At 45.4% G+C, this 72,089-nt stretch overlaps 3 protein-coding genes across 4 annotated transcripts; 1 reads left to right on the plus strand and 2 right to left on the minus strand.

Moving 5' to 3' along the window:
• Positions 1–38,179: 38,179 nt before the first annotated feature.
• Positions 38,180–40,513, plus strand: LOC100294699 (chalcone synthase-like protein). The gene is made up of 2 exons (XM_044593340.1): positions 38,180–38,493; positions 39,296–40,513. The coding sequence occupies exons 1-2, from the start codon at positions 38,295–38,297 to the stop codon at positions 40,267–40,269; spliced, it is 1,173 nt and encodes a 390-aa protein (XP_044449275.1). The 5' UTR covers positions 38,180–38,294; the 3' UTR covers positions 40,270–40,513.
• Positions 40,514–40,657: 144 nt separating this feature from the next.
• LOC123181117 (pentatricopeptide repeat-containing protein At3g22470, mitochondrial) lies at positions 40,658–42,282 on the minus strand (the record flags this gene model as incomplete). The annotated part of the gene is made up of 1 exon (XM_044593341.1): positions 40,658–42,282. A coding segment is annotated over one exon (1,278 nt), but the record flags the coding sequence as incomplete, so codon positions are not given.
• An 819-nt stretch (positions 42,283–43,101) lies between these two features.
• On the minus strand, positions 43,102–53,753 carry LOC123181118 (pre-mRNA-processing protein 40C). Of its 2 annotated transcripts, none has more exons than XM_044593343.1 (16): positions 53,254–53,753; positions 52,228–52,374; positions 51,919–52,113; positions 51,268–51,799; positions 51,039–51,178; positions 50,892–50,929; positions 49,813–49,891; positions 49,226–49,693; positions 48,841–48,924; positions 47,047–47,187; positions 46,815–46,921; positions 46,594–46,705; positions 44,739–44,882; positions 44,511–44,657; positions 44,088–44,210; positions 43,102–43,653 (listed from the first exon to the last, which is right to left on the minus strand). In XM_044593343.1, exons 1-16 carry the CDS (start codon positions 53,659–53,661, stop codon positions 43,360–43,362), a joined length of 3,159 nt encoding a protein of 1,052 aa, XP_044449278.1. In that variant the 5' UTR covers positions 53,662–53,753; the 3' UTR covers positions 43,102–43,359. The 2 variants fall into 2 exon arrangements, with proteins under 2 accessions (XP_044449278.1, XP_044449279.1); XM_044593344.1 differs by having other exon boundaries at positions 52,251–52,374; positions 53,254–53,540.
• Between the last annotated feature and the right edge of the window lie 18,336 nt (positions 53,754–72,089).

A 72,089-nucleotide genomic window follows, 5' to 3' on the forward strand; every position in this document is an offset into this window, starting at 1 on the left:
CAAAGCGCGCTCAGGGAACTTATGCTATATTACTGACAAAGTGTAAGAAGCATCTTTGAAGAAAATAGTACCTCCACCGATACCTTTCTTCGATTGCTCATTGTTACTGTGAGACTTGTGCAATAGATTTTTTGTATTCATGAGTTCCGTTGTGTGCCGACCATGATTGAAAACAATAAGAGCGCTAGCTTTCGGCTTCACCCAGTCTGAGGTCCGAGCTCGGATGACCCAATCGTGACAATCGCAGAGGTGCTCCCTTTACTCCCTAGCCGAACAATCGGGAACGTAGGGGTAAACACAGGAGCAAGGCAACCCAGCTTGCGAAACTCTTAAGTCAACATGGTGCATATTGTGGCGTAATACACGAACAAGGAACGAAGCCATACAAGTATAATCATATGCAAGAGGAAAGGCTTCATAAAGGAAGCCCCCAAGTAAACGGGGTATTTGAATTTGTGTGTCACAAACAAGGTTTTGACAAACAAAGTTTTCCGCAAACGACTTTTTGTCAAAAAGGTATAACACTTGGTCAAACCAAACAAAAATTAATCATTAAAACAAATTAAGCATGAAAGCGACTTAGCTGGTTAGTGTGCTCGGTGTTAATAATGAGGTCCGGAATTATGGCGGGACGAAAACATAGTCCTCGGCCTGGCCGAAGTTCCAGCCCCCAAGCCAGTCCCGAGGTGATGGAGCGAAGAGCTCGGCACTCCGAAGTGACGACATAGCATGGCAAATGTGGCAATGCAAATCCCCCAGTCCAGTCGAGCTGACGAAGCTGGTCGGCTAGGTGATGGCACATCTTGGCCGATGGAGGGCGAGGCGACAGCATCGGCTCACCGAGGTGGTGCATACGAAGTGGATTTCCTGCTCACATATAAATAGTGCAAACAGAAATAATAATGATAATGAATATAAAGATGTCTGCATAATCAATTTATGCAAAGTAAATTATAAAAGAAATATGGTCTGTGTGCCGAGGTTGGATCATCGACATGAGTCAAAACTTGCGATGTGGGGCGGCATAGTCCAAACCACAAGACTATGTGGACAAAGTTTGATCATCAACGTGCATGAAGATGGTCAAGCCGCACTCGAAGCACCTGGAAGATAAAAAAAGGTAGCTAATGTGGTGCCTCCACATGAATTAGTATAGCTCGTCCATGATGCACTGCAAGAAACGTGCTTAACATGGAGTAACAATATTAGCACAGGAAAGGAATCAAACTAGAAGTACAACTCTGTCATGTTCCCTTTGAAAAGAAAACATAGCTGATTAGGCCTCTTCGTTTGAATAGACATGGCTTCATGACGCCTTTAGGCGATCGAGGAAAGACTTCATGGGCGCCTTTCCGGTGGATTCGCGTGCCACTTGGCAACCCTAGGCTTTGGGACGCGAGCGTACTACCTCGGATCTGAGTGGTGACACAGCGCGGTTGACATCAGTACGATGGAGTGAAACGGCGACAACGCTTATGCTGGTCTGAACCCACAGGACGCCCGCTCAGGGCGCGTGAAGCTCAGGTGATGACGAAATTAGATCGTCAGAGGCGGGACGACTACGTCGGCATGCCGAGGTGACTGTGTGATGCAGTCAAGGTCAAATACCTGCGTACGTTAAATAGTGCAAGCCAATAATAATATATTTTAAAAAGAAATCGCTTCTACTTAATTAATTTAAGTAAAGTAAATAATTAAAAAAAATGTGGCCTGAGCGCCGAGGTCAGCTCGATGGAGTGATCGCGCGGAGACGTCTATGCAGGTCGGTTGGCCGAGGTGATGACACAGCCACAATCGATTTTAGATGTGTGCCAGGCTTATGAAAAAGCAATTGCCCAATCGAGACATAGGTCAGACTGACGTGGACGGAAATCGCCATGTACAAATGCCGATAGAATATTTCTGTAAAAATAAGGCATTAGAAAGCAACAGAAAAATGCTCTGTGCGTAATAATAATTTTACGTGCTAAAGGGAATAGACAGGAGAAATTAAACATGTTTGATGATGCTGTCCCTAGCCGATCAAAGCAAATAAATAGCAGTCTATACAAATCTATAGTCCTGTGTGCTGTGTGTGCTTAAGGTCCTTGCCTCCACTATGTAGCAATCCGAGGAGAAAGATTTGTTGCTTCCATTACGTGGGCACGGGCAGCCCCAGTAATAGTATTAGTACTTACACGTGGGAAGTGCACAAAGACAGATGATTAGTCAAAAGCATAGGCTGCTTTAGTAATAATTAAATAATAAATAAAAGAGGAAAAGGATTAGGTCTCCCTGTTGTGCGGCCAGCAACATGAATTATGGTTGGCCCCTGCGCACCGCTTCACGTATTTTTCTTTCGCTGTGTGCCTGATTCTTCAACAGCTCCATGACGCGCAGAAGTTAAAGCAGAGCTCGGACCCGACGGACCGCCAGTCGCCGGACTCTGATCGTCTTATTGGTTCGTGCCGATCTATGGGGCGATGATTTAGACTCAATTATCCGAACTCTCAGCTGGCCGAGATAACAACGTAGTTCGGTTGGCTCTTTATTTGTCTCAGGCTTCCATCTTGCCCGTGTGCTGATCTAAGTCCGGGTGCAGACCGATCTCGTTTGCGCCTTGTACATCAGTGTATGGCACGACAGATTCGCGTCCGCTGCTTCGCCTGAAATAGAAGTAGCTCTGCGGTTTCCTCGACTCGAACGCCACCGATCAGTTCTTTGACTTGACCTACACCGTGATCCAGCTTGCTGCTACATGCGTGTCCTCGGCTCAGATCCGATGTAAGATCAGGCAGCACACACGGCCGCCGCCGCCGAAATTTTATGGATCCCGATCTGTGTGCAGAAAAAATAGCACAACACAACAACAATAATTCTCGCAAAAGACATAAAACAGATCTTACTGAAAAAGTAACACCTGATCACCCCATCGATCCGTGACGATCGCCCAGCAGGCTCTCAATGAAAGCACCAATGTCGGTGTCAAAACCGACGGATCTCGTAGTAGGGGTCCTAAGCTAGGCGTCTTGAAGCGATGGTAACATGGACACAGGGTTTTACCCAGCTTCGGGCTCTCTCGAAGAGATAATACCCTACATACTGCTTTGTATTGTATTCATATGGGTGTAATACAGGGTACATGTATCTACCACGAGATTGTAGTAATGAATATGAGATCCCCTATTGACTAGCCTGGCCTCGGTTTATATATGCACCGGAGGCCTAGGGTTTTGGAGAGTCCTAGGCTTGGGCGCCAAATCTTGTGGAAACCTCCTTGTATGCGGCATGGGCTGTCCGAAGTGGCCCATGAGTGAACCGCCGTGGGGGTCCTCGGCCCGATCCAGCTGGTCGGGAGACGACGTGGTGAGTACCCCCTAGTCCAGGACACCGTCAACCACGCTACCTTTTGTATTAAGCAAAGACAACAGGTCCCCCGAGGCGCACTCGAGGGCTACCTTTTTATCTATATGATAAGCTTCGCCTATGAATGTGTTATTTCATTCCTTTGCCCTGCCCGGGTCCGGTCAGCCGGCCCGGGGGCTTGCCGCATTGACCTAAGTTGGCACCACCCGAAGTCGGCTGAGTAGTGCCGACGCCTAAGCCCTCTCTTCGCCTCAACCACAACTCACAGCGCGACTGTCCGGATGGCAAGAGCTAAAGGCCGAAAACACTGTCCACACGAAAAACAACTAAGGAAGAACGCCAGTATAGGCCAAGTCGGCCCCTCGCCTTGCCCGGCCAGCTGCCCAGTGATATCGCTTGAAGCTACGTCGGTATTTCCCCAAAGAGGAAGGGATGATGCAGTACAACGGCCCTTAGATGTGAAACCAAGGTTATCGAACCAGTAGGAGAACCAAGCAACACAACGTAAACAGCACCTGCACACAAATAACAACTTCTCGCAACCCGATGTGTAAAAGGGGTTGTCAATCCCTTTCGGGTACGGCGCCTCAAGATAGGCAAACGGGCGTGAGGTAAATTTGTAGTAAATTGATAGATCAAACGCCAAATAAAATAAATAAGAAATAATTGCAGAAAGGTATTTTTGTATTTTTAGATTAATAGATCTGAAAATAAATGCAAAGGAAAAGTAGATCGCGAAGGCAAATAATATGAGAAACAAGACCCGGGGCCGTAGGTTTCACTAGTGGCTTCTCTCGAGAAAAATAGCAAACGGTCGGTGAACAAATTACTATTGGGCAATTGATAGAACTTCAAATACTCATGATGATATCTAGGCAATGATCATTATATAGGCATCACGTCCAAGATTAGTAGACCGACTCCTGCCTGCATCTACTACTATTACTCCACACATTGACCGCTATCCAGCATGCATCTAGTGTATTAAGTTCATGGAGAAACGGAGTAATGCAATAAGAACAATGACATGATGTAGAAAAGATCTATCTATGTAGAGATAGACCCCATTGTTTTATCCTTAGTAGCAACGATACATACGTGTCGGTTCCCTTTCTGTCACTGGGATCAAGCACCGTAAGATCGAACCCACTACAAAGCACCTCTTCACATTGCAAGATAAATAGATCAAGTTGGCCAAACAAAACCCAAATATCGGAGAAGAAAAACGAGGCTATAAGTAATCATGCATACAAGAGATCAAAGAAACTCAAATACTTTCATGGATATAAATAGATCTGATCATAAACTCAAAGTTCATCGACCCCAACAAACACACCGCAAAACGAGTTACATCATATGGATCTCCAAGAGAACATTGTATTGAGAAACCAGCGCACGCGAGAGAGAGGAAGCCATCTAGCTACTAACTACGGACCAGAAGGTCTACAAAGAACTACTCACGCATCATCGGAGAGGCATCAATGGAGGTGGTGAACCCCATCCGAGATGGTGTCTAGATTGGATCTGGTGGTTTTGGACTCTGCGGCCGCTGGATGGATATTTCGTCGACTCTCCTAGGGTTTTGGGAATATTGGGGTATTTATAGAGCAAAGAGGCGGTCTGGGGGGCACCCGAGGTGGGCACAACCCACCAGGGCGCGCCTGGGTCTCCTGGAGCGCCCTGGTGGGTTGTGCTCTCCTCGGAGCACCCCCAGGCGCAGCCAGGGCCCATTACGTTCCTTCTGGTCCAAAAAAATCTCCATAAAGTTTCATTGCGTTTGGACTCCGTTTGATATTGATTTCCTGCGATGTAAAAACATGCAGAAAACAGCAACTGGCACTTGGCACTATGTCAATAGGTTAGTACCAAAAAATGATATAAAATGACAATAAAATGATTATAAAACATCCAAGATTGATAATATAACAGCATGGAACAATCAAAAATTATAGATACGTTGGAGACATATCAACATCCCCAAGCTTAACTCCTAATCATCCTCGAGTAGGTAAGTGATAAAAACAGAATTTTTGATGTGGAATGTTGCCTATCATGTCATATCATATTTCTTTTCTTTATAGCATGAACATTTGGACTTTTATATTGTTCAAAGCGATAGTCTAGTTTTGACATGATAATTTAAATACTCAAGCATATCAACAAGCAACCATGTCTTTCAAAATATCAACGCTAAAATAAGTTATCCCTAGCCCGTCATGCTCAATCATTGATCCATTCATGTAACATACTCGCATATTAGCTACACCCAATACTCAAGTACGATCATATTGCCTCCTAGTTGGTGCTTTTTATAAGAGAAGATGGAGACTCAAATTCAAAAAAATAAATTGCATGAAGTAAAAGAAAGGCGCTTCGCAGAGGGAAGTAGGGATTTGTAGAGGTGCCAGAGCTCAAAGCGAAAAACTTAGAGATAAAAATTTTTGGGAGGTGTATCCTTCCCACCAACGAAAACGACTTAGAGTTCCCAACACTTTCCATGCTAGATATATCATAGGCGGTTCCCAAACAGAAAATAAAGTTTATTCCTTTTTCCACCAAACTTTCACTTTCCATGGCTAGCCGAATTCATGGTTGCCTTCTGCTACCTCTTGAGCACTGCGTTGGTTTTCCCTTGAAGAGGAAAGGGTGATGCAGTAAAGCAGCATAAGTATTTCCCTCAGTTTTTTAGAACCAAGGTATCAATCCAGTAGGAGGCCACGCACGAGTCCCTCGCACCTGCACAAACAAATAAATCCTCGCAACCAACGCAATAAAGGGGTTGTCAATCCCTTCACGGTCACTATAGAGTCAGAGTAAATAAAATTGCTAATTCTGATTAGAAAAAAAGAATACGAGAGTGAGATCTGATTGATATGATAAGATAATATTTTAGGTATTTTTATAATAAAGATGCAAAGTAAAATAAAAGGCAATGAAAATATCTAAGTGTTGGAAGATTAATATGATGGAAAATAGACCCGGGGCTATAGGTTTCACTAGTGGCTTCTCTCGGGAGCATAAGTATTATGGTGGGTGAACAAATTACTGTTGAGCAATTGATAGAGTTGAGCATAGTTATGAGAATATCTAGGTATGATCATGTATATAGGCATCACGTCCGCGACAAGTAGACCGACTCCTGCCTGCATCTACTACTATTACTCCACACATCAACCGCTATCCAGCATGCATCTAGAGTATTAAGTTCAAAAGAACAGAGTAACACTTTAAGTAAGATGACATGATGTAGAGGGATAAACTCATGCAATATGATATGAACCCCATCTTGTTATCCTCGATGGCAACAATACAATACGTGCCTTGCTGCCCCTACTGTCACTGGGAAAGGACACCGCAAGATTGAACCCAAAGCTAAGCACTTCTCCCATTGCAAGAAAGATCAATCTAGTAGGCCAAACCAAACTGATAATTTGAAGAGACTTGCAAAGATAACCAATCATACATAAAAGAATTCAGAGAAGATTCAAATACTGTTCATAGATAAACTTGATCATAAACCCACAATTCATCGGTCTCAACAAACACACCGCAAAAGAAGATTACATCGAATAGATCTCCACAAGAGAGGGGGAGAACATTGTATTGAGATCCAAAAAGAGAGAAGAAGCCATCTAGCTAATAACTATGGACCCGAAGGTCTGAGGTAAACTACTCACACATCATCGGAGAGGCTATGGTGTTGATGTAGAAGCCCTCCGTGATCGATGCCCCCTCCGACGAAGCTCCGGAAAAGGCCCCAAGATGGGATCTCACGGGTACAGAAGGTTGCGGCGGTGGAATTAGGTTTTTGGCTCCGTATCTGGTAGTTTGGGGGTACGTAGGTATATATAGGAGGAAGAAGTACGTCGGTGGAGCAACATGGGCCCCACGAGGGTGGAGGGCGCGCCCCCCTACCTCGTGCCTTCCTGGTTGATGTCTTGACGTAGGGTCCAAGTCCTTTGGATCACGTTCGTTCCAAAAATCACGTTCCCGAAGGTTTCATTCCGTTTGGACTCCGTTTGATATTCTTTTTCTGCGAAACTCTGAAATAGGCAAAAAACAGCAATTCTGGGCTGGGCTTTCGGTTAATAGGTTAGTCCCAAAAATAATATAAAAGTGTATAATAAAGCCCAATAATGTCCAAAACAAAATATGATATAGCATGGAACAATCAAAAATTATAGATACGTTGGGGACGTATCACCTTCCATACCAACACTTTCCAAGGAATTTATTATTTGACAACATAAAGTAAATTCACTTTTCATTTCGGGACTGGGTATCCCTAATACCTTTGCCTTACTCTCGTGCAATGACAAGTGAATAAACACTCATCTTGAGAATAACACATCTAGCATGGAAAATATTAGCCACCCTTCACCGCTTCGCGAGCGAAATGAACACACAAAAGAGAAGTTTACTTTGAAAATTAGAGATGGCACATACAAATTTGCTTAGAACGGCAAAAGAATACCGCATATAGGTAGGTATGGTGGAGTCATGTGGCAAAACTGGTTTAAAGGTTTTTGGATGCACAAGTAGAGATCATACTTAGTTCAAAATGAAGGCTAGCAAAAGATTGGGAAGCAACCAACCAAGAAACGAATAATCTCATAAGAAAGCATTAAGCATAATTAACACCGAATAATGCACCACAAGTATGATATAATTTCACTGCACAACTATTGACTTTCGTGCTTGCATAGGGAATCACAAACCTTAACACCAATATTCTTACTAAAGCATAATTACTCATCAACACAACTCACATATCATATCATCATATCTCAACTTTATTTTGTCCAATGATCTTCATGAAAGTTTTTATTATATCCTTCTTGGATATCTATCACTTTGGGACTAATTTTCATGTGTTGCTTTTGATAAGCTCAAACAAATATAAGTGAAGATCATGAGCATAATTTTTCTTTCTTTCTCTCAAATTAATTTAAGTGAAGCAAGAGAGAATTTCTTCAAAAATACTAAAGCACACCGTGCTAATAAAGATATAAGTGAAGCACTAGAGCAAGTCCATAGCTCATAAAAATTTAAGTGAAGCATAGAGAGCAAGTCTAACAAGTCATGACATAATTTTGGCTCTCTCAAATAGGTGTGTCCAGCAAGGAATCAAGACTTAAAACACAAAATAAAACAAGCAAAGAGTCATATCATACAAGACGCTCCAAGCAAAACACATAGTATGTGACGAATAAAAATATAGCTTCGAGTAAAATACCGATGGTTGTTAGAAGTAAGAGGGGATGCCACTCGGGGGCATCCCCAAGCTTAGTTGGTTGCTCATTCTTGGATAATAGCTTGGGATGCCGGGGCATCCCCAAGCTTAGGCTCTTCTACTCCTTATTCCTTCATCCATCGTAAGATAACCCAAAACTTGAAAACTTGAATCACACAAAACTCAACAAAACCTTCGTGAGATCCGTTAGTAAAAGAAAGCAAATCACTACTATAAGTACTGTACCAAACCAATTCATATTTTGTTTTTGCATTATATCTACTGCATTACAACTTTTCTATGTCAAAAACTCATCAAAGAAAATCATAGAGCCATCAAAATAAGCACACAACGCAAAGAAAATAGAATCTGTCAAAACAGAACAGTCTGTAGCAATCTGACTATTTCGAAAACTTCTGGAACTCCAAAAATTCTGAAAAATTAGGATGACCTGAGAAATTTGTATATCAATCTACTGCAAAAAGAATTGGCATTAAATCACGCTCCGATAAAAAATGATAATTGTTTTCGTGAGCGCAAAAATTTCTTTTTTTCAGCAAAATCAAACAACTATCACCCAAGAAGATCCTAAAGGCTTTACTTGGCACAAACACTAATTAAAACATAAAAACACAATCATAATAGTAGCATAATTGTGCAAACACTCAAGAACATAAAGCAAAAAGCGAAAATAAATTTTATTCATTGGGTTGCCTCCCAACAAGCGCTATAGTTTTACGCCCTTAGCTAGTCATAAAGCAAGGATCTAAGTTTTGTCATCTTTGTTCCTAATTTTCTTAGAGGTGTTTTCATCATGGGGTTTTGTAAACAAAACATAAAACATATTATCCATAGCAACCTTAGCATTTCTAAGTTGGTTTTCATCATAACCCCTTTGATTTCCCGCAACAATCCACGAGTGATGTTGATTAACATTATTGAAAACTTGTTAGATTATATCTAAAACGGGGACTTCCTTTTTAAGATTCTCATCAAAGATTTTATTATCCCCAAGCAAATGCCTTAATGCATAATCACTATTGTAAAGAATTTCACCTATCATAGGTTTTTCATGATTCATACCATAAAAATCAAATATTTCCCTAGCTTCCCGTATTATGTAGTCAAACAAATCCATAAGAACGAGAGTGGCCAACTTTTTAGCCTTAGGATTCTTTATAACGGGGAGCTCAAAAAACAATCTTTGCAAAGTAGGATGAGTACAAATAAATTTACTTTCAAGTTTCAGAACTAGTGCTGAAATAGCATCCGCATAAGATCTAGTAGTCTTAAGTATAGGAGCATCATCAAGACTTAAATTTCCAACACAATTGAAAAATTCTTGGACACGTTCTTTTCCCATAACGTTCCCTTGTCCCAAGATAAAAGTTTTAGCATCCAGATTGTCTATATGTCCAATTTTAGGAGTAAGGCCATCATCTGTTGGTGCCATACCGAAATCACTCATGATTGCAAGGAAAGGATAGATCTGACGAGAAATCGGCGAACGAAAAAGAGGGGCAAATAAAACGGCAAATGTTTGTGAAGTGGGGGAGAGGAAAATGAGAGGCAAATGGCAAATAATGTAAATTGCGAGGAGATGAGATTTTTGATTAGGAACCTGCTATATGTTGAAGATCCTCCCCGGCAACGGCGCCAAAAATTCATTTTGATGTCGCTTGAAGCTACGTTGGTATTTCCCCAAAGAGGAAAGTATGATGCAGCACAGCGGCGGTAGGTATTTCCCTCAGATATGAAACCAAGGTTATCGAACAAGTAGGAGAACCAAGCAACACAACGTAAACAGCACCTGCACACAAATAACAACTTCCCGCAACCCGACGTGTAAAAGGGGTTGTCAATCCCTTTCGGGTACGGCGCCTCGAGATAGGCAAACGGACATGAGGTAAATTTGTAGTAAATTGATAGATCGAACGCCAAATAAAATAAATAAGAAATAATTGCAGGAAGGTATTTTTTATTTTTAGATTAATAGATCTGAAAATAAATGCAAAGGAAAAGTAGATCACGAAGGCAAATAATATGAGAAAGAAGACCCGGGGGCCGTAGGTTTCACTACTGGCTTCTCTTGAGAATAATAGCAAACGGTGGGCGAACAAATTACTGTTGGGAAATTGATAGAACTTCAAATACTCATGACGATATCTAGGCAATGATCATTACATAGGCATCACGTCCAAGATTAGTAGACCGACTCCTGCCTGCATCTACTACTATTACTCGACACATCGACAGCTATCCAGCATGCATCTAGTGTATTAAGTTCATGGAGAAACGGAGTAATGCAATAAGAACGATGACATGATGTAGACAAGATCAATCTATGTAGAGATAGACCCCATCGTTTTATCCTTAGTAGCAACGATACATACATGTCGGTTCCCTTTCTGTCAATGGGATCAAGCACCGTAAGATCGGACCCACTACAAAGCACCTCTTCCCATTGCAAGATAAATAGATCAAGTTGGCCAAACAAAACCCAAATATCGGAGAAGAAATACGAGGCTATAAGTAATCATGCATACAAGAGATCAAAGAAACTCAAATACTTTCATGGATATAAAAAGATAGATCTGATCATAAACTCAAAGTTCATCGATTCCAACAAACACACCGCAAAAGAATTACATCATATGGATCTCCAAGAGACCATTGTATTGAGAAACCAGCAAGAGAGAGAGGAAGCCATCTAGCTACTAACTACGGACCCTAAGGTCTACAAAGAACTACTCACGCATCATCGGAGAGGCACCAATGGAGGTGGTGAACCCCATCCGAGATGGTGTCTAGATTGGATCTGGTGGTTCTGGACTCTGCGGCGGCTGGATGAATATTTCATCGACTCTCCTAGGGTTTTGGGAATATTGGGGTATTTATAGAGCAAAGAGGCGGTCCGGGGGGCACCCGAGGTGGGCACAACCCATCAGGGCGCACCTGGGTGTAAGTGCATCTAGTGCCCCTTAGTGATTTTGGTGTATTGAAGACTTATAGGTTAAGGGACTAATGTGTTTATGAGTGTACACAGGTCTATAAGTCTATGAGGAGTTTGATATTTACAGATAAAGTCGACCCCTAAAAATGAAGTTCTTCAATTGAAGACTTTGGATTTCTGAAGACTTTGAAAGTGAAGAAATTGGTGTGACCTTGAAGACTATGTATCCATTCGAGGAACATGAAGCATGAAGACTTTTGTTTATGTAGTTTCATTTTCTCTTTCTTGAGTCATAGGAAACACCGTACTGTTAAAGGGGGTCGAGGAAATACTAAGGAAAAATTTCCATGTGATGCTCAACTCAAAATCCTACACCTACCAATCTCTTCGAGTGAAGCCATTGGAAATCTCATCCAGTGCAGTCATATTCTTCAGTGACAGAGACGAAGTTCTTCTGGTCTCTGAGGAATTTGTTCTGACTGAGGAGTTGGGAATTCGCCAGTGTGGATTGCCTACACAGTGAGGAACATGATAGCCCTGAGGAATTTGAGCCTCAAATATCCGACCGTTGCTGTGCTACGTGCCAGCTGTCCCAAAATATCTACCCACCTAACGGTCATATCATTGAAGGGCATTTATGTCTTATCATGTCGGGCTGCTCCCTAGGCTATAAATAGCCGCTCCCTACAACCACTAGCTGGTTGGCTGCTCCGAGAGAAACTGACACTTGTCATTTGAGAGCATCCCATCATCCGAGGACTTTGAGCGAAAATCATCAAGTGAGGAAACCCAAACCCAAAACACCTACAAACCCAAAGTGATTGAGCATCACTAAAGAGATTGATCCTACGTGGATCTTTGACGCTTGTTACCTTTGAAGACTGTGCTTCTTCCAAACGGTTAGGCGTCATGGTATAGAGCATGCAGGAGGAAATTGTGGATCGCCGAGTGACCGAGTTTGGGAAGGTTTGGAAGTCACCTGAAGACTTACCACGAGTGATTGGGCGATGTCTGTGTGACCTTAGCTCAAGGAGAATACGGTGAGGACTGTGTGTCCGGGATTGTGTGTCCTCAGGTTTAAATACCTAGCCGCTCCAACCAGACGTACAACTGAGACAGCAGTTGGAACTGGTCTACCAAATCATTATCTTCACCAAGCTTACTGGTTCTATTTCCTCAACTCTTTCATTTCCTCATTACAGTTGTTGTGTGCTTGTTCATATCTGTTTGAAGACTTTGACTGAAAACTTTCTCAATTTCCTCAGTTCAATTTCTTCAGTCTGTTTGTCTTCATCCTGTGTCATCCTGTGTTTACGCTTTCTGTACTCTGTGCTTGTCGTCATTTCATCATGATGACCATGCTTGTGTTCGGTTATGTTTATTTTTGAGTACTTATTCCGCTGCAAGTAGTTCTTTGCTAAGGAATTTCCTCACCTGCAAATTCCTCAGTGAAGAATTCATAAAAATCGCCTATTTAACCCCCTCTAGTCGATATAACGCACTTTCAATTGGTATCAGAGCAAGGTACTCCCTTGTTTTGTGTGATTTTGGTTTAACCACCTGGAGTTTTAGTTATGTCGACCACATAAATGAAGACCGTGTCATGCCCCATCTTTGACGGTCACAAGTATCCCAAGTGGAAGGCCATGATGAAGAAGCATCTCATGGCGATGAAAAGTGAGTTGTGGACCGTCACTGAGATTGGTCTTACCGATCTGTGCAAGATGGCAGAAGCTGATGACATTCGCAAGTTCACCCTTCTCAACCTCACGGCGAAGGACGTCATCTGCTCCTGTCTGTCTCAAAATCAGTTTAGGAACATCATGCATCTCGATCATGCGAAGCTTATCTGGGACCGTCTCTCTGAGGTCTATGAAGGTCATCGAACCCGTCATGACCTTGGTTTGAGGACTTCAAGGAATCTCTCAAAGCGATGACATTCGAACAAGAATCATCATCCTCTACACCATGCCTTATGGCAAAAGATGCAAAGGTAACTGAATGCTATCTATCTGAATCCAGTGATGATGAATCTGGTGATGAATTTGGACCCAGCTATGTCAAACTTGCTTCCCTTGCCACTAAACAACAAAGAGCTTTGGAAAAAGTTCAATACATGCTAAATAAGAGCGATGATATGTTGGGTGAAGAAATGGATCAGTCGAAAGCTTTGGCTGAGAGTCTTCAGAGACTTCAGTCTAGGTTTGACAACCTTCAAGGTCATCATAACACTCTCTTATCTGATCATGAGAAGCTTTCTTATGAATTTTCTTCAGAGAAAGCAAGATCTTGAAAAGCTAAGAGTGAGTTATGAAGATCTTCAGAAGGAGCGCGATTCATTACTTGCTCAACAAATCAGCGCTGCTCAGGAAGAATTTGTTCCTCCATGTTTGAAGTGCATTGAACGTGAATCTACTAATTCTTCACTTGTCTCTGCTATCACTAATTCCTCATCTGAGGACATTGCTAGTATCATTGATGATGCAGGGCTGAAGGAATTGTACATGACAGGCATGTACAAAAGCCTCAAAGGGCATCAGACTCTTTGTGATGTGCTTAAAAAGCAGATCCTCAGCACGAACCCTAGGAAAGAGGGCATTGCCTTTGAGAGGAAACTCAATGCTGATGGTACATATTGGAAGCCTAAGCAGTACCCCAAAACCTCATGGGTTGCTTCAAAGGGACCTCCAGTTGATCCATCCAATTTATCTGGCTTTACATGTGAATCTCCTCATTCTTCTGATGAGTCATTTGACTCCAACTATAAACTGTTCAAAATCAGAATGGTGAAGTATTTGCTAGATATGTTGGCACTGACTGCAGGAACGGTTCCCCTATAAAGAAAATCTGGGTTCCCAAGAGGTGCCTTGAAAATCTTCAGGTGAATGTCATCATGACACCACCAGTGAAGAATAGGAACCCCAGATCAAATTCTTCATACGGACCAAATTCTTCATATGGATCCAAGTCCTCATATGGACCAAATTCCTCACGTGGATCAAATTGCTCAAAAGGATCAAAGTCCTCATATGATCATCATCGTGCTAACACCTCTGTTTCGCAGGGAAGAGCTAAGGTTTATGAATATGAGCATTACTCTTCTAACCATTATGTTTATAAGTCCTCGAAGAATTTCTCTGCTTATTCATATGCTTACCCTAACTCCTCTTATGTGAAACGAAATGGATTGGCTTCTATGCCACCTTTCTCGCATGGAGCTCGCAGAGTGATGAACTCTTTGCCACCCCTTCAGATGTGGGTGGTGAAGAAAAAGAACTAATCTCTTATGTAGGGTCAGGTCTCCAGACGTGCTAAAACGTCTGAAGAATTTGCTGGAGACCTGAAATTGCCTGAAAGGACGCAAGCTAATCATGAAGAAATGAATTTTCATTTCTCACGTCCTCATACTGCTTTATCTGTTCTATTGCTTGATGAAATTGATCTGATGAATTGATGTCATATTCTTCAACGATGAAGCATATGAGTTCGTAAGCTGCACTAATTCATCTGCAGGATGATCAACCCAAAGCCAATGAGTGGGTTCTCGATAGTGGATGTACAAATCACATGGCTGGTGACAAGAATCTATTGATGGATGCTCCCTTATCTCCATCGCATCTAAAGCATATCATCTTTGCTGACAAAGCCAGAAGTCGGGTATTGGGTCTAATCTCGAAGGATTGGCACATGGACAAAGTCATGCTTGTCGAGTCCTTAGGATACAACCTCATGTCTGTCTCAATGCTTTGTGATCTTGATATGGTTGTTGTCTTTGGCAAGTATCATTGCGTTGTGATCATGGAAGCTGACCATTCCAAAGTCTTCGAAGGTTTTAGGAGAGGAGATATGTATATTGTTGATTTCTCTACAGGATCACAACCAGTCGTATGCCTACTTGCAAAAGCTTCAGAAGGCTGGCTATGGCATCGATGACTTGGTCATGCAGGCATGAGGAATTTGCACATGCTTGCGAAGAAGAAGCATGTCATTGGCATTGAGAATGTCAAATTCCTCAAGGATCATTTATGCGGAGCCTGTGAAGCTGGAAAGATGACCAAGGCCAAACATCCAGCGAAGACTATCATGACTACTACTCGACCATTTGAATTGCTTCATATGGATGTCTTTGGTCCTAACCATTATTCTGCAGTTACAAATGATGCATCTCTATATGGCTTTGTTATTGTTGATGATTACTCTCGTTACACATGGGTGCATATTGTTACTTACAAACATGAAGTGCAGGAAGTCTTCAAACGATTTTCCTCGAGGGCTTCAACCAACTTTGGTGTGAAGATCAAGCACATCAGAAGTGACAATGGAAGTGAGTTCAAGAACTCTGGTCTTGATGACTATCTTGATGAACTTGGTATTATTCATGAGTTATCTGCTCCTTATATTCCTCAGCAGAATGGCGTCGTGGAGCGCAAGAACAGGACTCTTGTTGAGATGGCTCGCACTATGCTTGATGAGTACAAGACGCCTCGTCACTTCTGGATTGAGGCAATTTATACTGCGTGTCACATCATCAACAGAGTATATCTTCACAAATTCTTCAAGAAGACTGCCTATGAACTCCTCACTGACAAGAAACCCAATGTGAGTTATTTCAAAGTCTTCGATGCTAAATGTTGGATTAGAGATCCTCATCACAACTCTAAATTTGCACCGAAAGCACATGAAGGTTTTATGCTTGGTTACGGAAAGGACTCGCACACCTGCAGAGTCTTCAACAACGTGCACCACAAAGTCGTTGAAACTGTAGATGTGCGGTTCGATGAAACTAATGGCTCGCAAAGAGAGCACCTACCTTCTGTGATAGATGAACCAGCACCTGAAGTTCAAGGCTACTAAGGATGTCATTCCTACCGAAGAATCTGCTGAAGAATTCATTCCAGAACATGAAGAACGTCGAGCTGATGCACCTGAAGAAAATGGTGCTGAAGAAAATGGTGCTTAAGAAAATGCTGATCAAATTCCTCGACGACAACCCGCTCATCCTCGCGTTGCAAACGAAGTGCAAATTGAGAGAATCATTGATGACATTGAAGCACCAGGTCCTCTCACACGCTCAAAAGCTTCACATTTATCTAACTTTTGTGGGCACTTTGCTTTTGTCTCCATCATAGAGCCCACTAAGGTAGGTGAAGCATTTCTGGAGCCTGAGTGGACTCAAGCTATGCAAGAAGAATTACATCAGTTCGAGCTCAACAACGTCTGGGAACTGGTCAAACGTCCAGATCCTCGCAAGCACAATATCATTGGCACAAAGTGGATCTACCGCAACAAGCAAGATGAAAATGGCCTTGTAGTGAGGAATAAGGCATGGCTTGTAGCTCAAGGCTACACACAGGTTGAAGGAATTGATTTCGATGAAACTTTTGCACCTGTTGCTAGACTTGAGGCTATTCGCATATTACTTGCTTATGCTAACCATCATGATATCACTTTATATCAAATGGATGTGAAAAGTGCATTCCTCAATGGTAAGCTTGAGGAAGAAGTATACGTAGCTCAACCCCCAGGTTTTGAAGACCCAAAGCATCCTGACAAAGTCTTCAGACTCAATAAGGCCCTCTATGGCCTCAAGCAGGCCCCTCGGGCGTGGTATGATACTTTGAAGGAATTCCTCATGAAGAAAGGCTTCAAAACCGGTTCACTCGACCCTACTCTTTTCACTAAATCTTATGATGGTGAATTTTTTGTGTGCCAAATTTGTGTTGATGATATTATCTTTGGCTGTACTGACCAACGTTACAGTGATGAATTTGCCTATATGATGAGTGAATAATATCAAATGTCTATGATGGGAGAATTAAAATTCTTCTTAGGTCTTCAAATTCGTCAACAGCGCAATGGCATATTCATATCTCTGGAGAAATATCTCAAGGATGTACTGAGGAAATTCGGCATGCACGATTGCAAAGGGGTCAAAATTCCAATGCCCACAAATGGCCATCTATGCACTGATGAAAATGGTATTAACTTCGATCAAAAGGTATACCGCTCCATGATTGGTTCTTTATTGTACTTATGTGCATCTAGGCCAGATATTATGCTTAGTGTTTGCATGTGTGCCCGATTTCAAGCTACACCGAAGGAATCACACCATAAGGTTGTGAAGCATATTCTTCGATATCTAGCTCACACACCAACACTTGGATTATGGTACCCCAAGGGCTCGGCTTTTGATCTCATTGGATATTCAGACTCTGACTATGCTGGTGATTGTGTGGACCGCAAGTCAACATCTGGCACATGCCATTTCCTCGGACGATCTTTGGTCTGTTGGTCCTCGAAGAAACAGAACTGCGTATCACTGTCTACTGCTGAAGCTGAGTACATTGCTGCTTGTTCTTGCTGTGCTCAATTGTTGTGGATGAAGCAAACTCTCAAGGACTACGGCGTAAACGTGAAGAATGTGCCTCTCTACTGTGACAATGAGAGTACCATCAAGATTGCTCACAACCCAATTCAGCACTCGAAGACCAAGCACATTCAGATCCGTCATCATTTTCTTCGTGATCATGTGTTGAAGGGCGACATTTCTATTGAGCATGTGAAGACTGAAGAATAGCTAGCCGATATCTTCCCAAAGCCCTTGGATGAGAAGAGATTTAGCAAGTTGCGGTGTGAGCTAAATATCTTGGAATCTTTGAATGTTCTTTGAAAAGGACACTCATCCTAACACTTATGCAAAATTGATGACTTAGATGTGCAACACATGAAGAAACATTTTTCTTCAATCAATGAAGAATAACACTCTAAGTGTGAAGAAATTAACAAAGAATTTGATTCTCAGAGCCCTACGACAATTGTACGCGGTGTCTGAAATCATCATTCTTATACGGTGGGTCACGCCACCACTAAAAGTTGAAAATCTTCAATTTGAGTTTTTCCTTAGTTTTGAAATTCCTCAATTGTTCAATTTCTTCAACTTTGTATTGTCTTCACTGTTTCCGTCATTTTTCTTCATTGGCTATATATATATATATATATATATATATATATATATATATATATATATGAGTTTATGTCCTCTACAGCATTCACTTATTGCTATTTCTTCATGTTGCTTTTTCTGCTAAGTGAATGTGATCGGACCCTTCCCCCTCTATGCTAAACTCAACCCAATCTATTCACAAATTCTTCATGTGCGTTCTATTTGAAACTCGTTCAAAATCTTCACTGTGTCCTTGTCAGCTGAAGAATTTGCGAATGGAACTTTTAACTTATCCTATCTAAATTTTTGGCTTTGCCGCTCAAACCGTTCCACATCCCACGATAATACTTATCTATTCACCCATGATCTCACACGATCGCCACCTCTCAGTACATGGGTGACACATGTCAAGCGAATGAGAAGGGTCAGGGGCACGTTCGTCCAATTTCTTCGGGCGAACAGTTTTTCACCGTGGCTATAAATACCCCTCCCCTTCCTCACTTCTCTTTTACTCCGCTCGACCTCACTCCCGCTCGAGCTTCTCAAACCCTAGCGCCGCTGCTACTTCATCATCGCCGGTGAGGAAGAGCTTCACTGCCTCGACCTCGTCGCCGTCGTACTCGCACCGGCTGCGGATTTCTTCACTCCGCCGCCGCCGTAGCTGTCTTCCTCAATCGAGTTAGGGCGTGGAAGATCTGAACTGACGAACTTCACATCTACACTTCCCAGTTCGTCGTGTTCTTCATCCAGGGTAATTAAAATTTACTTTTACTGCCCTCTTTGATTCAAATGATTTCTACAAAATCTTCAAAGGTGTTTTATTCTTCAAATCTTCACTCACTAAACACCTCACATGTCATTTGTTCTTGATCCGTTTCTCTAAGCAATATTTTTCTTCAAGATTCCTCAATTGTGTGGATTTCTGATCTGTACAACTCTGGAACCTAAGACAAAGAACACTTAGTGAAATTCTTCAAGACTCATCTGGTCAAATTCCTCAAACTTGTTCTTTTTGAAAAACCTCTGAGAACGCATATGACCTCTCCACATTCCTCGCAACTATACTCTGTTCACAGGTACTCATGTCCGTTGCTAAATCACTAGGTTCTCATCAACTTAACTCATTTGCAGCGTTCCTCGAAGAAAAGTTGCACACATCTTCAGAAAATTCAGTTGTTTATATTCCTCATCTGAAGAAAATGGTTGACGGTAAGAAGCCACAGAAAGGAGGAAAGAGGCCTGAGGTCAATACTGCCTTTGAGATCCCTGATGACATATACAAGGACTATTGCACTCCTGATGAGGCCAAGTTTGGCAAGGACAAAAATCAGCGTAAGGTGCGCATCCAAAGAATAGAGAGGTGATGGGCAAGGGAGTGGAGGGAGTACAGGTATGTTACTCCCAAGTATATGAAGAAATTCGCTCTAAATCCTCCATGCCCAAGACCTCCATTGGCACTTGGCCAAGAAGCAGATCCCACCATCCTCAAGCGCGGTGAGGACTATCCGGACGAATGGGCCAAGCGCCAGGCCAAATTGGCCAGACAAGCAAGAGAAGCAGTGAGGAAATTTAACGAAGACTCTGCTGCTGCTGCTGCCACTGCTGAGGCCTCTGCTATCAAGCCAAAGAAGGCCATGTCAAAGAAGCCCGCTCATAAGCCAAGTGCTTCATCTTCAATGCCCTCACGGCCAGAATCTTCAAAGCCCTCACGGCCAACTCCTCATGCTGCTCCCGCTCCTCCAATGTCCTCAGCTCCTCCGCCAAAGTCCTCAGCTGCTCCGACCAAATCCTCTACACCTGTGCATCTCGCCACGTGCCAAAGGACAACAGGCATCTCTATTGCCTGAGGAGCTTCTGCTAGTTCCTCGGCTGCACCAAATTCTTCAACGGGACCCTCTCTGCTGAAGACAAAGGCTACTGCTGGACGAGGCTCTCGTCCAAGTCCTCACAAGAAGCAGGTCGCCTTCCAAGTGCCATCTGATGAAGATGAAGTTGATGATGAGGAACTTGCCGAAATCATCAAAGACAGGCAGCTCAGGGCCGCTAGAGCCAAGGGCACAAATGTGCCACTGCTTTTGGATCCTAAGTTGATCCTTGATTACATCGATCTCTGGCACAAGGACCCCAACACTCCTATGCCTGATTTCAAGATGACTCCTGGCCAAAGTCATATGCTGACTGCCTTCATTCAAGAAGAAAAATGGAAGTTTGAAAAGGCCAGGTAGATCAAGAAAGCGCAGTATAAGAAGGAGCGCTTCCTGAAGAAACACGTTGTCTCAGTGACAACTGAAGAACTTGTCAATATTCAATCTGAGATCAAGAAACTCAGTGATGAATTTGACGTATACAGAGCTGCCTGACTTGGAGCCAAAGCCAGGTTTGTGAAATTGACTAAAAAGTTCACTTCCAATGTTGCAGCCCCAACGCAACCAGAAAATCCTCAGGCTGAAGCATCTGCTCAGCCGACTGAAGAAAATGCCAGCACCGCTGATGACATTCAGGATGCTGAAGAAACTCAAAGTACCAGGGCTGATGACTGCATTCCAGCTGCTGAAGAAATTTCCAGGGCATCCACTAGTGGTGCGCCTGAAGAAAATGAAGAAGCCAGGGCAACTGCATCAGTTGTGCCTGAAGAAATTCAACCAAATTCCTCTACTCCTCCTGTGCCTACACCAGCTCCAATCCTTCCATCTGCATCAGATGTAAAGAAGACCAAGGCTGCAGAGCGTGCAGCGGTGAAGAAGAGGAAGGCATCAACTTCATCAGATTCTTCAGCTCCGAAGAAGATGAAGCCATTGACTAGCTCTTTTGCAAATCCTATTGATGTTGTTCCTATCACAACCATGCCATCAAAGGACCTTGTTCCTTTTGATGAACAATATGTGATTCCAAGTGAATCTGATGATGAGATTCCTTCTGCTGCTTCATCAAAACAGTTGGATGAAGAAATTAAAGCGGATGCAATCCCTTCAACCCCACAAGTCTCATCGCCCATGCCTCAGTTCACTGCTGAAGAGGCTGGCGTTGAAGAACAAGAAGAAGATGAAAATGTGGACATTGGGTGTACCACACCAGTGCTGAATGATGACTTTTGCGAAAGTCAGCACCCCGACTCTCCTCTGTTCACACCACTGCAACAAATTCCTCAGTCCCCTGTCAACACAGAAGTTCAAATGGGATCTGAAGAACCTCATGCCACTCCATCTGTCCATGAAGAGATTCCAGCCACTAGTGCTGAAGAAAATGTAAATGAATAACTGAAGACCCAGGCTGTCACTAAAGAAGAACCTGAAATTCCTCAGCCTGTGGAACCAGAGATTGCGATTCCTGAAGTGGTGATGCAATTGACTGACACTCCTCAGCCCAAGCCAAAGGATCCATTCTCGAAGAAACAAAAATTCAAGGCTGATGACTTCTTTGGCGAGCACGTGTTCTTCACTGACTATAATCCCTATGATTCTGCTCGTCTTAGAAGGAAGCGCTTCTGGACTGCCAGCCAGGCAAATTTCTATTATTCACTGCTCTTCAACAAGGATAAAGTCTTCGACCACGAGCATATTCCTCATGTGGACATGGAATCACTGCCTTGCTTCACCCCTGTCCTCAGTGTGCTTCATGACACAGGCCTCCTCAACTTTTGCACAGACATTGTTGATTGGAATGAAGAACTTATTCTTCAGTTCTATGCAACCCTGCACATCACAGGCGATGTTGGTGACATCAACACCTGGGTTTTGGACTGGATGACCGAAAACACTCATTTCAAAGCACCGGCCTCTGAATTACTTCATGCCCTGCCAATCAGTCCTCCCCTTGAAGGTGCTATATGCCTATACCAAGAGCCTGAGCTCACTACTCATTACATGCAAGTGCTTATGAAGCCTCTGAAGCCCGGTCAAGCCCCAAGGACCAAATTCCTCGTGAAGGAATTGCTCTATGTGCCAAGAACAGCCTATCGCATTCCGACGAAGACTATGAGTCCAATAAAAGGCCACGACTCGTCTGATGAGGAAATTGTTGGCATCATGAAGAATCTGCTATTCAATGTCATACATGGCATTCCTGTCAACTATCACGATTTCTTCATGAGGACTCTGGCAAATGTTGCACTCTCTCCGTTTGAGCTGAAGCCTTATGCTCCTTGGATTATGAGATTCCTTAGAACAAGGTCTTCACTCAACTACAAAGCTGATTTTCAGAATCACCTCAGCTACTTGCCCCCAATCGAAGTCCTCAAGCAGGCATATTCCTCAGCTGATGAGAAGGGCAAGGCACCTGCTGTCATTGATGAAGGCATTCGTCCATTGGATGGACAGTTTCGCAAAGCTGCATCTTATTCCACCAATGATGACTCTGCCACTCATGATTCTGCTGCTAATGCATCCAAGCCAAATCCTCAAGCCACTGCTCCTCGAGTAATGACTGACCGTGAGCTTCTGCTTAGTCTTCACCAGAAGGTGGATCGAAACCATAAATGGGTTAAGTGTCAGTTTGGTTCTGTTCTTCACAACATGACTGCTACACATAATGCAGTGAAGAAAACCCATTACTACCTCCATGAAGTCTTCGGTCGCACCTGGGCTAATCTGTCACATGTATATGGTGAAGAAGATCTGAAGCGAATGGGTCTCAAGGAGGACTTTGACTGGTCTGCACCTCCACCGAAGAAATACAAGAAGGTCAAGGTTCTTTCCTTGGTGGCCAGCTCATATTCTTCATCGCACGAAACCGACGAGCATGAAGACTTGGACGACACTGCGGCAGGCCCTACAACAACAAACGACCCCAACAACGCTGACGCTCCTCCATCAACATGATATTCTTCAGGGGCGTTAGTCCTCATTTTCGATCCTTTTGGTCATTCGATGACAAAGGGGGGGGGGAATTTGAGTTAGTCTTCAAGCGGGTCTACCTATATGGGCGTTTTTTTGCGAAGTTACAACTCTCATTCTTGTGATGACTTTGCTGGATCGAGTTGTAAACTTAAACTCTATGGTGGCCTGATACTTTTGTTGAGATTTTCTGCATGCTTATTCCTCGTTAATGTTAATGCACGCATGCTGAATTACATCAGTCACCATATTTCATCATGCATTTCAAATTCTTCATATTATATGTCAAATGCGTGTATGAATTACAAGATATAGGGGGAGACCTCCATGATTCTACTCTTCAAGTGTGCATTGCTTCAAAAGAAAATTCCTCTCTATGCACATATTCAGGGGGAGTTCTTCTATATCTTGCAATCAAATTCGTCAATATCAGTATTTACACTTCATATGTTTATCCCCGTTGAAAACTTAACCTATATTGTCATCAATCACCAAAAAGGGGGAGATTGTAAGTGCATCTAGTGACCCTTAGTGATTTTGGTGTATTGAAGACTTATAGGTTAAGGGACTAATGTGTTTATGAGTGTACACAGGTCTATATGTCTATGAGGAGTTTGATATTTACAGAGAAAGTCGACCCCTAAAAATGAAGTTCTTCAATTGAAGACTTTGGATTTCTGAAGACTTTCTAAAGACTTTGAAAGTGAAGAAATTGGTGTGACCTTGAAGACTAGGTATCCATTCGAGCAACATGAAGCGTGAATACTTTTGTTTATGTAGTTTCATTTTCTCTTTCTTGAGTCATAGGAAACACCGTACTGTTAAAGGGGGTCGAGGAAATACTAAGGAAAAATTTCCATGTGATGCTCAACTCAAAATCCTACACCTACCAATCCCTTCGAGTGAAGCCATTGGAAATCTCATACAGTGCAGTCATATTCTTCAGTGACAGAGACGAAGTTCTTCTGGTCTCTGAGGAATTTGTTCTGACTGAGGAGTTGGGAATTCGCCAGTGTGGATTGCCTACACAGTGAGGAACATGATAGCCCTGAGGAATTTGAGCCTCAAATATCCGACCGTTGTTGTGCTACGTGCCAGCTGTCCCAAAATATCTACCCACCTAACGGTCATATCATTGAAGGGCATTTATGTCTTATCATGTCGGGCTGCTCCCTAGGCTATAAATAGCCGCTCCCTACAACCACTAGCTGGTTGGCTGCTCCGAGAGAAACTGACACTTGTCATTTGAGAGCATCCCATCATCCGAGGACTTTGAACGAAAATCATCAAGTGAGGAAACCCAAACCCAAAACACCTACAAACCCAAAGTGATTGAGCATCACTAAAGAGATTGATCCTACGTGGATCTTTGACGCTTGTTACCTTTGAAGACTGTGCTTCTTCCAGACGGTTAGGCGTCATGGTCTAGAGCATGCAAGAGGAAATTGTGGATCGCCGAGTGACCGAGTTTGTGAAGGTTTGGAAGTCACCTGAAGACTTACCACGAGTGATTGGGCGATGTCTGTGTGACCTTAGCTCAAGGAGAATACGGTGAGGACTGTGTGTCCGGGATTGTGTGTCCTCAGGTTTAAATACCTAGCCGCTCCAACCAGACGTACAACTGAGACAGCAGTTGGAACTGGTCTACCAAATCATTATCTTCACCAAGCTTAATGGTTCTATTTCCTCAACTCTTTCATTTCCTCATTACAGTTGTTGTGTGCTTGTTCATATCTGTTTGAAGACTTTGACTGAAAACTTTCTCAATTTCCTCAGTTCAATTTCTTCAGTCTGTTTGTCTTCATCCTGTGTCATCCTGTGTTTACGCTTTCTGTACTCTGTGCTTGTCGTCATTTCATCATGATGACCATGCTTGTGTTCGGTTATGTTTATTTTTGAGTACTTATTCCGCTGCAAGTAGTTCTTTGCTAAGGAATTTCCTCACCTGCAAATTCCTCGGTGAAGAATTCATAAAAATCGCCTATTTAACCCCCTCTAGTCGATATAACGCACTTTCACTGGGCCTCCTGGCGCGCCTTAGTAGGTTGTTCTCTCCTCAGAGCACCCCCAGGAGCAGCCAGGGCCCATTATGTTCCTTTTGGTCCAAAAAATATCCGTAAAGTTTCTTTGCGTTTGGACTCCGTTTGATATTGATTTCCTGCGATGTAAAAAACATGCAGGAAATAGCAACTCGCACTTGGCACTATGTCAATAGGTTAGTACCAAAAATGTTATAAAATGACTATAAAATGATTATAAAACATCCAAGATTGATAATATAACAGCATGGAACAATCAAAAATTATAGATACGTTGGAGACGTATCACCCAGCAGCCGTCCGGTCGGCTTCTCGCTTGACTCGCCACGCTCTAGGCGGCCGAAGTAACTTGCCTATTCTAAACGGCCAAGTCCCTAACCCGGCCACAGACCATAGCGCGGTTGTCCGGCTGGCAGGGCAGCAGCCAATAGAAGGCGACAAAAGAAAAAGCCACATAGAGCAAAGGCAAAACCAAGCCAGAACCCGGCAAAAGCACAAGCATGTGTGAAATAAATTGTTTACATAGCAAAAGGCTCAAAGCCAACATTCAATAAAGTTTGAAATACACCCCCAATGGGTGGAATTGTGCGTGATTAACTTGTTCATCCAAGTACAAGACAGAAAAACTCAAAAGATAACTAGGCCAGGGGGCAGAAGGCGGCACGGACGGGTCGGCGGTGGCGGCAGTGCCGGCTGATGGGGCGTCCGGCTGGCTGGTCCTGGCTTGGTCGGCGGCGGTCGACATAGTCTCCGGCTGCCCGCTAGCTGAAGCCGGAATGGGCGAGGCCGGCTGGTCGTCTCATCATCCGGGGCATCATGTCTTTGTCCCTGTCCTCGTCCTCCTCGCCCTCGTCACTGGAGGTGCTCTCCTCCGCCGAGTCCTCCCCCACGTCCGGGTTCAACCCGAACCAAGAGGGCGGCACCTCGATGCCGTCTTCCGCCAGCTTCAGGATGAAGATGTCGGTGTCAGCATAGTCGGCAAGGGCTGCAGTGTGTTTAACAATCTCATCACGCGCCGCCTCCAGGTCTGGCACAGCTTCCTGACGGAAGGTGGCCAACTAGGCCAACCTCACGTCCGAAAAACAGGCCTTGACGAACTCCAGTGCTATCCGAGTGCCTGCCCGAGCCGCGGCGCCCATCCAGGCCTCGAACCGCTCGGCCGCCGCCTCCAGCCAGTCGGCGGTCTGACTGGGAGTCCGAGGAATCGGAGTATCCAGCCAGAGCCCCGCCAAGACCTGTGACCCGGCGCACTGAAGACGGCGGAGCAGGCGGTGCGCTGGCTCAAGGCGCATCTTGATGGCCAAGAGCTGCTCGCCCAGATTCCGGGGCTGGTTCTGTGGAATGTGTGCACCCGTCCTCCTCCGTTGGTCGCACCACGCCTCAATTGCCTGGCAGACGACAACGGAGTGCCCGGGAGAAACTCTGTACAAAAGAAGACTATAAATTTAGAAGCCGGCCTCCTGCAGTAGCCGGCGACTAAGAAACAAAGGAAGAAATGATATACCTTCGACCATGTCCTTGATCACCCCGTAGCCGTCCGGTAGCAGTTTCTCCCTCTCAGCCCAGTCCGAGCGCTCAGTCTCGAACTCGGCCTTGAGGAGTGCCTCCTCGTCCTTCAGCTGCCGGACCTCCTCCCTGTGCCGGGCCGCTTGGTCCGCCAGCTCCTTCGCAAGCCGGTCGCACTCCTTGGCGGCTTGGCTGCGCTCCTGCTCCTTGGCATGGAGCTCGGTCTCGAGCTCGCCCACATGCATCCGCAGCTGAGCGGCCGCCTCTACCAAAACAAGAAAGAAACGTCAAGCATCAACATAAGACAAGAAGTTACCGAAAGATCTGGCCCGACTGCTCAGCAGTCGGCCCGAATCTCGGGGGCTACACCCAGTGGGTGCGCTGGCGCGCCCCTACTGAAATACGGCCTACTTACCATGGCTCTGGTTCAGGTCAGCGGTCCGCTTGGCCAGCGCCTGGTTCTTGGAGTTGTAGGCAGCCGCACGCAAGTTGTGGTAGTCCTACAACAAAAGCAACACTTCAGCATTCGAAAGCACACCCTGAAGTTCCAACCCGCCTGCTCAGCAGCCGGCCTGCAACTCAGGGGCTACACCCAGTGGGCGCGCTGGCGCGCCCCCACAGAAGATTACAAGAATTGAAAGCAAGATCAAGACCGTACCCGGACGACTGTCTGCATCGCCAACAGCTCGTTCCTGGCCTTCAGGAGGGTGGCGCCGTGGGCGTTGAACTGGTCCAGGACGTCCTTCACCGCGACGTTAAGGACGCCTGAGCCGGCTCTTGGCGCCCAACCAGCCGGAGCGGAGCTCGAGGCCTCGGTGTCGGCCACCTGCGAGCTCGCGGCCTCGGCGCAGAAACTGCTCGCGCTGGGCGCCGGCGCGCGGGGACGTGGGTCGTCACGGCCTGGCTCACCACCAACTCGGCACTGGATGGTTGCACCTCCAGCACTTCGGGCTGACTGCCCTGCTCGCCAGCTTTCGGCGTGTGCGGAGGCACGTCCACCTTCGGGATGACGGGGTCGGCCCCTCCCCGCTCCAGGGCCGTCTGGACAGCTCTGGCTCCCCCAGTCGGCACCTGGCCCTCCACCACCGGCGGTTCCGGCTGCTGCGGGTCGGTGGCTCCCAGAACCACGTTGAGGGTCGGCTCCTCCGCCTGCGCCTTAGCCGCCGCGTCCGCCTGTTCCTTGGCCGCTGCGTCGGCCTCCGCCCGAGCCACGGCCTCCCGCTCCTCCCGCGCCTCCCGCGCGTTCCTCTCTGACGCCACCCGGAGGGTAGCGGCAGGGTCCACGCGGTGGGCATCCTCAGGGCCGCCCGCTGACCCAATCACCGAGGCGGACGGGGCCCGTGACACGGAGAGGGGAGCCCTACACGGCAAGGCAAGAAAAAATGAGAAGACTCGCGAAAGAAGAGAAGCCAAGACAAAGTGAGACCAATCAAGAGCGATGAAAACACTTACGCGGATACCATCGGGCGCTGCTTCGGGGTCCTCCGGATGGCGGCCACCTTCGCGGCCTCTTGCCGCTTGGTCGCGGCGGCCGTTGACTTGGCCTTCTTGGTCGGCCGGCTGCCGAACGTCCCCATGTGGCGCGGCGCTTAGACGCACTGGGTGCTCCAGTCGGCGCCCGCCCACCGGCCGCCCCGACGAGGAGCCGACTGCCGTCCTATCGACACCTTCATGGCGGTGTTGTCCTTCACTGTCTTCATTGTCATCCGACCAGTCCCGGACGTCGCCGCCTGCTCCATCGCCGCCCCCTCCGCTGGCATCATCTTCCTCCAATGCGGTCGCCCCCAGGTCGGGGTCGCCCACGTCGCTCACCTCCCGGTTCGGCATCCACTGGTGGCCGGGAGCAGGCCCGGTGGCGTTCGCCTGGCCAGCAAAGGGCTGCGCCGTGTTCGGATGGTCAGGGCGGATGAAGAGAACGGCGTGAGCGAAGAAAGGAGACCAAATACTCACCGGAGGCGGAGGGTTGGCGCGATTGTACGACAGCTTGCCGAAGCTCCAGTCCTCCTCGCTGAGCTGACTGTTGGAGAAGTAGTTCACATGTCGAACAACTTCAATGGTCGGCATCTCCTTTGTCGACATCCGGCAGGGGTCCCGACGGCCGCTCATGTTGTAGATGGGATGCAGACGGACCTGGAGGGGCGACACCCGACAGTGCACAAAGGCGGCCAGCAGGTCTGCCGGCTGGAGCCCCTCCGACTCCGTCATCTGCTGAAGTCAGTCGAGGGCGTTGACGATGGCAGTTGGCAGCGGCTTGCCGGGCTGCTGGCCCCAGTTGCTCCGCGGCTCAGCAGGCGGCCCGGGCACGAAGGCCAGCAGGTTGATGTAGTCGTTGGTCGGGTGGATGTTGCGGACGTAGAAGTACGATTTCTGCCAGAGCTTCGCTGACTCGTGCAGCTCGACAGGCGGAAACCGGATCTCGGAAGGGGTGCGCCGCACCGCGATGCAGGCGCCGCATTGGGCCACCTTGCCCTTGGCGGCGATGCCTAGCTTCAGGTAGAAGAACCTGCCCCACAGCTCGAGTGTGGGCAGGACGTCGAGCTAACCTTCGCACGGCATGACGAAGGCAGAGAGGAGGACCACGGTGTTGGGCGTAAGGTGGTGAGGCTGCAGCCGGAAAAACTCGAGGAACTCCTTGAAGAAGCCGCTCGCCGGCAAGCCGAAGCCACGGAGGAAGTGGCTCCGAAAGACAACGTATTCACCGGCCTACGGTGCCGGCGAGATCTCCCGCTCGGCCGGAAGGCGCACCTCCGCGCACGCTGCATTGGGAATCCGCCGCATCACGCGGAGAAACTCAACGTGCCCGTTGAGGATGTTCGACCCGTCCCACTCGCCCCGCGCCATGGCTCGCAGAAGCTCGACGATGGCGCGACGAGGTCGGGTAGCGGCGAGGTTGCGGCAACACGAAGGAGTCGAGCAACGACGGTGATCTGCGGTGGCGCTTCGGTGGCGGAGCGGTGCAGGAGCGCAACAGCGAGAAGGCAAGGAACAAGAGGAAGAAAATGGAGAGCAAGGGGGCGCGTGTGCCTTTGGCCGCACCCCCTCCCTCCTATTTATACAGCGACGGCGGCGAAGCCGAAGAGGCAAGACGTGGGGGCGTGGGGATTAATTGTGCCCATGCCCCGCACGACCCCGTGTATTTCGTGCCTTAACGGCGCATGATTAATGCGCCTAGGAAGGGCAACCGCCCGCCTCGGCCGCAGCAGATCCGCGCGCGCGCCAAGGCCCTGTAGCGTGGGCTGGCTGGCCGGGCTGGCCCGCTAACGCCGTGTGGCGGACGAGCAACGATCGACAGGCGCGCCAGCCGGAGTCGCCAGCCCCGTTCTCCGCCGAGACATCTCGTCACACGCGTGGGCTGGCAGGCCGGCCTACCCTACTGACGCTGCGTGGCGAGCAGGCAGCAGCCGGCAGGCGTGTCACTCAGTGGCACCGGTTCCGTCCCCCGCCACGTCGATTCAAAATCCACCAGGCGGCCGGCCCAGCCGCGGCCGGCTCCTGGCAGACGGCATCACCCAAGCCAGACGAAGCAAGAATACAAGACCTCTCGGAGTAGGAAGCTACTGTGGCACTCCGGCTTGAGCCGTGGCGCCTCACCAGCTTCGGGGACTACTGTCGAAGGGATTGACCACGGGTAGCCTCATCTACCCCCCATGGCATTTCAAGACATCGGGGCCAGCAAGCCCCTCGCCCCTTCCGGGTGCGCGGCCGGCTCCTAGGGCCGGCTGGCCCAGGAGGCCGACTCTCAGAAGACAGCGCACTCTCAGAAGGCGGCCTCATGGGGCCGACACCTAGCAGGCGGCCCTTCCTCCCCTCAGAGTTTGCACCCATTCATTACGACGAGACGTGGCGTGGCTACAGGACCACCCCCTCCCCCGGATCACGGAAGAGCGTGGCTATAGTGCGAGCCGACCCAGCGGTCACCTGCCTGCCCGGCGCAGCACTGTAGCCATACGGCTCATGACACGGCGTACGTCAGCCAAGGCCATGTTCTCACGACAGGCGGTCGGTTCGGCACACAGGCGGCGGGCCCTACCTGTTCGCGAGCAACCAGAAGACGGCGTGCCCCAGGAAGACGGCCTCGAGGGCGGGCCGGCCTACAGCAGCCGACCCTCCCCCCTCTCGGAGTCTGCGCACCATTAATCTAATGAGACGGAGCATGGCTACAATGAGCGCCCGCCAGGCGGCGGGACTGTAGCCATGCGTCCCCCGACAAGGCCTCCGTCATCAAGGGCGAGGCTACAGCAAAAGGCAATCAACGTGGCCCACAGGCGGCGGGCCCTACCTGTCGGCCGAGTTCAAGGCAGTCGGCGGGACCCACCAGGCGGCGGGCCCCAGTAGCCGGCGGAGAACCCGGCGCCCCAAGACACTGACGTCCGGGTCCTACACCCGGTCGTATTACCATTGTACCCCTGGGGGTAGGCCTATATAAGCCCCCAGGCTCACCCATGCAAAGGGTTCAGCCCCCATGCCATTTACACACACATAGCTAGGAGAAGCCAAGGAGCTAGCTCTGCTCTTCTTCTTCCTCTAGCGATACAGTTCCAGGAGCACGATTGTAGCCACCCTGTGATCTTAGTCATCATGCGGAGACCCCGCAGAGCAGGACTAGGGGTGTTATCTCCTCGGAGAGCCCCGAACCTGGGTAAGACTTGTAGTCGTTCCAGATCTCGCTCGCTCCCGCTTCCAGGGCCTGACGACGTACTCCTATCCCCATCCATCATAAGCCACCCCCTGGCATCTATCGTGATAATACCCCGACACTAGTAGTGTCCCCCGGTGGGAGATGAGGAAGGCACCCCGAAAACGCACTTGTCTGGGTTAAGCCTCAAGCTCACCTTGCACAGGTTGGTGAACTTTTCCTCCAAGTCTTCAATCAGTGTCATGGCCTTGCGTGACTTGACCGCGATGTCGTCAACATAAGCCTCCGCGTTTCTCCCAAGTTGTGGCCCCAGCGTAATGTGCATTAACCGCTAGAAGGTGGCGCCGGCGCTTCTCAGCCCGAAGGGCATGCAGGTGTAGCAATACATGCCGCACGGAGAGATGAAGGTTGTCTTCTCGACGTCTTCTGCCGCCATCTTGATCTGGTGGTAGCCCAAGAATGCATCCAGGAAGCACAATAGGTCACATTCCGCGATGGAGTCCATGATCTGGTCGATGCGAGGGAGAGGGAATGGATCCTGAGGGCAAGCCTTGTTAAGGCTCGTGAAGTCGACACACATGTGTTCCTTTCCGCCCTTCTTGGGGACGATGGCCGGGTTGGCGAGCCACTCCGGGTGCCGCACCTCTCGTATGACCCCAGCTTCATCCAGTTTGTGCACCTCTTGGACGATGAATGCCTGCTTATCCAGTGCTTGGCGCCGTGCCTTCTGCTTGATTGGGCGGGCGTTGGGGCACACCGCTAGATGGTGCTCAATCACTTCCCTCGGAACATCGGCGAAATTCAATGCCTTCCACGCGAACACATCCTTGTTTGCCCTGAGGAAAGCGACGAGCGCCTCCTCCTGCTTTGGGGGAAGGTTGGCACCGATGGTGAAGGTGGGACCCGAGCCGCCGACGTCGACAGTCACCTTCTTCGTCTTGGCGCGGTCTTGAGAGAACAACAACTTCTTTTTCGCTGGCGCAGCCTCCGGATCCTCGGATACTTTCTACGCTGGGGCGCGAGGCCGTCGCAGCCCTGCAGACGAGCTTGAGGACTCGAACTGCATCTTCCTTATCTCCGGCTATAGTGACGATGCCACCACTGCCTAGCGTCTTGATAACGTTGTAGCCCGGATGGGTCACCGCCATAAATTTGGCAAGCACGGGGTATCCCAAGATGGCGTTATAAGGGAGGCCGATGCAGGCCATGTCGAAGTCGATCAGCTCGGTGTGGTAGTTTTCACGGGTGCCGAAGGTGACCGGGAGGCGCACCTGCCCCAGGGGAGTGGTGAAGCTGCTGACCACCCCGGAGAAAGGCCTGGTGGGCTCCAGCTGGTCGTAGGGCACCTGAAGTGTCTCGGAGGTCTCGACAGAGAGCACATTGAGGCCAGCGTCGCCGTCGATGAGGGTCTTGGTGACTGAGACGTTGCTGATGGTGGGCACACATCATGGGGAGTGCGTCGGTGGCGGTCGCTGTAGGATTGAAAGTATGTCTAGAGGGGGGGTGATTAGACTACTTGACCAAATAAAAATCTAACATTTTCCCAATTTTAGTTGTGGGCAGATTTTGACAATTAACACAAGTCAAGCAATCAACCTACACATGCAATTCTAAGAGTGTAGCAGCGAAAAATAGAACATTGCATATGAAGGTAAAGGGAAGGGTTTGGAGAGTGCAAACGCAATGAAGACACGAAGATTTTGGCGTGGTTCTGATAGGTGGTACTATCATACATCCACGTTGATGGAGACTTCAACCCACGAAGGGTAACGGTTGCGCGAGTCCACAGAGGGATCCACCCACGAAGGGTCCACGAAGAAGCAACCTTGTCTATCCCACCATGGCCATCACCCACGAAGGACTTGCCTCACTCGGGTAGATCTTCATGAAGTAGGCGATCTCCTTGCCTTTACAAACTTCTTGGTTCAACTCCACAACTTGACGGAGGCTCCCAAGCGACACCTAACCAATCTAGGAGACACCACTCTCCAAAAGGTAATAGATGTTGTGTTAATGATGAACTCCTTGCTCTTGTGCTTCGAATGATAGTCTCCCCAACACTCAACTCTCTCACACAGATTTGGATATGGTGGAAAGATGATTTGAGTGGAAAGCAACTTGGGGGAGGCTAGAAATCAAGATTCTAGTGGTAGGATTGGAATATCTTGATCTCAACACATGAGTAGGTGGTTCTCTCTCAGAAAATGTATGGTGGAAGTGTAGCCACGTTCTGAAGGCTCTCTCACATATTGAGAAGGGGTGGAGGGGTATATATAGCCTCCACACAAAATCCAACCATTACACACATTTGACCCAACTCGATGAGACCGAATAGATAAATTCGATGGGACCGATTTGTTCAAAATGTGAATGTTAGGAATCTCGGTGGGACTGACTGGAACAACTCGGTGGGACCGATGTGCTAGGGCTTTAGGAAAAACATCATCTCAGTGGCAACGATTGCATCAACTGGGTGAGACCAAAGTGAAGCAATAAGGCAACAGAGAGAATGTCAAGCCAACTCGGTGAGACCGATTGCATAACTCGGTGAGACCAAAATAAATGCAACAAGTCACAGAGCATTGGCAAGGCCATCTCGGTGAGACCGAGACCCGTATCGGTGAGACCAAACTGTTAGGGTTTCTGGCAGTGGCTATGTCATATGAACTCGGTGGCGTCGGATAGAAAGAATCGGTGGGGCCGAGTTGGAGTTTAGGGTTTTGACATATTTGGATGGAGAACGTGGTTGAGGGCTTTGGAGCAATATCACTAAGCATTTGAGCAAGCAAGCCATAAGCAACACCTCATCCCCTTTTAATAGTGTTAGCTTTCCTATGGACTCTGTGATCTTGGATCACTTAAAATAAAATGAAGAGTCTTGAGCTTTTGCCAATATGTGTCCTTGGAATTTTGAGGGGTCCACATTTCTAGTCCATGCCATGCCATTCATTGAACTTCCTGAAATATTCATCTTGAGAGGATATTAGTTCAATGAGCTATATGTTGTTATGAATTACCAAAACCACCCGGGGATTAGTTGCACTTTCATTCGCACACTTGGGGTGGTCCCTGGAGTCGAAGGTGATGATGACCTCAGGTTGCGCGTGGCACCGTGGTGCCTCTGATCGAGGTCGCGCGACGTTCGCCTGGCGGAAGAGTTGCTTGGCGGGACGCCCAGACGCATGTGCGTGGGATCCCCCAAGGATGCACGCGACCACATGGGGCTCCGGAACCGCGAAATGCGCGATGAATCGACCATGGAGCTCTCCCCAAGAGGAGACCGAGCCATTCGGGAGGCTAAGGAGCCAAGAGGGCGAGGCGCCCACAAGGGCTATAGGGAACCAATTAGCCATGGCCTTGTCGTTGCCGCCCACCACCAGGATGCCCTGGGTGCCCTGGATGTACAGCTGGAGGAACTCTTCGGGGTCAGCGGCGTTGTCGTAGCGCGGGGGCAGCACCGGCCTGAACCTCACCGGCCACTTCACCCGGCGCAAGTCGGGAGTGAAGGCCGGGTAACCCGCAGCGCTCCAGAGGGCAGCAGGGCGGACAACATCGACCATAGCTGCGCCGCGACGGGACTAAAGCAGACGAACTTCGGCACACCCTCCTACCTGGCGCGCCAAATGTCGGAATCGGGGCTCCGCGGACCCAGACAAGGTTCGAACTCTGGGGCGTGTGCGAAGGACTTTGCTAGACCACGGCTCTCTACTCACTGTCGAGGCGATGCTCCCCCGTGCTCGAGCGAGTGGAGAAGGAATGAGACACGGAGATTTACCCAAGTTCGGGCCACCTTGCGGTGTAAAACCCTACTCCTACTTTGTGGTGGATTGCCTCGCGAGGAGGATGAGTATGAACCGGTACAAAGGATGAACTGCCTCGTGAGGGCTCAAAGATCGACCTGTCTCTACGGTGGAGACTAATCTATATTTATAGTGGCCTTGGTCCTCTTCCCTCATGGCTTAGACCACAGTCGCCAATTTTAAAGGGGGACATGAGTACACCCTATCCTGACTAAAGGTGGTCTTCGCCTGCATTCTGGTCGTGACGCATTCGTGGGCTCGGTGATGACCTCCGTCCTGCCGAGCGCGTGGTCTTGGTCTTGTTGCACTGGAATGGAAACCTTTGGGGGATTCCTTGGGAACCCGCGTACGTTCTTGCCTCCTTAGCATCAAAGAGGAAATTGCCCTCGTCTGTGCCCGCTGGCGCCCTGCAGGCCTTGGTCGTCATGGCTCACGTCACCGCGCTCCTCGCGAGGTGAGGTGCGAGCCTAGAGATGTCCGCCCCTCGGGAGGCAACCTGGGGAGGCCGCTCCCTCAGAGGTCTTGATGTCGTTCGCCTCGCGAGGCGGGGCCTTCGTGAAGGTCTTGCTCATGAAGCCCTGGTGCTGGGCCGCGCCGGGCCATTGGTGGAGCCACGCGTTGGGCCGTAGGCAGACAGGTCTGGGTACCCCCGGTCCCAGAACCCCGACAGTAACCCTAGAACAAAGTGAGTTGGGGTATATATAGCGGAGCTCCAAATTCATCCATTACAGCGGGTCGAAGGCACTCATCAGTATCTTCGAGTCAGCATGATTGCAATCGTCCATCACCATGGACCTAATACCTGAGATATACTTGCAAAGCGTATTAGTCCAAACAATTTGTGTGTCATCAACACCAAAATTATCTTAAGTGCATGATTGCACTTAAAAATATGCCAAATGCATGATCTAGAAGGGCTCCTTGTTTAGATGGCAAAGATTGTTTGCGTGAATCCAAATTTTTAGGAGAGGATCCATATGTAGGAGATGGAAAGAAAATAAACATCTGGGAAGATACTTTGATCCTCAAGCCCAAACCGCAAAGTGGTCACTAAGAAGAGGCAATACACTTATTTCTAAAGTGTGTGATCTTTTTCCCTTTTTTTTGTGGATTGACCTGATCACGGGAACTTGGGATCAAGGGAATGTGGAGGTCATTGCCCATTGAAGCTTTGCTCAGGTCGGGAACAATTGTGGGATGAGGCTGCCGCAATATATGTCGACGCTGTGGACATATCCAGAGATACACGAGGAGTTAAGTCTCAGCATTGCTTGAGGGAAGACAACGATGTGGCTCATGGAACTGCTAAAGATTGCTATATTTCTAGAATTGCTTGTAATGAGCAATGCTACATCTATCTACGGAATCAGTCTTATGTAATTAACGTAATAGGCCAGGTGGCATCTTTTTGTTGGGCGAAATTAGAGAAGGGGGGCCCACCCAGTTGGAATCGGGGGGAGGGGGTATATTACTCCCTCCATTCCCTTATACAAGGCCATTATCAAAAATACGTTTTGCATCGATACAAGGCCACCAACAGTAACCGAGGCAAAAGTTAATGATGTTTTCTCGTACTAGCAACTTTTTAATACTTACATGCATGTGGTCATAAGGCTAGTCATAGTGGGAGTAACTTAGCTAGTAACATAACGCAACCCAAGACAAATGTGCTTATGTGGCAAAGAGTTAATGAGGAGAGAGGTGTTTTTGGTAACATAATATGTTACCGTAACATAACGCACCCCAATGCAAAATGTGTCTACAACCTAATAAATGAAGGCTTGCATGACACTAAACTTATGTTACTACCCACTATGAAGGTAGTAACATAGACTAATAACATATACATGTTACTACTTTAAGTTACTTCCCACTATGACTTGCCCGACGACACTCAGCTACTTTCTTCATATTCATTCGTTGTATGCTTGTGACGTATTAACGATCCCGTTTAACAAAAAGAAAAATTGATTTGCAAAGCAGTCATTAAATTTATTTTTTTGGTATCTGTAATGAGTTGGAGTGGAGGGAGTAGTTAGGAAATTTACGTAAGGTGGAAACGTAAGTGTGCGTAGACCGACAGCTCACCACAACCGGGCCTCGGTCCTGGTCATGTCGAGCAAACCGGCGATGTGCAACAGACGCTCACGAGTACATACAGAATATCGCCGAAGATAACAAACGGAAGCATGCAGATGCAGTTTAACAGGCGGCGATGTTGGAGTGACCCAACAGTTCTCCTTCATCTTGGCAGTTTTTTTAAGCAAATGCTGGCTGTGCCGCGTGGTCCTGGCCGCACGCATGGTGTGGGCAAGGATTCATCGGAGCCAGGGAGCCATGTCGCGAGGCCGCGGGCACGGGCTTTGGGGGCGTGCCAAAAGCCGCGCCGAGTGTGTGCATATAACAACCCTGGCACGGTGGCAGAAGTTGTGGCGTCCCAGGCACAAGCAGCAACAGAACAGAACCTCCAGGTTTCAGCTCCAGAACCTTATAACCATATCACAAACTGACAATTTCTGAGAATCAGTATACCCAACTAAGACAAACGAAGAGACACTGCTCATATACTACTAACAAACAGCAAGAGTGTCTGCCTGCCCAGAGACTCCAGCATCAACCACGTTTCAGGTAAACAAGCATGAGACAGTTTTACAACAGGGCATGGGGGCTCACACGAAGATCACACCGAATAGATGGGCAAAAACCATGGGCGAACCAAAGAAGGGGGGTGGGAGAACAAACCTGCGCGAGCCGCCCTTCCATAAAAACTGGAAGAAAACCAGATGACCAGTCCACAACCTACCACCCTTTTCAGTTCACACTCATGCCGTCGTTCCCTCAGGCCTAACACCAAACAACCCGCTCCCAGCAAGCCTGAACCCAAACAGCCCCATGGCGAGCATCCCCTATTAAAGCGAAGCACCCATCACGCACACAGTGAAATCACAGGAGCGGAGAACTTGTAAACCTGAAGCGGAAGCAAGCAAGGAGCGCCTGTGAGGCAGCGATGTCTGGCCTTGGTGGACTCGGGAGCATCGGCGGGGGCGGCAACGGCATAAGCCACGGCTCGGGGGGCAAGGCCAAGCTGCTCGCACTCGGCAAGGGTCTCCCTGAACAAGTTCTACCCCAGGAGAAGCTCGTCGAGACCTACCTCCAGGACACCAGCTGCGACGATCCCGCCACCAGGGCCAAGCTCGAACGCCTCTGTGAGCTTCCTTCCTTCATGTCATTTGTAGTTTTACATATAACTGCTTCTCGGGCTGAGAGTTTTAAGTTGGCAGCAATAGTTGTTCTCCGTCGACTTCGAAAACAAAAATAGTTGATTCTCCGTAAAGAGATCATTGCCATTTGGTTGTAGCATCTTAGTTTACAGAATCTACCATGCTTTAGTATAACTGTCAGTTATCATAGGTGCAAAGTGCAACGAATCTCCACTCGGTAAATAAAATGTTCACATGGTCATTATTACTAAATCCCAGTTACAGTTTAGCTCAAGAAAATCAGCAGTACCTAACCTATTTTAGAGTATGTAAATCATGTGTAAAATGGAATTAGTGTGATGAGAAACACAACAAAATTCTACCTAGAAACAAAATTTCACAAGAAAAGAGACTGTAGGAAAACTCTCCTACAGTCATTGACCGCTAAAAAAAAAAATCCACCTAGAAACAACATGCGTGCGCAACTAGAATTATTACTCTCCAATTGTACTTATTTTTTGCTCTAGGACAAACACTAGACCCCCTCAAAAAAGAACACTAGAACACCATTTGTTTTTGTCCTTCTATTTGTGGTGAGGGCTAAGCAAACAAGAGTTAATAGTACATAATCACAAACTATAAACTATACTTATTTGTTATGTATTCCCTCCGTTCGGAAATAAGTGACATGGTTTTAGTTCAAATTTGAACTAAACTCACAACACTTATTTCCGAATTGAGGAAGTAGTAATTTGCATCAGTCCCTCCAATGTATGTATAATTGTTCCCCTGTGATTTGATTTGACAGGCAAGACCACAACAGTGAGGACAAGGTACACTGTCATGTCGAAGGAGCTCCTGGATGAATACCCAGAATTGAAGACAGAAGGCTCTCCAACATTGACGCCACGGCTTGACATCTGCAATGCCGCGGTGCTTGAACTTGGTGCTGCTGCAGCTCGTGCCGCCCTTGGTGAGTGGGGCCGTCCAGCAGCTGATATTACCCACCTGGTCTACATCTCCTCCAGCGAGCTTCGCCTCCCAGGGGGTGATCTTTTCCTGGCAACCCGTCTTGGCCTCTCTCCAAACACAGTGCGCACATCCCTTCTCTTCCTTGGCTGCTCAGGTGGTGCTGCCGCCCTCCGCACTGCCAAGGACATTGCAGAGAACAACCCAGGGAGCCGTGTCCTTGTAATAGCGGCGGAGACAACTGTGTTGGGCTTCCGGCCGCCAAGCCCTGATCGTCCTTATGACCTCGTTGGTGCTGCTCTGTTTGGTGATGGTGCATCAGCTGCAATTATTGGAGCAAGCCCTATCAAAGCAGAAGAGGATCCTTTCTTGGAGCTTGAGTTCTCAACCCAGGAGTTCCTACCAGGGACAGACAAGGTAATTGATGGCAAGATCTCAGAGGAAGGGATTAACTTCAAACTGGGGCGTGATTTGCCTGAAAAGATTGAAAGCCGCATAGAAGGCTTCTGCAGGATACTCATGGACAAGGTTGGGATAAAGGAGTTCAATGACGTATTTTGGGCTGTGCATCCCGGCGGACCAGCAATATTGAACAGGCTGGAGGTTTGTCTTGAACTTGAGCCAGATAAACTCAAGATCAGTAGAAAGGCCCTGATGAACTATGGGAATGTGAGCAGCAACACAGTCTTCTATGTGCTGGAGTATTTGAGGGATGAATTGAAGAAAGGGGCAATAAGGGAAGAGTGGGGATTGATCTTGGCTTTTGGCCCAGGCATCACATTTGAAGGAATGCTAGTTCGGGGCATTAACTGAAATTGAAGGAGATCCAAGTAGGTTACTACCAGATACATGGAAAGATCAAAAACAAGCTTTATATGGCACAGTAGCATTTCACAATTATAATTATACAGTGTAAGGATAGCAATTCGCGGCTATAATTATATACTGTAAGAATATCATAAGCATAGCGTCTTGATGATTTCTGTTCACTACATACTCAGCACTTTGTAATTTTATGCTTTATGCTATCAATTATCAAACAATGTCAGTTACTCGAGTTTGTTCCCAAGACTGTATAAGCTGTTATTTTTTTAATCTGTGCTGGTTGTACAATGTACAAGTGTATGAGCAAACTAATACTGGTACTACCTTCCTCTCAGAAGGAAAAAGAAGCAGAACAACTGAGGCTTGAAACATACCATTATATAAAACTATTCTGAATTATACTAAACAAACGGTTACAGTGATAGATAGTAGATAGTATCAAGATCCCCTTAGCACTTTAACAAATGTAATATCTTTTTAAGTATTGCCAAAAGGCAACAAAATAGAAGAAGCTCTTGCAGAAAAGGGATTATGAAATGGCACTGACCATTCTGCCTTATAGAGACATTACACTCTGATCTAACTATTGGACCTTGAAAGATAGGCCCATGATAACATGAAGACAATACTAGAACCCATGTGAATGCCCTTCTTCTTCATCAACGTTATTCAAAGGCCAAAACACTTGAATAAATCAGAACTGACTTGCATGCCTCCAACAAATCATGGATCTGAACTTGGTGCTCCCTCTTCAAGAGATAATTCACCAGCAATCTTCTCCCAAGCAACTTTAGCATCCCCTTTCACAAGAAAGCTCATCTTAGCAACAACACCCTTGGCCTCTGCAGACCTCCCTCCCTTGACCAACCCCTCGACTAAACCCTTGACAGCCTCAAATGATGGGGCTGCCTTCATTGCAAAGCAGCTGTTACAAAGCCACAGTGCATCATCAAGCCTTTCCTTCTCTACCAAACTCTTAAACAGCAGGACATATGTCTGCGAGTGCACCGACACTCCCAAGTCACTCCTCCCCTCCCGCCTCTTCATCACCTTCATCCTCTTGAATACTCGCATGGCGGCCCCGGCATTCCCCTCCTTGCAGTACCCCTGCACAAGCGCATTGTAAGTAACGTAATTGGGCAGCACGCCTTTTGACTCCATCACATCGAGCAGCTCCTCGCCCTTGAAGGTTTCCCCCTTCCTTGCAAACCACCGCATCCGGCAATTGTATGTGACGACATTAGGCTCCAGCTTGTTCTCATTGATTTCCTTGAGCAGCTTCTCAAACTCCTCGGCATCGTCCTGCTCAGAGAACCCAGCGAGGAGAGTATTGTAGGATATGATGTCCGCGGGCGGGCGATGCTTAAACTTCTTCTTGGCCATTTCGTTGAGCAGCTTGCGGGCAGCGGGTAGCTCAGAGCTCTTGACCAGAGCGTGGAGGAGCACGTTGTGGGAGGCGCGGCCAGGGGCGACGCCGAGCGAGGACTCGGCGGATTTGAAGGTTGACTTGAGGTCGTCGATGCGGCCCGCGCGTAGAAGCGCGGAGAGGAGGGCGGAGAGGGAGACATCGGAGCGGGCGGCGGGGGCGGAGGAGGAGAAGGCACGGACGGCGTCGTCCGGGCCCGGGAAGAGGGAGAGGGCGAGCGCGAGGAGGCCGGGGGAGACCGGGGCGGAGGCGAGGAGCTGGTCGAGGAGGGAGGCGGCGAGGTCGGGGCGGTGGAGGCGGTCGAGGCGGGAGGCGGCGAGGGAGAAGAGGTCGCGCGAGGTGTGGAGGCGGTGGTAGTCGGGGCTGGAGAGCGCGGAGGCGACGAGGGAGTGGACGCGGTCCGGGTCGGTCTCCGCGCGGACGGCGAGCTGGAGATCGATGATGGAGGCGCGGGCCGCCGCGCGGGCGGGGGCGGGGGCGGGGGCTGGCGAAGGATCGACGTCCGGGAGCGCGGAGAGGCGGCGGAGGAGGTGGGCGGAGACGGCGGAGGGGTGGGGGTGGCGGCGGCGCAGGAGGGAAGAGGCGGCGGAGGAGGTGGGCGGAGACGGCGGAGGGGTGGGGGTGGCGGCGGCGCAGGAGGGACGCCATGGTGATTGGTGAGTGAGCACGGGGTTTGCGAGGGTTTGGGCCTTGCGTTTGAGGGGACTTCCCCTTTCTGCTGCGGAAGCTTGCACAACTGCTCTACAGTCTGCCTGCAGCACTAGTCCATTTCACCCAAAAAAAAACTATGAAGGCCTCATACCATTTTGGTTAACCTGAAATTGTTTTAAAAAAACCTAAAATTGAACTTAAATAAGAACCGTATTAGATTGATCGTCGTTGTTTTAAATCCGAGCAGCAGGGTTATGAATTTCAGATGTTTTGACAGCCGACGATCCGTTCCATTTCGCGCATAAATCAGTGATTGGTAGAGTGTTTTTTCTGTTCAAAATGATATTTGGAACAAAGGAATAGCTCATAATGGGGGTTTTTAATTACTTTATTATTTGTTTAGTTGCTAATTGTGTGCTTATTTAAAATTTCTATTAGATGAGCTATTGTTCGACCAAAATGTTCGAGGAATACAAACATGAGAATGAGATCATGCCACCCCATGGGCATTTTCTGAAGTTGGTGCATATTTCTTCTCTCTTCATATGGTTTTATGAATTCAAGTGTGAAGTAAAAAACACCTTCCTCGCCGTTTTTTGTTTTGAAACTCCTCGCTGCTCTTGCTCTATGCTTCGTTTGTATGGTGCAGGTACATGGTTACAGGTGAAGTCTGCTGGCAAGAGCAGGCCAACACTTTGCTTCAAGTGAAACAAAATAGCACATTAACATGGCATTCTTTTTGGAAGACAACTCGATGTATTTCATCAACTTTAGAAAATTTATTCTTTCACAACAAAAGAACTGAAGATATCCATATCGCAACAGCCAACAATGTGACATGGCAGCATAAAATGGCACCAGGAAGGGGGTTGCGGAACAGTTGAGTTCTTGCTATCAAAACTGGTGATGATAACTCAAGGCCATTTTGTTACACAGACAAGGGGTCCTGAACAACCCAAGAGGAATAACCAGGGAGGTACACAAGTGGATGTTTCTAAAAGTTACCTCCGCCTCGGCGGATCAGAGGACCTGCGTTGTTGTCGTTGTTGTCTGGCATCGGTATCCGGTTTCTCTGTGTCCGGCTGTTTGAGCTTTCTCACCATATCATCCGCATATCGCCACCACATTGACTCTCGATCTTTGCTTGCCACTTTGCTGTACCTTGGATCAGATCTTAGAAGGTCTTTTGCTTCGCTCCAAGAGATAACCACAGTCTTTCCTCCTTCCGTCGTCCGAGTTGCTGCGTCTGGGGCAATCGCCTCAGACAGAAGTGCCTTGAAGTCACGGACACAACGCTGCAGGGAAATTATAGGAACATCAGGTCAGGTCAAAAGCATACCATAATTTAAGCATGCAAGCTCAGATGATACATATCGCGGCCAAAATGCTACCACGTCTGCTTAAACAAAGAGGATATATTGAAGTACTCCCTCCGTTCCAACATAGATGACTCAACTTTGTACTAACTACGGAGGGAGTAGCAGTGACCCAAGCATTGAAGCTCAAACATAAATACATGAGATAATTCCATCCATAAAGACTTCCATACAATAGTTCATGTGAATCTGCTGAATATTTTGGCAAATTCCTCTGTCAAAGAAAATGATTGGAACAGGCCAACAGGCTCAGAGAGCCCAAGAAGCAGACCCAATAAGCAAGCAGCTAGCACACCAGAGAGTTAGAATTTTTATTACAGTAGCTACAAAGGACCACCATAGTAGGAATATACCTCATATAAGTCCTTGACATGTTCACGGAATAACTTCTCGGCCTCACCTTGGCCTAAGTCCGGATTTACAGCACGACCTTGCGGATCCTTCTCAAGTTTTCGTTTGGATTCAGCCCATGATGCCTATGGAACAAAAACAACATAGTATGTCAGTTTATATTTTGCAAAGAGGCAACATGCCAATAATCAAAAGTGAGTGTATCCTAATATATCAAAAGGAACTCACTAAGGAGCAAAAGAAACAGATCGGCTGAACGTAAAAAAAGTACTATGACAAGTACTCCCTCTGTAACGAAATATAAGAGCATTTAGATCACCAAAGTAGTGGTGATCTAAATGCTCTTATATTTCTTTACAGAGGGAGCACTTAAGACCAAGAAGCATGTGCAGTTAAATAAAGAATAAATAAGTCAACCAAATCACCTTTGGATCTTTTATAGTTTCAACAAGCAAAGCCTGATACGAAGATGTGGCATCTTTTCTTCGGATCTTCAATTTTACTCTCTCCATTTCCTGCTCTTCCCTTTCTTTCCTTTTGCGAGCTTCGCGTTCCCTTTCCCTTAATTTGGCCTAACAATGCATACCACAGTATGTGTGAAACCACACGCGATAAATAAAGCATCGTACAGTTCATCAGCTAAGTTGACATACTTGTTCATCCACTTTGGCCTTTGCAGCTTGCTCCACTTCCCGTTCAGCGGATTTAAGTTCTGCTATGTATTCATTAAAAGCATTCTCTCTCTCTTCGTGCTTTACAGCTTTGTACCTTGGATCACTCCGGAAATTTTCTTTCACCTGTATGCAGTAGTACAATCCATTAAAGAAATGACAGATCAAAATTACATAAAATTGACAGATCAAAATCACATACTCCTACAACACTATACAAGTTTGACCCAAGTAAACAATCGGCTGTTTTATATGAAGTTCAGAAGGGAAGGGACTGTTGTAGGGTCACAATTGGTTCACACCAGCTAAACACAGTGATGTCATGCCATGTCAATGTAAACGCCGGAAAGATGAAACCTGTCCATGTGAAGATATATGGCTAACGTATGAAACAGACGATCATACTTCGGTAAAGCACATCCAGATGATTACCGGTTAGTGGCAACTAGAAAACAGGCATCAAAATGGCAACTTTAAATCACAAACTTTCACTAGACAATACGGCTCCCTATGTCAGAGCCTCAGAGGCAGCTGTTTGACTTGGTCTATTGCTAAGTTTCAACTTTCCAGAAGAAATGGGCAAATCGACAAGTTACACAAATCGTGTTACAAAATATCATGAGTACACAATAATTTAAGTTTCACAATAGGAGAACGAACCCATTACTGCTGTCAATATTAGAAGATAACAAAATGAAATAATCTCTCTTTAATCTAAAATTGATTCCTCGTCCTGGATCCAACTCAAAAAATCCTGGATCCACGTCATTCCAAACATAGCCAACTACCGTCTCCACTGGAACTGCCGTGTCACTCCACTAACTATCGCGTCTAATCATGTGCTAAACCCTCAAGCCGCCGCTTCACACCATACTGCCTATACCTCTCACTGTTCTTTTGTTTCACAAACAAGGAGCAACACTCAAATTTTCGTTGACGGTTCATCGATCTGCAGCTGCCACTTCTGTCAATATTGGAAGCCTTTGGGGCCGCGTGCGTAGGGTAGCACAGGGAAGAGCGTCCAAGCGGCGATAGACACAGAGAAAGCCGTGCACATCTGTGCCTGGTTGTAGATGCCTTCAGATGCAAAGCCTGACCCTGCGCTGCCGGCAAGTAACCCAAGGAAGGAAGATGGGGTATATTACGAAGATGGGCGGTTGTTCAAAAATGATGCATTGTTAAACATTACTCCCTCCGTCCCATAATATAGGACGTTTTTTTATACTAGTGTAGTGTCAAAAAACGTCTTACATTATGGGACGGAGGGAGTACTATTTGGTTTCTGCCAGAATTCATCACATCTTGATGAAGCAATTTTCTAGCCCCCAACCAACATTCCCTTTACGAGGGACTGATTGAGCCTATGCAGTGTTCGCCGTACAGCCTTATTGATTGTGTTCAAGTCATATCTCTAATCCAAATATGCGAACGTGTACTGTGCAACTTATGAGCAAATGCTTTGATTTAGGCATATTATATTATTATAACATACCCATCTCTCAAATTGCTTACTGACCAGTCGCTGCCTCAAGGAAAACACGGGAATAAGACTATCTTCACACAGAGAAGAAAGATAATAATATAGACTATCTTCATCACCATAACGCATTTTTTTCTTAGTGTGGTAAAAGAAGAAAAAATGATGAGAGCACAAAATAACTGACTTATTTTATTGCAATACAAATACAAATGTCTATACTAATCTGTAAGTGCACGTAACAGAATATCAATATATCATCACAAGGCAGATTATCATATTTTACATAAATCAGATGTGCCTTCTTTGTCATTTAATCTTGACACGAGATATGTAGTGAAATGAGTACAAGGAACTTACTTTGGTCCAACGGCTAGTTGGGATTATATCTTTACATTCTCGAAGCATTGATTTGAAGTCAGTTATGACAGCATTTCGCGCTGATTGAACTTTCTCTTCAAGAGCCCTCACCCTGCTCAAACATTTGAAAATGTGTCAAGTAAATGTTGATAACCCAATGATTTGATTCGAAAGACGAAACTGAAATTCAATAACATTAATATAAAAGTAGGTGGCCATACTTCTCCTTGAAAAGAGCCTCCCTTTCTTTTTTATCCAAGGCTGCAAATCTTGGGTCAGCACCCCATTTTCTTTCGAAATCCTGGTAACCTGTTTTCGAATCAATGCCCTGCAATTTATGTATTAAGGCATGACATTCAAGAAAGCAGCAGTTGCAAAAATAAGCAGCCATCGGATGCCCTAATTTAAAGGAAAACCTCAACTTGTAAAATGAATTAATAGCAATTAGTGAACCTCAGATGCTTCTTCTAATAGCTGTTTATATGCCTCAACGGCAGCCTTCTGAGCAGCTCTCTTCTCTTTTCGTTCCTCGTCAGCACGTGTCCGAACAAAGTGGTCAAATATAGCCCGTCTAGTCGAGTGACTTGGAATAGCCTGTAGTGGGGCAATCTACAGTTAGTATCATTCGAATATAGAATTACTGCTGTAAAGCTAATAGTAGCAGCAGGCAAACCAAAAGAAAATATATTGTACTCCCCCCGTTCCATAATTCGTGTCGGACTAAAACCACGACAAGAATTATGGAACAGAGGGAGCGCCTTACTACAGTAATAAGCATTATAAGTAAGTTTCATGTACTCCCTCCGGTCCTTTTTAGTTCGCATATAAGATTTGTCCGAAGTCAAGCCTCGTAAAGTTTGACCAACTTTATAGAAAAAAATACCAACATTCACAATATGAAATCAATATCAATAGATGTGTGATGACTTATATTTTCATTTTGTATAACTTTAGCATGGTAGATGTTGATATTGTTTCATATAAATATGGTCAAACTTTATGAAGTTTGACTTCAGACAATTCTTATATGCAGAATAAAAAGGACCGGAGGGAGTAATTCATGTATGACAAGTAATCACTACTTCTACTTAAGCAGGAAGAAATACAATTTAGGGCCTACTTTGGAAAAGGGCAAATTTAGTATGATCCTTTCTGAACATACAGTGTAGCGATCAGCTAATCATAATTGATGTACTCCAACATGAGGTTTTGCTTGGAGCCTTGGATACAACATAACCAGGATTAGAAAAACAGAGCATAAATGGGCAGTTTGGCATTTGCTATGCTGTGCAGCATTGAGCTGCTGAATTTAGTTACTTATGCAGAATCTTTCCTGATTCGAGTAAACTTATTGTTATGGCTCTAAAGAAGAGGTTACCACAACCAAAAGTAGTAACACAGAAGCTACTTAATGATAAACCAGAACCACAAGCACAGAGAACACAGATTCTCTAAATGAGTAATCGCTGTAATTTGAACACAGATCACAATGAACTAGGTTCGTCAGTTTTTTTCCAGTTAGAAGAACAGGAGTTAGCCTCGAACAGCAGATACTTATAAGGACACTTTAGAGTTTACCTTTAACTGCAATCACAGTAAATCTACAGACATAACCACCAATTACAGTATCAATTCAATTACAGAAAGAAAGCACTGACTTTGCATCATTGGAACTTGAACCAAGTTGGATAGCTACGGTTATTTATTTTGTTAGGATTAGGAAACTATATCACTGCCTTGAAAGGGGAACACCTGGTGCAGAAGGAACAAAGAAACAAAAAGATCCTTGAGATCATTGGTCAGCATTCACTTTGTTATCCTTGTGACAAATGATAAGTCAAGATATGTTCAGGCTCGCTCTGGTCTTCGGCCAAGAATAAACAGAAAAGCATATAAACGGTTAGGTGTGTCATTCTCAATATTCAGTCATGCAGAAAATCCAACAGTCCATTTAAAAGTTTCTAGTATTTCAATGAAAACCATCTGAATCAAAACTTCTCTTTGTGCACTATGCGGGAGCTCTCCTCTTTCATACTACTATAGCACTCGGCAATCAGAACTCTACGCATAAACTACTTGGAAGAAAGATAATGCACCCATACAAGTAGAAATCAACTATGAAAAATCCTACATGGAGAGGGAGTGTCCCTGTTGGCCACAAATGATAGTATGGAAGCAGGAGTACGGTCACAAACTTGGCAAACCTTAAAGATCTCATGAAAGGCTATAATGACCAATTTCACAAACCTTAAATCGTGAATCGAATACTATTTTTGGCAGTTCCTTCTCCCACTTTGAAAATGGTGCTACTCCTCGTTCCTTTAGCATTTTCTGTGAAAGTTAAAAATGCATCCATGTCATGTTATTACTTCACAGCACCAACAAGAATCAGCAAGTTTCATAAATAAACAATTTGCATTCAGTTATCTTGGTTCCGAATAACATAAAGTAGACAAAATTTCGCCTTGCCAAAAACATGAAATAGCATATGGTTACATAATACAAACGAATTGAAAAGGCATCAAAGTTCATTGTCTTAAACTAGCATTTCAGGGAAAACCAAATCTTGTGGAGGAGAAAAAAGCTCCCTCGACATCTATTCTGAAATTCAAAATAACATCATGAAAATTACCTTAAACTCACGAATACAATCCTCTTTACTTGGTCCATGTTCCTCATCATCTGAATCTGAAGAGGAATCTGACATATTTTCATTGCCATTGTTATCCTTTGATTTCTCACCATTTTTTGAACCTTGCTGTTCCTTAGGTGCACCATCAGCTGGTTTAGATCCATTCAACTCGGATGCACTAGATGAAGGAGTAGCAAGAGGAGAGGACACACTGAAAGCACCAGCGTCCTGCAATTTCTTCTTTATCAAATCCAAAGCAGAAGGCGATGCAGGGGCAACTGTTTGCCGAAGCGGCAACGAATCACGGCCACCTGTCTGTATGGCAGGAGTACTTATTTCACCACTCGCCTCTCCCTTATTTGCTACTGTGCCAGCATCCTGCAGTGAAGTTGAACTTCCTTTCAAGTTGCCAGAATCAGCATTCTTGTTGAGTTCAGCCACCTCTGGCGGAAGTTGCCAGCTGCTAACCTGTTCAGCATCAGAATTAAGCCATATACTATTAGCAAATTCATGCGATACTGGAAGGCTACCCCACTAACCCAATGTAGTATATGTGCTGAGCTTCAAAACCATCATCAAGCACATACCTTTTGTTTATTGTCGTAGTAATATTTCTTTCCATCACTTGTAGTTACTATGCTCCAGTCTGTGCCAGCAATTTTGTCCCTGACAAAGTGAAAAAATGTAAGGTCCGTGAAACACTATTTGTGGGCATGCACAGAAAAACAAATTGGCATGTTTATTCAGGTGAAGAGCAAAAGACCAAAGAGGATAAAAACATTCATAACAATGGCAGCTTCCAGAAATTTACATGCATGTTTGGAACACGCTAGAAAGCCATTCAATTATTACAGGAGTCTGCAAAAATTCATATATTCCTTGCAGGGCCTACATAGGGTTGGTCCTGACATGCAGAAGTGCATTTATGACAATATCTTAGATGGGTAGTATGGTACCAGATATGGACAGGGTGCATGGAAGCTTTGCTATCCATGTGCCAGAACCATGAGTTGGTTGCGAGATCTTATGGGTTCCACCTCTAGCCTACCCCAACTTGTTTGGGACTAAAGGCTTTGTTGTTGTTGTTGTTGGGTAGTATGTTACCAATCTAGATGGACAGGAAAAGTTGTTCAACAACATCTCAAACATTGATATTTCGCTGGATAATACTGCAATCATATTGAGCTGGAATACAACAAATAAAACATGTGAAATCATGCCAGATAATACAAGAAAACTAAATATCCTGCCTTGTGGCACCAATATCAAAATGTAAACAAGAGCAGGCCGTTCTTTTACACTACTCATAATTGCATTTTGTGGTTTATACTTTATACTCCCTCCGTCCGGAATTACTTGTCGTATAAATGGATGAAAATGGATGTATCTAGAATTAAAATACATCTAGATACATTCATTTCAACGACAAGTATTTCCGGACGGGGGGAGTACTATTTACCGATCATCCAACATTTAACAAGACCTTATAATTAGTTGCTGTGCACATTATCATCCACAGGAAATTGTAGGTACAAGATGTTTCGTAAAACGCCTAAGAGTATAGAAGTGGGACTGATCAAATTCAAGAAGGTTCTTACAACCCTCATATGCCAACATAAAATTAGCCGAAGTAGCACAGGGTAAAATGAGCAGTTGCACGACATACCAAGAAGCTGGAACTGGTTGAGCTGCAACCTTCTCGAGCTATAGCAGAACAGGAAAAATGAGTTAGTTACATTGTGGTGCTAAATTGCCATGTCACAGACTAGAATGAAGTTATATTACTTGATAAAGCTATTCTTCGTGCAACTACCTCCCCCTTATAACCAGGTGGTCTTTGATAAGTTGATTCCCCTGTCAAGGCATTGTAATAATATAGAACACCGGCTTCTGTTTTGTGTGCAGACCATGTATCTGAATCCTGAACTCCGGCCGTACTTCTGTCCTCCAGCCCTTCAGCATTCCACATAAATCATAAGAACTGGAGAATTAACAGGAACACCAAGACTCAACACGAACATCAGCTCCAGTAAAAAGAATACCTGTTGGATGTTGTTCAACTGAAGTATGAATGGACTGCACAGATCCTGGATTTACGGATGGTTGTTCTTTGGGATCACCAGTTGTAATGCCTGGTGGTTGGATGTTGGGCAAGGATGTAGTCACAGAAGAAGTTCCAACCATTGGTGCACCAAGAGGTCCAAGAGAGCCCGGTGGATATGAATGGAAGGGAGCCTGCTGAAAGCCAGTAGGTTGTGGAGGATATCCCCATAAAGGTTGAGGTGGATTACCAGGCGCTGAAGGATAGGATGGATAAAACTGTTGCTGAGTTGCCCGTGGAACAGCACCTGGTGCAGCACCTGATGGCGATGTTTGAGGCAAAGATGGGGCTGGACCTGTAGGCCTCTGAAGGAGGCTTGGTGGAGTTGACAAGTTTGAAGGACGTTGTCCAGGTGCAGAACCCCCAACAGCCCCAAATCCCTCAGGACGAGGTGGCAGTGACTGCACTGTATGGGGACTTACCTCTGGGGCACTTGGGGCATCCGACTTGGAAGCACCAACATCCAGGTTACCCTGTAATAATTCAAAAAAATATTAGTGCCTCATTGACAAGATTCAAGCATATGGGAGCAAGCCAATCGAAGCATGCAGTGCTAAAAAAAAGCTGGAGGGCTCAGGGGTCAGGACTGTGCCTGTTGTGGGTTTGCACCATAAAGAATATTGGGCGTCCTAGGTGGCACTGGAAATGGCAACCGAATAGATGCAGGAGGATTTGGTGCCATAGGTCCAGGGAATGGTGCACCTAGGCGAGGCAATTGCCCAGGAGCAGGAGGTTGCAAGGATGCTGGTGGAGCAAACATAGGGACTTGGACAGCATGGTTTGTCCTCTGAAAGAAAAGGTGGCATTAAATGTTAGTGCGTTACAGAAGAGGATCGGTTCATTAAAAACTAATAACAAGAACAATAGTAATGCTAGTAATAATAAAGCCATGAGAAATTACAGTGTCAAGTTGAAACTGCTGACCAGTAGGCAGGCTAGCATTGGCATGTGAGACTACATTATATGAGAAAGAAGGCCTGTTCCCAAAATACTGCCGTGGAGCTGGTGGCTGGAGAGCCGCTGGAGGCATTGGACGAGCCATCGGAGCCTGGAAAGGGAGAATGGTAAGAATACTAGTTATGATAATCTAACTTGAACATCGTTGAGTTGCTTTGCAGCGATCATAAGTTTAGGTGTCAATAGTCGAATTTCTTTTACTCCTTTATTAAATGTTGCAGAAGCAGGATGCAAAAGCCATGTACGTTTAGTTCCATTAAGAATTTTCACTTGACTAATCATGAAGGCTATAGAAATGAAACATGCAGCAGGTTTATTACTGATTGAATAGGCTTCTAGGCATTCATATGAAAATTTTAGAATTCTTTATGCAAAGGTTCACGTCAGACGTCCGTGGACCGTGATAGAGAAAGGTAACCTATCTGTGTTTTCCGTCAGATGAAAAATCAAGCCAAAGAATGTTTACCAAATGAAGGTCAAAAACAGTGCAGCAGGCATAACATCAAAGTTTCAACATAATTATGCAACATAGTAACATACACCTAAAAGAACAATTTATTTGACAAAAGCATGAACTAGGCATTCATGTTGAAGCTAACAGAAACAAACAAATTGTCGTTTTTTTAACCGGAGTGATATATGACCCTCTTGGCAGGAGGACTAAAGTAGGATTATATATCAGTTTGAAATTACTAAGTTCAGAGTGTCCCTACATAAACAATACAACGGACAGGCTTCTGCAATCAAAAATTGCATCACATGTCAGCGGCTCGGCACCTATCATCAGAACTAACCAAAATATATTCCCCGGCAATGATAGCACCATGTATCCTTTGAACAAAATTACAGCATTGCATATGCGGATCATACAACAAAATGCATGAGAGAAAAAAATTTCTTAAATGAACGTCTGTTAATAGTTAGGTTAAGCATATAAGTTGAAGAAAGGGATAGGATACTGATACTCTACCGGAGCGGAAGCTAGCTGCTGGTGGGCCAAACCGCTGCCCATATGCTGCGGGGGCGGCGCCCTGGGCAGAACGTTGTAAGAGAACGCGGGCGCCGGAGACGACGCCGGAGGCGCCATGTACGCCGGCGAGCCAGCGAACTGCGGCCGCGGCGGCCGCGGCCCTGGAGCGGCAGCCGAGGCAGGGGAAGCAGGCGGCGGTAGCACTGCGGCACTCGAGGTGGAGGTGGAGGTAGGAGTGGTAGCGGGCGGGGCATCCCCAGCTGCCACCTCTTCCACCGCTGGGGCCGCCGCAACGGCGCCAAGATCGGATGCTTCCCCTGGTTCCGCCACTGGGGCAGCTTCCTCAGCCCGAGATGGCTCATGCTGCGGGTTGGCACCGTCGGAGGCGACCACCTCCGGCGTCGCCATGGGAGTAGAGTGTGGCCTAGGGTTTTGTGAGGCGAACGGGGCCGGACGGGCGTCGCGAGAGAGAAGCAGCCAACGGATGAAGAGAAAATTAGACAGAGCGGAATCTTTGAATGGACCGTGGGTACCCGTAATCAGGCTTGGGCTCGGCAGCACCTGAAAGGCCCACAATCTTGCGCCATGACCCTCCGCTATCTAGGGTCCGTTTGGTTTTGTTTAGAAAAAACTAGGGTCCGTTTGGTTCGGGGGTTTGGTTTGGATGGGTGTGGATATCCCCGCCTCACAAGGGATAGCCTCTTTTTCCTTACGGATCAACCAATTGATTAATTAGTCGCGTCGTGAGCCATCGGATTCGTCCCTTCACAGACATTGGATCAGTCAATGCATGGCGCATCGCCCTCATCCCATCACCTCTAGCCGCATCGAAGCAAAAAAACAAGTGTAGCCGAAGGAAAGCAGTGTCACCCAGCTCATAGGAACGGCAGCGCAACGATCGTCATTGTGGCGCCAACACTGGCTCAGCGGCGCTCCATCACAGCCCGTCACAACATCGACGAAAAGCCGGTGATGCTTCATTGCAGTGCCACACCGGCATAACGGTGCTCAGCACCGACGGCTCGCCGCAGCTTCATCGCAGTGACGGAAGTCGGCGGTGTTTCATTGCACCTCCGACAAAGGAGCGGTGGTGCTCCCATTGGTTGCAACATTGATGAGATCGAGCACTCCCTAACTCCGGCGGACATGCTCCCAACTCCACTACTCGGGGCTCACAGCACGCCTCCATTCACAGCAAGGCTGTGAAGGCAAAAAAGACGGAATCACGAGGCGAGGTAGAAGGAGATGGATTCATGATGGAAGAAAAAAAATGTGAGGTGAGGACGAAGGTAGAATAAAGGGGAAAGGGAAAAGCATAAGGCGTGTGTGCATTTGGGGCCCACGTGGGACAAACGTCGATAGGACGAGGTGATTTACGCGTTGTGTGGATCAGCTGGTTCATTTGAGCACTTTTCCTTTTTTGGTTGGTTGAGTAGGGTGATAGGTGGTTGGAGATAGCCAAGTATGTGTTTGGTTTGATGGATGAGTGGTGGATAAAAAATGTGAAAATAGTAACTGGTGAACGTTTGCCAATGAGAAACTGTCAGTGAACGCCCTACTTGGCACACGATCTTGATCCTACGGTGCAATTTGGATGACTTTTTTACACTCAAAATTAAAAAAATGCCATTGCAGTTTTGCGAACCACCCAAGTTCTCTAAATACATTGAAACTACCAGAGTAACGTTCGCAAATGCCATCTCTCGTGGCCAACGTTTATCAGATATGCCAACCCTAAAAGTTATGATGAGCTTTTCTTATTGAGGTTGTGATATTGCCATATAAGTGCATCGCCAAGGCGGGCCCTCAAACCACCCACATACATCTAGGTCGCGTTGTCTGGACACGGTTTGCCATCCAACGCGGGCCTGTATAGGTCCACCGAGCGGCCTGGACGTACTTTTTCCAGCAAACCCGAGACAAACGTGGGGCCTTGCGGGAGTCCAGACATGAGCCACGTAGGACTCTGACACCCCCGGCCCACCCAAAAACCCTTCCCGGACCCACGCCTCCATCCTCCTCATTTTCTCTCCTTTCTTTTTTCTCTCCTACCTTTGTCGCCGCTCCACCACCCCGGCCTCCACGCCACACCCCTGCGGGAACTTTACGTCTCCGTCATCTCCAGCGTTCCAGCCGGGCTCTACCCCGCTTCTCCTAAGTAGTTGTTCAACTTCTCTCCTCTGACCGCCTCGCCAGGTACCATCCACTACTGCTATACTCACCATGCCCCCGCACTTGTTCGATGAATTATTTGAAGCTAGAAAATTTGTCCCTTCTTCTTTCAGGCAATGGAATCTGACTTGGAGTACATATACGAGAACTATGTTGAGTCGTCTGACGAGGAGAACTACACAAATGAGACGGTGATGATGCAGGCGGTCCTTGAAGACGTGGAGCGTGCAGTGGATCATGTTAGATAAGCTTCGTCTTTCATCTATCATTGATGATTTAGAAGCTTTGGCGGAGGTTAGACCTCTACCTGAGCATGAAATGGAGATCAAGAGTCATTCGAATGCACAGATAGCTAGGCTGCTGCGTGAAGAGGAACTCATGTGCTACCAACTTTGTAACTCCCAATTTATCCTGAAAGGCGATTCGAATAGTAGATATTTCCATGGAATCGCCAATGGCAGACACCGGAAAAAAATTATTCATTCCTTACAACAGGATGAGGGCATGATTGAGGGGTATGAGCAACTTAAATCTTATATCACTAATTATTATAAAAAATTATTTGGAGCCCCAGAGGAAAGAAACTTCTCTATGGATGAGTCTGAAACAGATGACATCCCGCATGTCTCTAATGAGGAAAACGGCCTTCTAACAGCCCCATACTCTGAGGAAGAAATTAGAAATGCGGTTTTCCTAATGGAGCACAACAAAGCCCCGAGACCAGATGATTTTCCCTCTAAGTTCTATCATAACTTTTGGGAAGTCATCAAACCGGATCTCCTGCTTTTGTTTAGCGACCTATATGCCGACCAACTAGAATTGTTTTGCTTAAACTTCAGCGAGATTATTTTATTACCTAAGGTTAATGAGGCTGAAAGGATACAACAATATAGACCTATTTGCCTCCTTAATGTTAGTTTAAAATATTCACGAAGGTTGCGACTATTAGGCTAAATTCGGTTGTTGAACACGTGATTCGTCCTTCACAGACTGCATTTATGCAAGGCAGACACATCCTAGACGGAGTTGTTACCCTTCATGAAACAGTCCATGAATTACATCGGAAAAGGTTGAATGGGATGATACTCAAAATAGACTTTGAAAAAGCTTATGACAAAGTCAAATGGCCATTTCTTCAACAGACTCTCATAATGAAAGGATTTTCTGTAGAGTGGCGTGCTATGATCCATAGCTTTGTTTCTGAAGGTAGTGTTGCCATTAAGGTCAATGATGATGTTGGACACTATTTCCAAACAAAGAAGGGATTGCGACAAGGTGACTCGATATCGCCCATGCTATTCAATATAGTGGCGGATATGCTAGCGGTCATGATTGAGCGTGCCAAGGTTGATGGCCAAATTGATGGGGTCACTATGCAGGATGCTGCTAACGCGACATTACGATCAGAGACCCTTTGACGAAATTGTGTGCGATGCATTAATCGCAAACAGTGATGTAAAATAACCGTCAAAAAAGATGCAAAACATTTGCGATGGGGGATACATCAAACACGGTTCAGATTTTAGTTGTGTGTGCGATGCGGGGCATACGGTTCAGTTCAATGAACTATTTGCGATGAGGTAGAACAAAAGAAACGGGCAGTCAGATCAAGGCGTGTGCGATATACAACATACAGTTCACTCGGATAAACTGTTTGTGATGAGGCGGAACTACAGAAACGGGCAGCTAGATGAAGGTGTGTGCGATATACGACATATAGTTCACTCGGATGAACTGTTTGCGTTGATCCAAGAGAACAGAAACGGTTCAACTTAACAATATGTGTGTGATACGCGGCAAACAGGTCTATAATCGGAAACATGTGGGAAGACCGATCACAACACAGACGATTCCTGTTAACAAGCCGTGTGTGTTGTGAGCAAACGATTGCTGGTATACAATTGTCAGTGATTGATGAAATCATCACCAACGGGTTCCATTGTTTAGTCCGTGTGCGATGTGATTTTCTCTGTCTATAGAGCATCAACATATATACTTAAAAAGACAGCATTGCAAAACCAAATTAAGCATACAATTACACAAGTGACTACACACATAACATTTCCACACACCAAAGTAAGCAATTACATGCATACTAAACTAGGAGAAACGAGGATCTAATCATCTACTTATTATTGTGACGACGCTTGCCATTGCTGTGCTTTCGGCTGGATCCCTGGCCGTTTTGTGGAAGGAGGCACTTCCTCATGTCAACGATCCGCATGTACATGTCGTAGCTCATGTATGCCTCCTTGGTCGCGTACATGATGTGAGCTTTGTCGAGTTTCTTCATCCAGGCCGAGTGCCAGGCACGCTTGTCCTTGTTGCAGGAATCCTTCATGTCTCTGTAGTGGGGGTCGATGATGGCCTCGGCGAGGTGAACCAGTGAGTCCTTCTCACGCTCCTTGTTGCCCCAGATCTTGTATTGGCCCTGGACGTCGACAAGATTCTGGCAGGCGATGCCCGAATTCTTGAGTGCCTTTACATCGTTGGTGATGTGTTGGGAAACGTTGCATGGAAAACAAAAAAAATCTATGCACACGCAAGATCTATCCATGGAGATGCATAGCAACGAGAGGGGGGAGTGTGTCTACATACCCTCGTAGACCGTAAGTGGAAGCGTTTAACAACGCGGTTGATGTAGTCGTACTCTTCGCGATCCGATCACGGTCCAACCGATCTAGTGTCGAACGGACGGCACCTTCGAGTTTAGCACACATGCGGCTCGATGATGTCTACTCCTTCTTGATCCAGCGAGCGAGAGAGGAGAAGTAGATGGGATCACAACCAACACGACGGCGTGGTGGTGATGGTGGTAGTGGAGTACCGACAGCGCTTCGCTAAGCGTCGCCGGGACGAGGCGGTGGAACTACGGAATAACGGGAGAGAGAGGGGCGCCAAGGTGTAAGTGCATCTAGTGCCCCTTAGTGATTTTGGTGTATTGAAGACTTATAGGTTAAGGGACTGATGTGTGTGTGAGTGTACACGGGTTCTTTAAGTCTATGAGGAGTTTGATATTTACGATGAAAGTCGACCCCTAAAAATGAATGTCTTCAGTTGAAGACTTTGGTTTTCTTGAAGACTTTGAAAGTGAGGAAATTGGTGTGACCTTGAAGACTTCGATGTTCATGCGAGGATTATGAAGCGTGAAGACTTTTGTTTTCGTAGTTTCATTTTCTCTTTCTTGAGTCATAGGAAACACCGTACTGTTAAAGGGGTCGAGGTAAAACTAAGGAAACACTTTCCAAGTGATGCTCATCTCAAAATCCTACACCTACCCAATCATTTCGAGTGAAGCCATTGGAAATCTCATACAACCCAGTCAATTTCTTCAGTGATAAAGACGAAGATCTTTTGGTCTCTGAGGAATTTGTACCGACTGAGGAGTTAGGAATTCGCCAGGGCAGATTGCCTACAAGTGAGGAACATGATAGCCCTGAGGAATTTGAGAGCTCAAATTTCCGACCGTTGCTGTGCTACACGCCAGTTGTCCCAAAATATCCTACCCACCTAATGGTCATATCATTGAAGGGCATTTATGTCTTATCATGTCGGGCTGCTCCCTGGGCTATAAATAGCCGCCCCTACAACCACTAGTTGGTTGGCTGCTCCGAGAGAAACTGACACTTTTCATTGAGAGCATCCCATCCTCCGAGGACTTTGAGCAAAAATCATCAAGTGAGGAAAACCCAAACCCAAAACACCTACAAACCCAAAGTGATTGAGCATCACTGAAGAGATTGTTCCTGTGTGGAACCAGCACTTGATACCTTTGAGTACTGTGCATCCTCCAGACGGTTAGGCGTCATGGTCTAGAGCATCCAAGAGGAATTGTGGATCGCCGAGTGACCGAGTCTGTGAAGGTTTGGAAGTCACCTGAAGACTTACCACGTGTGATTGGGCGAGGTCTGTGTGATCTTAGCTCTAGGAGAATACGGCGAGGACTGTGTGTCCGGGACTGTGTGTCCTCAGGTTTAAATACCTAGCCGCTCCAACCAGACGTACAACTCTCGCATTAGTTGGAACTGGTCTACCAAATCATCGTCTTCACCAAGCTACTAATTCTATTTCCTCAACCCTTTCATTTCCTCATTCATGTGTTGATGTACTTAATCGTTACTATTTGAAGATTTTGACTGAAGACTTTCTCAATTTCCTCAATCCTAATTTTTCAGTCACTTTTGTCTTCAGCCTGCTTATCTTGTTTACACGCTACGTGTGCTCTGTGTATGTTTCAATTCATCATGATGACCATGCTACTGCTCTGTTAGGCATGCACCTGAGTACTTATTCCGTTGCTTGTAGTTCGTGACTTAGGAAATTCCTCAAGTTGAATTTCCCCAGTGACGAATTTGTAAAAATTGCCTATTCACCCCCCACTAGTCGATATAACGCACTTTCACAAGGGCTTGGCCTGTCCTCTTGGGGCGCCCCCTCCCCTCTATATATAGATGGAGGGGCGTGGGAAACAGCCCCTCCAAGCCCTAGGGCGCAGCTAAGGGGGAGAGGACTTGGACTCCAAGTCCAATCCTCTTCCTACTAGGACTCCTTTCTTTTTTGCCTTCCCTAGCCACATGGGCTTTTGAGGACATGGTACGCCTAGCCCAATAAGGCCAGGCACCTCTCCGCAGCCCATGCTAGCCCTTAGGTCGTGGTGGACCCACTTGTGGACTTCCGGACCACTCCTAAATCCACCGAAACCTTCTAGAAGCTTCCCGGTACAATACCGAAAAAACTGCACTTCATTCCGGAACCCAAAATATGTCTTCGCATGTATAAATCTTTACCTCTCGACCATTCTGAGACTCCTCGTGATGTCCAGAATCTCATCCGGGACTCCGAACAGCATTTGGTTACCACTCATCAAATATCCCAATACTACTCTAGCGTTAGCGAACGTTAAGCGTGCAACCCTGCGGGTTCGGGAATTATGTAGTCATGATCGAGACACCTCTCCGGTCAATAACCAACAGCGGGACCTAGATGCCCATATTGATTCCTACATATTCCACGAAGATCTTTTTTTGGTTGAACCTTTATGACAACATACATAATTCCCTTTGTCTGTCGGTATGTTACTTGCCCGAGATTCGATCGTCGGTATCTCTATACCTAGTTCAATCTCGTTACCGAAAAGTTTCTTTACTCGTTCCATAATACATCATCTTACAACTAACTCCTTAGTCACTTCACTTGCAAGCTTCTTGTGATGTGTATTACCGAGAGGGCCCAGAGATACATCTCCGATACACGGAGTGACAAATCCTAATCTCGATTCACGCCAACTCAACAGACACCTTCGAAGATACATGTAGAGCATCTTTATGATCACCCAATTACATTGTGACGTTTGATAGCACACAAGGTATTCCTCCGGTATCCGGTAGTTGCATGATCTCATGGTCGAAGGAACATGTATTTGACATTAAGAAAGCAGTAGCAATAAACTGAACGATCATATGCCAAGCTAACGGATGGGTCTTGTCCATCACATCATTCTCCTAATGATGTGATCCCGTTATCAGATGACAACTCATGTCTATGGTTAGGAAACCCTAACCATCTTTGATCAACGAGCTAGTCTAGTAGAGGCTTACTAGGGACTGGTATTTGTTTATGTATCCACACATGTATTTAAGTTTCCGGTCAATACAATTCTAGCATGAATAAGAAACCTTTATCATGATTTAGGAAATATAATAATAACCATTTTATTATTGCCTCTAGGGCAAATTTCCATCAATCTCCCTCTTGCACTAGAGTCAATAATCTAGTTCACATCGCCATGTGATTAACACCCATAGTTCACATCGCCATGTGACCAACACCAAAAGAGTTTACTAGAGTCAATAACATAGTTCACATCACCATGCATGTGATTAACACCCAAAGAGTACTAAGGTGTGATCATGTATTTCTTGTGAGAGAAGTTTAGTCAATGGGTCTGTCACATTCAGATTCGTATGTATTTTGCAAATTTCTATGCCTACAATTCTCTGCATGGAGCTACTCTAGCTAATTGCTCCCACTTTCAATATGTATCCAGATTGATACTCATAGTCATCCGAATAGGTGTCAAAGCTTGCATCGACGTAACTCTTTGCGACGAACTCTTTATCACCTCCATAACCGAGAAAATATTTCCTTAGTTCTCTAAGGTTAATTTTGACCGTTGTCCAGTGATCTACTCCTGGATCACTATTGTACCCCCTTGCCAAACTCATGGCAAGGCACACAATAGGTCTGGTACACAGCATGGCATACTTTATAGAACCTATGGCTGAGGCATAGGGAATGACTTTCATTCTCTCTCTATCTTCTACCGTGGTCGGGCTTTGAGTCTTACTCAACTTCACACCTTGTAACACAGGCAAGAGCCCTTTCTTTGACTAATCCATTTTGAACTTCTTCAAAACTTTATTAAGGTATGTACTTTGGGAAAGTCTTATCAAGCGTCTTGATCTATCTCTATAGATCTTGATGCCTAATATGTAAGCAGCTTCACCGAGGTCTTTCATTGAAAAATTCTCATTCAAGTATCCTTTTATGCTATCCAGGAATTCTATATAATTTCCAATCAACAATATGCCATCCACATATAATATCAGAAATGCTGCAGAGCTCCCCCTTACTTTTTTGTAAATACATGCTTCACCATAAGTCTGTATAAAACCATATGCTTTGATCACCTCATCAAAGCGTATATTCCAACTCCGAGATGCTTGCACCAGTCCATAGATGGATTGCTAGAGTTTGCACACTTTGTTAGCACCTTTAGGATCGACAAAACCTTCTCGTTGCATCATATACAACTCATCTTTAAGAAATCAATTAAGGAATGCAGTTTTCACATCCATTTGCCAGATTTCATAATTATAAAATGCGGCGCTTGCTAACATGATTCGGACTAACTTAAGCATCGCTATGGGTGAGAAGGTCTCATCATAGTCAACCCCTTGAACTTGTCGAAAACCTTTTGCGACAAGTCGAGCTTTGTAGACAGTGATATTACCATCAGCATTCGTCTTCCTCTTGAAGACCCATTTATTCTCAATGGCTTGCCGATCATCGGGCAAGTCCACCAAAGTCCACACTTTGTTCTCATACATGGATCCTATCTCATATTTCATGCCCTCAAGCCATCTGTCGGAATCTGGGATCATCATAGCTTCTTCATAGTTCATAGGTTCGTCATGGTCTAATAACATGACTTCCAGGATAGGATTACTGTACCACTCTAGTGCAGAACGTGCTCTGTTCAACCTACGAGGTCCAGTTGTAAATTTATCTGAAGTTTCATGATCATCATCATTAGCCTCCTCTCTAGTTGGTGTAGGCATCACGGGAACAGATTTCTCTGATGTGCTACTTTCCAACTCGAGAGAAGGTACAATTACCTCATCAAGTTCTAATTTCCTCCCACTCACTTCTTTCGAGAGAAACTCCTTCTCTAGAAAGGATCCATTCTTAGCAACAAAGATCTTGCCTTCGGATCTGTGATAGAAAGTGTACCCAATTGTTTCCTAAGCGCATCCTACGAAGACGCACTTCTCCGATTTGTGTTCGAGCTTATCAGGCTGAAGCCTTTTGACATAAATGTCGCAACCCCAAACTTTAAGAAATGACAGCTTAAGTTTCTTGCCAAACCATAGTTCATACGATGTCGTCTCAACGGATTTAGACATTGCCCTATTTAATGTGAATGCAGCTGTCTCTAATGCATAACCCCAAAACTATAGTGGTAAATCGGTAAGAGACATCATAGAACGCACCATATCTAATAAAGTATGGTTATGACGTTCGGACACATCATTACGCTGTGGTGTTAGAGGTGGCGTGAATTGTGAAACAATTCCACATTGTTTTAAATGAAGGCCAAACTCGTAACTCAAATATTCGCCTCCGCGATCAGATCGTAGAAACTTTTTTTCTTGTTATGATGATTCTCCACTTCACTCTGAAATTCCCTTTGAACTTTTCAAATGTTTCAGACTTGTGTTTCATTAAGTAGATATACCCATACATACGGAAATCATCTGTGAAGGTCAGAAAATAACGATACCCGCCGCGTGCTTCAACACTCATCGGACCGCATACATCAGTATGTATTATTTCCAATAAGTCATTAGCTCGCTCCATTGTTCCGGAGAACGGAGTTTTAGTCATCTTGCCCATGATTCACAAGTATCAAATGATTCATAACCAAGTGATTCTAACAGTCCATTTGCATGGATTTTCTTCATGCGCTTTACACCAATATGACCTAAACGGCAGTGCCACAAATATGGTGCACTATCATTGTCAACTTTGCATCTCTTTGGCATCAATGTTATGAATATATGTATCACTACGATCGAGATTCATAGAAGGTTTTATTCATGTAAACAGAACAACAATTATTCTCTACTTAAATGAATAAACGTATTGCAATAAACATGATCTAATCATATTCATGCTCAACGCAAACACCAAATAACATTTATTTAGGTTCAACACTAATCCCGAAGGTAGAGGGAGTGTGCGATGGTGATCATATCAACCTTGGAATCATTTCCAACACACATCGTTGATACGTCTCCATCGTATCTACTTTTCCAAACTCTTTTGCCCTTGTTTTGGACTCTAACTTGCATGATTTGAATGGAACTAACCCGGACTGACGCTGTTTTCAGCAGAATTGCCATGGTGTTATTTTTGTGCAGAATAAAAAGTTCTCGGAATGACCTGAAACTTCACGGAGATAAGTTTTGGAATTAATAAAAAATATTGGCAAAAGAATCAAGTGAAGGGGGCCCACACCCTTGCCACAAGGGGGGGGGGGCGCCTCCCGACCTTGTGGGCCCCTAGACCTCCACCAACCTCAACTCCAACTCCATATATTCACGTTCGGGGAGAAAAAAATCAGAGAGAAGGATTCATCACATTTTACGATACGGAGCCGCCGCCAAGCCCTGTTCTTCCTCGGGAGGGCAGATCTGGAGTCCGTTTTGGGCTCCGGAGAGGGGAATCCGTCGCCATCGTCGTCATCAACCATCCTCCATCACCAATTTCATGATGCTCATCATTGTGCGTGAGTAATTCCATCGTAGGCTTGCTGGACCGTGATGGGTTGGATGAGGTTTACCATGTAATCGAGTTAGTTTTGTTAGGGTTTGATCCCTAGTATCCACTATGTTCTAAGATTGATGTTGCTATGACTTTGTTATGCTTAATGATTGTCACTAGGGCCCGAGTGCCATGATTTCAGATCTGAACCTATTATATTTTCATGAATATATTTGTGTTCTTGATCCTATCTTGCAAGTTATAGTCACCTACTACGTGTTATGATCTGGCAACCCTAGAGTGACAATAGTCGGGACCACTCCCGGTGATGACCGTAGTTTGAGGAGTTCATGTATTCACTAAATGTTAATGCTTTGGTCAGGTACTCTATTAAAAGGAGGCCTTAGTATCCCTTAGTTTCCAATAGGACCCCGCTACCATGGGAGGGTAGGACAAAAGATGTCATGCAAGTTCTTTTCCATAAGCATGTATGACTATATACGGAATACATGCCTACATTATATTGATGAACTGGAGCTAGTTCTGTGTCACCCTATGTTATAACTGTTGCATGATGAATGCCATCCAACATAATTATCCATCATTGATCCATTGCCTACGAGCTTTTCACATATTGATCTTTGCTAAGTTACTTTTCCGTTGCCACTGTTACGATTGCTACAATACTGCTACTGTTACTTTTGCCACCGTTACCGTTACTTCCATACTACTTTGCTACTAAATACCTTGCTGCAGATATTAAGTCTTTCAGGTGTGGTTGAATTGATAACTCAGCTGCTAATACTTGAGAATGTTCTTTGGCTCCCCTTGTGTCGAATCAATAAATTTGGGTTGAATACTCTACCCTCGAAAACTGTTGCGATCCCCTATACTTGTGGGTTATCAAGACCTTTTTCTGGCATCGTTGCCGGCTCTGAGTCAATTGGGATTTATATCTGCTGATCACTATGAGGAATTTTAAATATCGAAGAAACAAGATTTTTCCCTCAACTACGAGGGGAGGTAAGGAACTACCATCTAGCTCTGCACTTGATTCTCCTTCTGTTTTGAGTAAACTTGCGACACCTACACCTGCTATTGATTCCGATATGTTGCATGTTATTGATGATGCCACTTCTACTATGCATGATGCTTATGATGAAACTAGTTCCCTGCTTGATAATTGATGACCCACAAGTATAGGGGATCTATCGTAGTCCTTTCGATAAGTAAGAGTGTCAAACCCAACGAGGACCAGAAGGAAATGATAAGCGATTTTCAGCAAGGTATTCTCTACAAGCACTGAAATTATAGGTAACAGATAGTTTTGTGATAAGATAATTTGTAACGAGCAACAAGTAACAAAAGTAAATAAAGTGCAGCAAGGTGGCCCAATCCTTTTTGTAGGAAAGGACAAGCTTGGACAAACTCTTATATAGAGAAAAGCGCTCCCGAGGACACATGGGAATTATCGTCAAGCTAGTTTTCATCACATTCATATGATTCACGTTCGGTACTTTGATAATTTGATATGTGGGTGGACCGGTGCTTGGGTGATGTCCTTACTTGGACAAGCCTCCCACTTATGATTAACCCCTATTGAAAGCATCCACAACTACAAAAGAAGTATTAAGGTAAACCTAACCATAGCATGAAACATATGGATCCAAATCAGCCCCTTACGAAGCAACACATAAACTAGGGTTTAAGCTTCTGTCACTCTAGCAACCCATCATCTACTTATTACTTCCCAATGCCTTCCTCTAGGCCCAAACAATGGTGAAGTGTCATGTGGTCGACGTTCACATAACACCACTAGAGGAGAGACAACATACATCTCATCAAAATATCGAACGAATACCAAATTCACATGACTACTAATAGCAAGACTTCTCCCATGTCCTCAGGAACAAACGTAACTACTCACAAAGCATATTCATGTTCATAATCAGAGGAGTATTAATATGCATATAGGATCTGAACATATGATCTTCCACCAAATAAACCAACTAGCATCAACTACAAGGAGTAATCAACACTACTAGCAACCTACAGGTACCAATCCCAGACTTAGAGACAAGAATTGGATACAAGGGATGAACTAGGGTTTGAGAGGAGATGGTGCTGGTGAAAATGTTGATGGAGATTGGCCCCCTCCCGATGAGAGGAGCATTGGTGATGACGATGGCGATGATTTCCCCCTCCCGGAGGGAAGTGTCCCCGGCAGAACAGCTCTGCCGGAGCCCTAGATTGGTTCCGCCTCGTGGCGGCGGAGTCTTGTCCCGAAAGCTTGCTTATATTTTTCTTCGGACGAAAGACTTCATATAGCAGAAGATGGGCACCGGAGGGCCAACAGGGGGCCCAAAGGCAGGGGGCGCGCCCAGGGGGGTAGGGCGCGCCCCCACCCTCGTGGCCAAGGTGTGGGCCCCCTCTGGTATTTCTTTCGCTCAGTATTTTTTATTATTTCCAAAAACAACTTCCGTGGAGTTTCAGGACTTTTAGAGTTGTGCAGAATAGGTCTCTAATATTTGCTCCTTTTCCAGCCCAGAATTCCAGTTGTCGGCATTCTCCCTCCTTATGTAAACCTTGTAAAATAAGAGAGAATAGGCATAAGTATTGTGACATAATGTGTAATAATAGCCCAGAATGCATTAAATATCAATATAAAAGCATGATGCAAAATGGACGTATCAACTCCCCCAAGCTTAGACCTCGCTTGTCCTCAAGCAGAAGCCGATAACGATAAATATGTCCACATGTTTAGAGGTAGAGGTGTCGATAAAATAAAATACGGACATGAGGGCATCATGATCATTCTTATAACAACAACATATATGGATATTGTCATATGATTTCTTATGCTCAAGTAATAATCTATTCACAACGCCAAGTATGAATCAGAAACTTTATTGAGAACTAACAAACTATCATCTCAGTCACTGAGGCAATTACAATTTATCATAACATCAGAAAGAGTCTATGTCAGAGCTTTTTAGCAAGTCCACATACTCAACTATCATTTAGTCTTTCACAATTGCTAACACTCACACAATACTTCTGGTTATGGAGTTTTAATCGGACACAGAGAAAGATAGGGGCTTATAGTTTCGCCTCCCAACCTTTTACCTCAAGGGTTATAGTTCATGCTAACTTACATCCAATTAGATATATATATATATATATATATATATATATATATATATATATATATATATATATATATATATCAGGATCTTTCCAACATACTGTGCTTGCCAAAGGATAAAATGTAAAAAGGAAAGGTGAAGATTACCATGACTCTTGCATAAGGGTAAGAGATAAAAGTAAAAGATAGGCCCTTCGCAGAGGAAAGCAGAGGTTGTCATGCGCTTTCATGGTTGGATGCACGAAATCTTAATGCGAAAGAACGTCACTTTATATTGCCACTTGTGATATGGACCTTTATTATGCAGTCTGTCACTTTTATTTCTTCCACATCACAAGATCGTATAAAGCTTATTTCCTCCACACCAATCAATCATACATATTTAGAGAGCAATTTTTATTGCTTGCACCGATGACAACTTACTTGAAGGATCTTACTCAATCCATAGGTAGATATGGTGGACTCTCATGGAAAAACTGGGTTTATGGGTATTTGGAAGCACAAGTAGTATCTCTACTTGGTGCAAAGAATTTGGCTAGCATGAGGGGGAAAGGCAAGCTCAACATATTGGATGATCCATGACAATATACTTTATTTCAGATATAAGAAAACATAACCCATTACGTTGTCTTCCTTGTCCAACATCAACTCTTTAGCATGTCATATTTTAATGAGTACTCACAATCATAAAAAGATGTCCAAGATAGTATATTTATATGTGAAACCTCTCTTTCTTTATTACTTCCTATTAATTGCAACGATGACCAAAACTATGTTTGTCAACTCTCAACAACTTTTAATCATCATACTCTTTATATGTGAAGTCATTACTCTCCATAAGATCAATATGATCTCTTTGTTTCTTTTTTATTCTTTCTTTTTCTTTTATTCCCTCAAGATCATGGCAAAGTAATCAAGCCCTTGACTCAACACTAATCTTTATTATATAGCTCACGGACTCGATTACATAGAAGGGATCATAAAGCAAAACTCAAAACTAGATCATACTAAAAACTTTATTCTACTAGATCAAGATATTTCTAAAAAGATCGAACTAAGAAAACGGTAAAGATAGAGATGTGATGGTGATACGATACCGGGGCACCTCCCCCAAGCTTGGCAGTTGCCAAGGGGAGTGCCCATACCCATGTCGTTATATCTCCTTCTTCGGAGATGGTGATGTGATATTCTTGGCGATGATGCCCCTCAGGATACGATTCTCCTCCTCGAGCTTATTGACTTGCTACTTGAGGTCCATTATTTCCTTTCAAAGCTTTCCTATAACGGCCAAAGCTCCTTGCACCCAAGGGTGTTGCATAGCTGCGGGAGAACAAGTGACACTCTTCTTCATATTTTCATAAGAAAGAAATCTAACATTGGAAGGGATAACCGAGTTTGGAATAGCTGAGCTCTGTAGTTCCCCCATTGTGAATCCAGCTCGGAAGCGAGAAGTGGCTTCTTAATCCTCTTCCATGGCATCTATCCTCTTCAAATCAGCCTCCATCTCTTCCTCCGTTGCTGGCCCAAAGTGGTCAGCATTGCTGTTTGTCCTTGGTCTCGATGCCGGATGAGACACCCGGTTCTCCCTGACTGACTCTTGAGAAGACATCTTGCTCTAATCTACAGCAGCAACAGATCGAAACACAAACAGAGGATAATTGTGTGATACGGGAGTCAAAACCTTCGGGAGATTATATAATGAATTTTTACCGGCCAAAATACGTATCGTGCAAGAAAACGGAGTCCGGAGAGCGCACGAGGTGCCCACGAGGCAGGGGGCGCGCCCAGGGGGGTAGGGCGCGCCCTCCACCCTCGTGGAGCCCTTGTGTCCTTCCCAGACTGGTTCTTATTTTTCTATTTTTCTAAATATTCCAAAACATAGAAAAATTGCCATTAGAACTGTTTTGGAGTTGGTTTACTTACCGTACCATATACCTATTCCTTTTCAGAGTCTGAAAAGTTCCGGAAAGTGTCTCTTATGTATTCCTCCGGGGTTACAGTTTCAATAACATCGGTTTCAACATTTATGGGATTACCGGAGATATAATGTTTGATTCTTTGGCCGTTCACCACCTTCGGATTTGTGCCTCCAAGTTGTTGATTTTTATGGCACCGGAACGATAGACCACCTCGATAACGTATGGACCTTCCCATTTAGAGAGAAGTTTCCCTGCAAAAAATCTTAAACGAGAGTTTTATAGCAATACATAATCACCTACATTAAACTCACGCTTTTGTATTCTTTTGTCATGCCATCTTTTAACTTTTTCTTTAAACAATTTGGCATTATCATAGGCTTGGGTTCTCCATTCATCAAGTGAGCTAATGTCAAATAACCTCTTCTCACCAGCAAGTTTGAAATCATAATTGAGCTCTTTAATAGCCCAATAAGCCTTATGTTCTAGTTCGAGAGGTAAGTGACATGCTTTTCCCTAAACCATTTTATACGGAGACATACCCATAGGATTTTTATATGCAGTTCTATAGGCCCATAATGCATCATCAAGTTTATTGGACCAATTCTTTCCAGATCTATTAACAGTCTTTTGCAAAATTAATTTGAGCTCTCTATTGCTCAATTCTACTTGACCACTAGACTGTGGGTGATATGGAGATGCAATTCTATGATTAACATCATACTTGGCAAGCATTTTACGGAAAGCACCATATAAAATGTGAACCACCATCAGTCATTAAATATCTAGGGACTCCAAACCTCGGAAAAATAACTTCTTTAAGCATCTTAATAGAGGTGTTATGATCAACACTACTAGTTGGAATAGCTTCTACCCACTTAGTAACGTAATCAACAGCAACTAAAATATGTGTATATCCATTAGAGGCAGGAAACGGTCCCATATAATCAAAGCCCCAAACATCAAACGGTTCAATAACAAGTGAATAATTCATAGGCATTTCTTGACGTCTACTAATATTACCAATTCTTTGACATTCATCACAAGATAAGACAAACTTACGGGCATCTTTAAAGAGAGTAGGCCAATAAAAACCGGATTGCAATACCTTATGTGCAGTTCTATCTCCAGTGTGGTGTCCTCCATAAGCCTCGGAGTGACACTTGCGTAGGATCTGTTCCTGTTCATGCTCAGCTACACAACGTCTAATAACACCATCTACTCCTTCTTAATAAAGATGTGGGTCATCCCAAAAGTAATGTCTCAAATCATAGAAAAACTTTTTCTTTTGCTGGTATGTGAAACTAGGTGGTATAAATTTAGCAACAATGTAATTAGCATAATCAGCATACCATGGAGCAGTACGAGAAGCATTTATGACATTTAATTGTTCATCAGGAAAGCTATCATCAATAGGTAGTGGGTCATCAAGAACATTTTCTAACCTAGACAAGTTGTCTGCAACGGGGTTCTCAGCTCCCTTTCTATTAATAATATGCAAATTAAATTCTTGTAGCAAGAGGACCCATCTAATAAGTCTAGGTTTAGCATCTTTCTTTTCCATAAGATATTTAATAGCAGTGTGATCAGTGTGAATAGTTACTTTAGAATCAACAATATAAGGTCTGAACTTATCACAAGCAAATACAACTGCTAAGAATTATTTTTCAGTAGTAGCATAATTTCTCTGAGCATTGTCTAGAGTTTTACTAGCATATTGAATAACATTTAATTTCTGATCAACTCTTTGCCCTAGAACAACACCTACAGCATAATCACTAGCATCACACATAATTTCAAAGGGTAAATTCCAATCAGGTGGCTGAACAATAGGTGTAGAGATCAATGCTTTCTTAAGTATTTCAAATGCTTCTACACAATCATCATCAAAGACAAATGGTATATCTTTTTGTAATAAATTAGTCAGAGGCCGAGAAATTTTAGAGAAGTCCTTAATGAACCTCCTATAAAATCCGGCGTGACCAAGGAAACTTCTTATACCTTTGATGTCCTTGGGACATGGCATCTTTTCAATAGCATCAACTTTAGCTTTATCAACTTCAATACCTCTTTCAGAAATTTTATGCCCCAAGACAATGCCTTCATTAACCATAAAGTGGCACTTTTCCCAATTCAAGACAAGATTAGTTTCTTCACATCTGTGCAAAACTCGATCAAGGTTGCTCAAGCAATCATCAAAAGAGGATCCATAAACGGAGAAATCGTCCATGAAAACCTCACAAATCTTTTCACAAAAGTCAGAGAATATAGCCATCATGCATGTTTGAAAGGTAGCAGGTGCATTACATAAACCAAAAGGCATACGTCTATAGGCAAAAGTACCGAAAGGGCAAGTAAAAGTGGTCTTAGCTTGATCATCAACTGACACATGTATTTGAGAGAAACCAGAATAACCATCTAGAAAGCAAAAATGTGTATGTTTGGATAATCTTTCTAGCATTTGGTCAATAAAAGGTAAGGGGTAATGATCTTTTTTAGTAGCCTTATTTAATTTGCGAAAATCAATTACCATCCTATAACCTGTAATAATTCTTTGC

Source organism: Triticum aestivum, chromosome 1D (genome assembly GCF_018294505.1).
Source record: "Triticum aestivum cultivar Chinese Spring chromosome 1D, IWGSC CS RefSeq v2.1, whole genome shotgun sequence".
Classification (NCBI taxonomy): Eukaryota; Viridiplantae; Streptophyta; class Magnoliopsida; order Poales; family Poaceae; genus Triticum; species Triticum aestivum.

What these genes read in the sequence shown, in the direction of transcription:
- LOC100294699 (XM_044593340.1), top strand. Translation starts at nt 38,295, where the DNA reads ATGTCTGGCCTTGGTGGACTCGGGAGCATCGGCGGGGGCGGCAACGGC. An exon ending in GGCCAAGCTCGAACGCCTCT is followed by an intron (nt 38,494 to 39,295) that starts GTGAGCTTCCTT and finishes TTGATTTGACAG; the next exon opens with GCAAGACCACAACAGTGAGG.
- LOC123181118 (XM_044593343.1), bottom strand. Translation starts at nt 53,661, where the DNA reads ATGGCGACGCCGGAGGTGGTCGCCTCCGACGGTGCCAACCCGCAGCAT. An exon ending in ACTACGACAATAAACAAAAG is followed by an intron (nt 49,694 to 49,812) that starts GTATGTGCTTGA and finishes GATGCTGAACAG; the next exon opens with GTTAGCAGCTGGCAACTTCC. An exon ending in AGGCCAAAGTGGATGAACAA is followed by an intron (nt 44,658 to 44,738) that starts GTATGTCAACTT and finishes ATGCATTGTTAG; the next exon opens with GCCAAATTAAGGGAAAGGGA.